This window comes from Telmatherina bonti (genome assembly GCF_933228915.1).
Source record: "Telmatherina bonti genome assembly, chromosome: 21".
Lineage (NCBI taxonomy): Eukaryota > Metazoa > Chordata > Actinopteri > Atheriniformes > Telmatherinidae > Telmatherina > Telmatherina bonti.
The window spans coordinates 2,918,227-2,990,315 of record NC_136630.1 but is presented as its reverse complement, the minus strand read 5'-3'; positions in this window follow the sequence as shown (position 1 = coordinate 2,990,315).

Below are 72,089 nucleotides of genomic sequence, written 5' to 3'. Positions count from 1 at the left end.
GTAGCACTACTTAAGTCATTTACTGTAGTAGTACTACTTAAGTCATTTACTGAAGTATTACTACTTACTGTCATTTACTACAGTGGTACTACTTAACAGACATTTACTACAGTAGTACTAAAGTCATTTACTACAGTAGTACTACTTAAGTCATTTACTACAGTAGTACTACTTAAGTCATTTACTACAGTAGTACTACTTAACAGTCATTTACTACACTAGTACTAAAGTAATTTACTACAGTAGTACTACTTAAGTCATTTACTACAGTAGTACTGCTTAACAGTCATTTACTACAGTAGTACTAAAGTAATTTACTACAGTAGTACTACTTAAGTCATTTACTACAGTAGTACTACTTAACAGTCATTTACGACATTAGTACTACTAAGTCATTTACTACAGTAGTACTACTTAACAGTCATTTACTACAGTAGTACTACTTAACAGTCATTTACTACAGTAATTCTACTTAAGTCATTTACTGCAGTAGTACTACTTAACAGTCATTTACTACAGTAGTACTAAAGTCATTTACTACAGCAGTACTACTTAACAGTCATTTACTATAGTAGTGCTAACAGTCATTTACTACAGCAGTTCTACTTAACAGTCATTTACTACAGTAGTACTACTTAACAGTCATTTACTACAGTAGCACTACTTAACAGTCATTTACTACAGTAGTAATACTTAACAGACATTTACTACAGTAGTACTACTTAGGTCATTTACAATGGTAGTACTACTTAAGTCATTTACTACAGTAGTAATACTTAAGTGATTTACTACAGTAGTACTACTTAACAGTCATTTACTACAGTAGTACTAAAGTAATTTACTACAGTAGTACTACTTAACAGTCATTTACTACAGTAGTACTACTTAAGTCATTTACTACACTAGTACTACTTAAGTCATTTACTACAGTAGTACTACTTAACAGTCATTTACTACATTAGTACTACTAACAGTCATTTACTACAGTAGTACTACTTAACAGTCATTTACTACAGTAGTACTACTTAAGTCATTTACTATAGTAGTACTAAACAGTCATTTACTGAAGTATTACTACTTACTGTCATTTACTACAGTGGTACTACTTCAGTCATTTACTACAGTAGTATCACTAACAGTCATTTACTGCAGTAGTACTACTTAAGTCATTTACTACAGTAGTATTACTAAGTCATTTACTACAGTAGTAATACTAACAGTCATTTACTACGGTAGTACTACTTACTGTCATTTACTACGGTAGTAGTACTTAACAGTCATTTACTACTGTAGTACTACTTAACTGTCATTTACTACAGTAGTACTACTAACAGTCATTTACTACAGTAGTACTACTAACAGTCTTTTACTACAGTAGTACTACTTAACAGTCATTTACTACAGTAGTACTACTTAACAGTCATTTACTACAGTAGTACTACTTAAGTCATTTACTATAGTGGTACTACTTAACAGTCATTTACTGAAGTATTACTACTTACTGTCATTTACTACAGTGGTACTACTTAACAGTCATTTACTACAGTAGTACTAAAGTAATTTACTACAGTATTACTGCTTAACAGTCGTTTACTGCAGTAGTACTACTTTACAGTCATTTACTATAGTTGTGCTAACAGTCATTTACTACAGCAGTACTACTTAACAGTCATTTACTACAGTAGTAATTAACAGTCATTTACTACGGTAGTACTACTTACTGTCATTTACTACAGTACTACTACTAAGTCATTTACTACAGTAGTACTACTTAAAAGACATTTACTACGATAGTACTACTTACTGTCATTTACTACAGTAGCACTACTTAACAGTCATTTACTGCAGTAGTACTACTTAAGTCATTTACTACAGTAGTATTACTAAGGCATTTACTACAGTAGTACTACTTAACTCATTTACTACAGTAGTACTACTTAACAGTCATTTACTACAGTAGTACTACTTACTGTCATTTACTACAGTAGTAATACTAACAGTCATTTACTACAGTAGTACTAAAGTCATTTACTACAGTAGTACTGCTTAACAGTCATTTACTACAATAGTATCACTAACAGTCATTTACTACAGTAGTACTACTTAACAGTCATTTACTACAGTAGTACTACTTAACAGTCATTTACTACAGTAGTACTACTTAACAGTCATTTACTACAGTAGTAATACTGACAGTCATTTACTACAGTAGTACTAAAGTCATTTACTACAGTAGTACTGCTGAACAGTCATTTACTACAGTAGTATCACTAACAGTCATTTACTACAGTAGTACTACTTAACAGTCATATACTACAGTAGTAATACTAAGTCATTTACTACAGTAGTACTAAACAGTCATTTACTACAGTAGTACTAAACAGTCATTTACTGCAGTAGTACTACTTCATTCATTTACTACAGTAGTACTACTTAACAGACATTTACTACAGTAGTACTACTTAGGTCATTTACAATGGTAGTACTACTTAAGTTATTTTTTACAGTAGTACTACTTAAGTCATATACTACAGTAGTACTACTAACAGTCATTTACTACAGTAGTACTATTTAAGTCATTTACTACAGTAGTTCTACTTAAGTCATTTACTACAGTAGTACTACTTAACAGTCATTTACTACAGTAGTACTACTTAACAGTCATTTACTACAGTAGTACTAAAGTAATTTACTACAGTAGTACTACTTAAGTCATTTACTACAGTAGTACTACTTAACAGTCATTTACTACAGTAATACTAAAGTCATTTACTACAGTAGTACTACTAACAGTCATTTACTACAGTAGTATTACTAAGGCATTTACTACAGTAGTACTACTTAAGTCATTTACTACAGTAGTACTACTTAAGTCATTTACTACAGCAGTACTACTTAAGTCATTTACTACAGTAGTACTACTTAAGTCATTTACTACAGTAGTACTACTTAAGTCATTTACTACAGTAGTACTACTTAACAGTCATTTACTACGGTAGTACTACTTACTGTCATTTACTACAGTAGTACTACTTAAGTCATTTACTACAGTAGTACTACTTAAATGTCATTTACTACGGTAGTACTACTTACTGTCATTTACTACAGTAGTACTACTTAAGTCATTTACTGCAGTAGTATTACTAAGGCATTTACTACAGTAGTACTACTCAACAGTCATTTACTACAGTAGTACTACTTACTGTCATTTACTACAGTAGTACTACTTAACAGTCATTTACTAAAGTAGTACTAAACTGTCATTTACTACAGTAGTACTACTTCAGTCATTTACTACAGTAGTATCACTAACAGTCATTTACTGCAGTAGTACTACTTAAGTCATTTACTACAGTAGTATTACTAAGTCATTTACTACAGTAGTAATACTAACAGTCATTTACTACGGTAGTACTACTTACTGTCATTTACTACGGTAGTAGTACTTAACAGTCATTTACTACTGTAGTACTACTTAACTGTCATTTACTACAGTAGTACTACTAACAGTCATTTACTACAGTAGTACTACTAACAGTCTTTTACTACAGTAGTACTACTTAACAGTCATTTACTACAGTAGTACTACTTAACAGTCATTTACTACAGTAGTACTACTTAAGTCATTTACTATAGTGGTACTACTTAACAGTCATTTACTGAAGTATTACTACTTACTGTCATTTACTACAGTGGTACTACTTAACAGTCATTTACTACAGTAGTACTAAAGTAATTTACTACAGTATTACTGCTTAACAGTCGTTTACTGCAGTAGTACTACTTTACAGTCATTTACTATAGTTGTGCTAACAGTCATTTACTACAGCAGTACTACTTAACAGTCATTTACTACAGTAGTAATTAACAGTCATTTACTACGGTAGTACTACTTACTGTCATTTACTACAGTACTACTACTAAGTCATTTACTACAGTAGTACTACTTAAAAGACATTTACTACGATAGTACTACTTACTGTCATTTACTACAGTAGCACTACTTAACAGTCATTTACTGCAGTAGTACTACTTAAGTCATTTACTACAGTAGTATTACTAAGGCATTTACTACAGTAGTACTACTTAACTCATTTACTACAGTAGTACTACTTAACAGTCATTTACTACAGTAGTACTACTTACTGTCATTTACTACAGTAGTAATACTAACAGTCATTTACTACAGTAGTACTAAAGTCATTTACTACAGTAGTACTGCTTAACAGTCATTTACTACAATAGTATCACTAACAGTCATTTACTACAGTAGTACTACTTAACAGTCATTTACTACAGTAGTACTACTTAACAGTCATTTACTACAGTAGTACTACTTAACAGTCATTTACTACAGTAGTAATACTGACAGTCATTTACTACAGTAGTACTAAAGTCATTTACTACAGTAGTACTGCTGAACAGTCATTTACTACAGTAGTATCACTAACAGTCATTTACTACAGTAGTACTACTTAACAGTCATATACTACAGTAGTAATACTAAGTCATTTACTACAGTAGTACTAAACAGTCATTTACTACAGTAGTACTAAACAGTCATTTACTGCAGTAGTACTACTTCATTCATTTACTACAGTAGTACTACTTAACATACATTTACTACAGTAGTACTACTTAGGTCATTTACAATGGTAGTACTACTTACAGTCATTTACTACAGTAGTACTATTTAAGTCATTTACTACAGTAGTTCTACTTAAGTCATTTACTACAGTAGTACTACTTAACAGTCATTTACTACAGTAGTACTACTTAACAGTCATTTACTACACTAGTACTAAAGTAATTTATTACAGTAGTACTACTTAAGTCATTTACTACAGTAGTACTGCTTAACAGTCATTTACTACAGTAGTACTAAAGTAATTTACTACAGTAGTACTACTTAAGTCATTTACTACAGTAGTACTACTTAACAGTCATTTACTACATTAGTACTACTAAGTCATTTACTACAGTAGTACTACTTAACAGTCATTTACTACAGTAATACTAAAGTCATTTACTACAGTAGTACTACTAACAGTCATTTACTACAGTAGTGTTACTAAGGCATTTACTACAGTAGTACTACTTAAGTCATTTACTACAGTAGTACTACTTAAGTCATTTACTACAGCAGTACTACTTAAGTCATTTACTACAGTAGTACTACTTAAGTCATTTACTACATTAGTACTACTAACAGTCATTTACTACAGTAGTACTACTTAACAGTCATTTACTACAGTAATTCTACTTAAGTCATTTACTGCAGTAGTACTACTTAACAGTCATTTACTACAGTAGTAGTACTTAACAGTCATTTACTACAGTAGTACTAAAGTAATTTACTACAGTAGTACTGCTTAACAGTCATTTACTACAGTATTACTGCTTAACAGTCATTTACTACAGTAGTACTACTAACAGTCATTTACTACAGTAGTATTACTTAAGTCATTTACTACAGTAGTACTACTTAAGTCATTTACTACAGTAGTACTACTTAAAAGTCATTTACTACGGTAGTACTACTTACTGTCATTTACTACAATTGTACTACGTAACAGTCATTTACTGCAGTGGTACTACTTAACAGTCATTTACTACAGTAGTATTACTTAAAAGTCATTTACTACAGTAGTAATACTAACAGTCATTTACTACGGTAGTACTACTTACTGTCATTTACTACAGTAGCACTACTTAAGTCATTTACTACAGTAGTACTACTTAACAGTCATTTACTACAGTAGTACTACTTAAGTCATTTACTATAGTAGTACTACTTAACAGTCATTTACTGAAGTATTACTACTTACTGTCATGTACTACAGTGGTACTACTTAACAGTCATTTACTACAGTAGTACTAAAGTAATTTACTACAGTATTACTGCTTAAGTCGTTTACTGCAGTAGTACTACTTTACAGTCATTTACTATAGTTGTGCTAACAGTCATTTACTACAGCAGTACTACTTAACAGTCATTTACTACAGTAGTAATTAACAGTCATTTACTACGGTAGTACTACTTACTGTCATTTACTACAGTACTACTACTAAGTCATTTACTACAGTAGTACTACTTAAAAGACATTTACTACGATAGTACTACTTACTGTCATTTACTACAGTAGCACTACTTAACAGTCATTTACTGCAGTAGTACTACTTAAGTCATTTACTACAGTAGTATTACTAAGGCAGTTACTACAGTAGTACTACTTAAGTCATTTACTACAGTAGTACTACTTACTGTCATTTACTACAGTAGTAATACTAACAGTCATTTACTACAGTAGTACTAAAGTCATTTACTACAGTAGTACTGCTTAACAGTCATTTACTACAATAGTATCACTAACAGTCATTTACTACAGTAGTACTACTTAACAGTCATTTACTACAGTAGTACTACTTAACAGTCATTTACTACAGTAGTAATACTGACAGTCATTTACTACAGTAGTACTAAAGTCATTTACTACAGTAGTACTGCTGAACAGTCATTTACTACAGTAGTATCACTAACAGTCATTTACTACAGTAGTACTACTTAACAGTCATATACTACAGTAGTAATACTAAGTCATTTACTACAGTAGTACTAAACAGTCATTTACTACAGTAGTACTAAACAGTCATTTACTGCAGTAGTACTACTTCATTCATTTACTACAGTAGTACTACTTAACAGACATTTACTACAGTAGTACTACTTAGGTCATTTACAATGGTAGTACTACTTAAGTTATTTTTTACAGTAGTACTACTTAAGTCATATACTACAGTAGTACTACTAACAGTCATTTACTACAGTAGTACTATTTAAGTCATTTACTACAGTAGTTCTACTTAAGTCATTTACTACAGTAGTACTACTTAACAGTCATTTACTACAGTAGTACTACTTAACAGTCATTTACTACACTAGTACTAAAGTAATTTACTACAGTAGTACTACTTAAGTCATTTACTACAGTAGTACTGCTTAACAGTCATTTACTACAGTAGTACTAAAGTAATTTACTACAGTAGTACTACTTAAGTCATTTACTACAGTAGTACTACTTAACAGTCATTTACTACAGTAATACTAAAGTCATTTACTACAGTAGTACTACTAACAGTCATTTACTACAGTAGTATTACTAAGGCATTTACTACAGTAGTACTACTTAAGTCATTTACTACAGTAGTACTACTTAAGTCATTTACTACAGCAGTACTACTTAAGTCATTTACTACAGTAGTACTACTTAAGTCATTTACTACATTAGTACTACTAACAGTCATTTACTACAGTAGTACTACTTAACAATCATTTACTACAGTAATTCTACTTAAGTCATTTACTGCAGTAGTACTACTTAACAGTCATTTACTACAGTCGTAGTACTTAACAGTCATTTACTACAGTAGTACTAAAGTAATTTACTACAGTAGTACTGCTTAACAGTCATTTACTACAGTATTACTGCTTAACAGTCATTTACTACAGTAGTACTACTAACAGTCATTTACTACAGTAGTATTACTTAAGTCATTTACTACAGTAGTACTACTTAAGTCATTTACTACAGTAGTACTACTTAAAAGTCATTTACTACGGTAGTACTACTTACTGTCATTTACTACAATAGTACTACGTAACAGTCATTTACTGCAGTGGTACTACTTAACAGTCATTTACTACAGTAGTAATACTAACAGTCATTTACTACGGTAGTACTACTTACTGTCATTTACTACAGTAGCACTACTTAAGTCATTTACTACAGTAGTACTACTTAACAGTCATTTACTACAGTAGTACTACTTAAGTCATTTACTATAGTAGTACTACTTAACAGTCATTTATTGAAGTATTACTACTTACTGTCATTTACTACAGTGGTACTACTTAACAGTCATTTACTACAGTAGTACTAAAGTAATTTACTACAGTATTACTGCTTAACAGTCGTTTACTGCAGTAGTACTACTTTACAGTCATTTACTATAGTTGTGCTAACAGTCATTTACTACAGTAGTAATTAACAGTCATTTACTACGGTAGTACTACTTACTGTCATTTACTACAGTACTACTACTAAGTCATTTACTACAGTAGTACTACTTAAAAGACATTTACTACGATAGTACTACTTACTGTCATTTACTACAGTAGCACTACTTAACAGTCATTTACTGCAGTAGTACTACTTAAGTCATTTACTACAGTAGTATTACTAAGGCATTTACTACAGTAGTACTACTTAAGTCATTTACTACAGTAGTACTACTTAAGTCATTTACTACAGTAGTACTACGTAACAGTCATTTACTACGGTAGTACTACTTACTGTCATTTACTACAGTAGTACTACTAACAGTCATTTACTACAGTAGTACTACTTAAGTCATTTACTACAGTAGTACTAAATAAAAGTCATTTACTACGGTAGTACTACTTACTGTCATTTACTACAGTAGTACTACTTAAGTCATTTACTGCAGTAGTATTACTAAGGCATTTACTACAGTAGTACTGCTCAACAGTCATTTACTACAGTGGTACTACTTACTGTCATTTACTACAGTAGTACTACTTAACAGTCATTTACTAAAGTAGTACTAAACTGTCATTTACTACAGTAGTACTACTTAAGTCATTTACTACAGTAGTATCACTAACAGTCATTTACTGCAGTAGTACTACTTAAGTCATTTACTACAGTAGTATTACTAAGTCATTTACTACAGTAGTAATACTAAGTCATTTACTACGGTAGTACTACTTACTGTCATTTACTACGGTAGTAGTACTTAACAGTCATTTACTACGGTAGTACTACTTAACTGTCATTTACTACAGTAGTACTACTTGACAGACATTTACTACAGTGGTACTACTTAGGTCATTTACTACAGTAGTACTACTTAAGTTATTTACTACAGTAGTACTACTTAATAGTCATATACTACAGTAGTACTACTTAACAGACATTTACTACAGTAGTATCACTAACAGTCATTTACTACAGTAGTACTACTTAACAGTCATTTACTACAGTAGTAATACTAACAATCATTTACTACAGTAGTACTAAACAGTCATTTACTACAGTAGTACTACTTCATTCATTTACTACAGTAGTGCTACTTAACAGTCATTTACTACAGTAGTACTACTTAACAGTCATTTACTACAGTAGTAATACTTAACAGACATTTACTACAGTAGTACTACTTAGGTCATTTACAATGGTAGTACTACTTAAGTCATTTACTACAGTAGTAATACTTAAGTGATTTACTACAGTAGTACTACTTAAGTCATTTACTACAGTAGTACTAAAGTAATTTACTACAGTAGTACTACTTAACAGTCATTTACTACAGTAGTACTACTTAAGTCATTTACTACACTAGTACTACTTAAGTCATTTACTACAGTAGTACTACTTAACAGTCATTTACTACATTAGTACTACTAACAGTCATTTACTACAGTAGTACTACTTAACAGTCATTTACTACAGTAGTACTACTTAACAGTCATTTACTGAAGTATTACTACTTACTGTCATTTACTACAGTGGTACTACTTAACAGTCATTTACTACAGTAGTACTAAAGTAATTTACTACAGTATTACTGCTTAACAGTCATTTACTGCAGTAGTACTACTTTACAGTCATTTACTATAGTTGTGCTAACAGTCATTTACTACAGCAGTACTACTTAACAGTTATTTACTACAGTAGTAATTAACAGTCATTTACTACGGTAGTACTACTTATTGTAATTTACTACAGTACTACTACTAAGTCATTTACTACAGTAGTACTACTTAAAAGACATTTACTACGATAGTACTACTTACTGTCATTTACTACAGTAGTACTACTTAACAGTCATTTACTGCAGTAGTACTACTTAACAGTCATTTACTACAGTAGTATTACTAAGGCATTTACTACAGTAGTACTACTTAAGTCATTTACTACAGTAGTACTACTTAAGTCATTTACTACAGTAGTAATACTAAGTCATTTACTACGGTAGTACTACTTACTGTCATTTACTACGGTAGTAGTACTTAACAGTCATTTACTACGGTAGTACTACTTAACTGTCATTTACTACAGTAGTACTACTTGACAGACATTTACTACAGTGGTACTACTTAGGTCATTTACTACAGTAGTACTACTTAAGTTATTTACTACAGTAGTACTACTTAATAGTCATATACTACAGTAGTACTACTTAACAGACATTTACTACAGTAGTATCACTAACAGTCATTTACTACAGTAGTACTACTTAACAGTCATTTACTACAGTAGTAATACTAACAATCATTTACTACAGTAGTACTAAACAGTCATTTACTACAGTAGTACTACTTCATTCATTTACTACAGTAGTGCTACTTAACAGTCATTTACTACAGTAGTACTACTTAACAGTCATTTACTACAGTAGTAATACTTAAAAGACATTTACTACAGTAGTACTACTTAGGTCATTTACAATGGTAGTACTACTTAAGTCATTTACTACAGTAGTAATACTTAAGTGATTTACTACAGTAGTACTACTTAAGTCATTTACTACAGTAGTACTAAAGTAATTTACTACAGTAGTACTACTTAACAGTCATTTACTACAGTAGTACTACTTAAGTCATTTACTACACTAGTACTACTTAAGTCATTTACTACAGTAGTACTACTTAACAGTCATTTACTACATTAGTACTACTAACAGTCATTTACTACAGTAGTACTACTTAACAGTCATTTACTACAGTAGTACTAAAGTAATTTACTACAGTATTACTGCTTAACAGTCATTTACTGCAGTAGTACTACTTTACAGTCATTTACTATAGTTGTGCTAACAGTCATTTACTACAGCAGTACTACTTAACAGTTATTTACTACAGTAGTAATTAACAGTCATTTACTACGGTAGTACTACTTATTGTAATTTACTACAGTACTACTACTAAGTCATTTACTACAGTAGTACTACTTAAAAGACATTTACTACGATAGTACTACTTACTGTCATTTACTACAGTAGTACTACTTAACAGTCATTTACTGCAGTAGTACTACTTAACAGTCATTTACTACAGTAGTATTACTAAGGCATTTACTACAGTAGTACTACTTAAGTCATTTACTACAGTAGTACTACTTAAGTCATTTACTACAGTAGTACTACTTAACAGTCATTTACTACGGTAGTACTACTTACTGTCATTTACTACAGTAGTACTACTTAAGTCATTTACTACAGTAGTACTACTTAAATGTCATTTACTACGGTAGTACTACTTACTGTCATTTACTACAGTAGTACTACTTAAGTCATTTACTGCAGTAGTATTACTAAGGCATTTACTACAGTAGTACTACTCAACAGTCATTTACTACAGTAGTACTACTTACTGTCATTTACTACAGTAGTACTACTTAACAGTCATTTACTAAAGTAGTACTAAACTGTCATTTACTACAGTAGTACTACTTCAGTCATTTACTACAGTAGTATCACTAACAGTCATTTACTGCAGTAGTACTACTTAAGTCATTTACTACAGTAGTATTACTAAGTCATTTACTACAGTAGTAATACTAACAGTCATTTACTACGGTAGTACTACTTACTGTCATTTACTACGGTAGTACTACTTAACTGTCATTTACTACAGTAGTACTACTAACAGTCATTTACTACAGTAGTACTACTAACAGTCTTTTACTACAGTAGTACTACTTAACAGTCATTTACTACAGTAGTACTACTTACTGTCATTTACTACAGTAGTAATACTAACAGTCATTTACTACAGTAGTACTAAAGTCATTTACTACAGTAGTACTGCTGAACAGTCATTTACTACAGTAGTATCACTAACAGTCATTTACTACAGTAGTACTACTTAACAGTCATATACTACAGTAGTAATACTAAGTCATTTACTACAGTAGTACTAAACAGTCATTTACTACAGTAGTACTAAACAGTCATTTACTGCAGTAGTACTACTTCATTCATTTACTACAGTAGTACTACTTAACAGACATTTACTACAGTAGTACTACTTAGGTCATTTACAATGGTAGTACTACTTAAGTTATTTTTTACAGTAGTACTACTTAAGTCATATACTACAGTAGTACTACTAACAGTCATTTACTACAGTAGTACTATTTAAGTCATTTACTACAGTAGTTCTACTTAAGTCATTTACTACAGTAGTAATACTTAAGTGATTTACTACAGTAGTACTACTTAACAGTGATTTACTACAGTAGTACTACTTAACAGTCATTTACTACAGTAATACTAAAGTAATTTACTACAGTAGTACTACTTAAGTCTACAGTAGTTCTACTTAAGTCATTTACTACAGTAGTACTACTTAAGTCATTTACTACAGTAGTACTGCTTAACAGTCATTTACTACAGTAGTACTAAAGTAATTTACTACAGTAGTACTACTTATGTCATTTACTACAGTAGTACTACTTAACAGTCATTTACTACATTAGTACTACTAAGTCATTTACTACAGTAGTACTACTTAACAGTCATTTACTACAGTAATACTAAAGTCATTTACTACAGTAGTACTACTAACAGTCATTTACTACAGTAGTACTAAAGTCATTTACTACAGTAGTACTGCTTAACAGTCATTTACTACAATAGTATCACTAACAGTCATTTACTACAGTAGTACTACTTAACAGTCATTTACTACAGTAGTACTACTTAACAGTCATTTACTACAGTAGTAATACTGACAGTCATTTACTACAGTAGTACTAAAGTCATTTACTACAGTAGTACTGCTTAACAGTCATTTACTACAGTAGTATCACTAACAGTCATTTACTACAGTAATACTAAAGTCATTTACTGCAGTAGTACTACTTAACAGTCATTTACTACAGTAATACTACTTAAGTCATTTACTGCAGTAGTACTACTTAACAGTCATTTACTACAGTAGTAATACTTAACAATCCTTTACTACAGTAGTAATACTGACAGTCATTTACTACAGTAGTACTAAAGTCATTTACTACAGTAGTACTGCTTAACAGTCATTTACTACAGTAGTATCACTAACAGTCATTTACTACAGTAGTACTACTTAACAGTCATTTACTACAGTAGTACTACTTAACAATCCTTTACTACAGTAGTAATACTGACAGTCATTTACTACAGTAGTACTAAAGTAATTTACTACACTAGTACTGCTTAACAGTCATTTACTACAGTAGTATCACTAACAGTCATTTACTACAGTAGTACTACTTAACAGTCATTTACTACAGTAGTACTACTAACAATCATTTACTACAGTAGTACTACTTATCAGTCATTTACTACAGTAGTACTACTTCATTCATTTACTACATTAATACTACTTAACAGTCATTTACTACAGTAGTACTACTTAACAGACATTTACTACAGTAGTACTACTTAGTTCATTTACAATGGTACTACTACTTAAGTTGTTTATTACAGTAGTACTACTTAACTCATATACTACAGTAGTACTACTAACAGTCATTTACTACAGTAGTACTAAAGTCATTTACTACAGTAGTACTGCTTAACAGTCATTTACTACAGTAGTATCACTAACAGTCATTTACTACAGTAGTACTACTTAACAGTCATTTACTACAGTAGTACTGCTTAACAGTCATTTATTACAGTAGTAATACTAACAGTCATTTACTACAGTAGTACTACTTATCAGTCATTTACTACAGTAGTACTACACAGTCATTTACTACAGTAGTAATACTTAAGTGATTTACTACAGTAGTACTAAAGTAATTTACTACAGTAGTACTACTTAACAGTCATTTACTACAGTAGTACTACTTAAGTCATTTACTACAGTAGTATTACTTAAGTCATTTACTACATTAGTACTACTTAACAGTCATTTACTACAGTAGTACTACTTAAGTCATTTACTACAGTAATACTAATTAAGTCATTTACTGCAGTAGTACTACTTAACAGTCATTTACTACAGTAATACTACTTAAGTCATTTACTGCAGTAGTACTACTTAACAGTCATTTACTACAGTAGTACTACTTAACAGTCATTTACTACAGTAGTACTGCTTAACAGTCATTTACCTCAGTAGTAATACTTAACAGTCATTTACTATAGTAGTGCTAACAGTCATTTACTACAGCAGTACTACTTAACAGTCATTTACTACAGTAGTACTACTTAACAGTCATTTACTATAGTAGTGCTAACAGTCATTTACTACAGCAGTACTACTTAACAGTCATTTACTACAGTAGTGCTAACAGTCATTTACTACAGTAGCATTACTTAACAGTCAGTTACTACATTAGTACTACTAACAGTCATTTACTACAGTAGTACTAAACAGACATTTACTACAGTGGTACTACTTAAGTCATTTACTACAGTACTACTACTTAACAGTCATTTACTACAGTACTACTACTTAACAGTCATTTACTACAGTAATACTACTAAAGTAATTCACAACAGTATTACTGCTTAACAGTCATTTACTACAGTAGTAGTACTTAACAGTCATTTACTACAGTAGTACTAAAGTAATTTACTACAGTATTACTGCTTAACAGTCATTTACTACAGTAGTACTAAAGTAATTTACTACAGTAGTACTACTTAACAGTCATTTACTACAGTAGTACTACTTAAGTCATTTACTACAGTAGTACTACTTAAGTCATTTACTACATTAGTACTACTTAACAGTCATTTACTACAGTAGTACTACTTAAGTCATTTACTACAGTAATACTACTTAAGTCATTTACTGCAGTAGTACTACTTAACAGTCATTTACTACAGTAATACTACTTAAGTCATTTACTGCAGTAGTACTACTTAACAGTCATTTACTACAGTAGTACTACTTAGCAGTCATTTACTACAGTAGTACTGCTTAACAGTCATTTACCTCAGTAGTAATACTTAACAGTCATTTACTATAGTAGTGCTAACAGTCATTTACTACAGCAGTACTACTTAACAGTCATTTACTACAGTAGTACTACTTAACAGTCATTTACTATAGTAGTGCTAACAGTCATTTACTACAGCAGTACTACTTAACAGTCATTTACTACAGTAGTGCTAACAGTCATTTACTACAGTAGCATTACTTAACAGTCAGTTACTACATTAGTACTACTAACAGTCATTTACTACAGTAGTACTAAACAGACATTTACTACAGTGGTACTACTTAAGTCATTTACTACAGTACTACTACTTAACAGTCATTTACTACAGTACTACTACTTAACAGTCATTTACTACAGTAATACTACTAAAGTAATTCACAACAGTATTACTGCTTAACAGTCATTTACTACAGTAGTAGTACTTAACAGTCATTTACTACAGTAGTACTAAAGTAATTTACTACAGTATTACTGCTTAACAGTCATTTACTACAGTAGTACTACTTAACAGTCATTTACTACAGTAGTACTATTTAACAGTCATTTACTACAGTAATACTACTTTACAGACATTTACTACAGTAGTACTACTTAAGTCATTTACTACAGTAGTACTACTTAACAGTCATTTACTACGGTAGTACTACTTACTGTCATTTACTACAGTAGTACTACTAACAGTCATTTACTACAGTAGTACTACTAACAGTCATTTACTACAGTAGTATTACTTAAGTCATTTACTACAGCAGTACTACTTAACAGTCATTTACTACAGTAGTACTACTTAACAGTCATTTACTATAGTAGTGCTAACAGTCATTTACTACAGTAGTACTACTTAACAGTCATTTACTACAGTAGTACTGCTTAACAGTCATTTACTACAGTAGTAATACTAACAGTCATTTACTACAGTAGTACTACTTATCAGTCATTTACTACAGTAGTACTACACAGTCATTTACTACAGTAGTAATACTTAAGTGATTTACTACAGTAGTACTAAAGTAATTTACTACAGTAGTACTACTTAACAGTCATTTACTACAGTAGTACTACTTAAGTCATTTACTACAGTAGTATTACTTAAGTCATTTACTACATTAGTACTACTTAACAGTCATTTACTACAGTAGTACTACTTAAGTCATTTATTACAGTAATACTAATTAAGTCATTTACTGCAGTAGTACTACTTAACAGTCATTTACTACAGTAATACTACTTAAGTCATTTACTGCAGTAGTACTACTTAACAGTCATTTACTACAGTAGTACTACTTAACAGTCATTTACTACAGTAGTACTGCTTAACAGTCATTTACCTCAGTAGTAATACTTAACAGTCATTTACTATAGTAGTGCTAACAGTCATTTACTACAGCAGTACTACTTAACAGTCATTTACTACAGTAGTACTACTTAACAGTCATTTACTATAGTAGTGCTAACAGTCATTTACTACAGCAGTACTACTTAACAGTCATTTACTACAGTAGTGCTAACAGTCATTTACTACAGTAGCATTACTTAACAGTCAGTTACTACATTAGTACTACTAACAGTCATTTACTACAGTAGTACTAAACAGACATTTACTACAGTGGTACTACTTAAGTCATTTACTACAGTACTACTACTTAACAGTCATTTACTACAGTACTACTACTTAACAGTCATTTACTACAGTAATACTACTAAAGTAATTCACAACAGTATTACTGCTTAACAGTCATTTACTACAGTAGTAGTACTTAACAGTCATTTACTACAGTAGTACTAAAGTAATTTACTACAGTATTACTGCTTAACAGTCATTTACTACAGTAGTACTAAAGTAATTTACTACAGTAGTACTACTTAACAGTCATTTACTACAGTAGTACTACTTAAGTCATTTACTACAGTAGTACTACTTAAGTCATTTACTACATTAGTACTACTTAACAGTCATTTACTACAGTAGTACTACTTAAGTCATTTACTACAGTAATACTACTTAAGTCATTTACTGCAGTAGTACTACTTAACAGTCATTTACTACAGTAATACTACTTAAGTCATTTACTGCAGTAGTACTACTTAACAGTCATTTACTACAGTAGTACTACTTAGCAGTCATTTACTACAGTAGTACTGCTTAACAGTCATTTACCTCAGTAGTAATACTTAACAGTCATTTACTATAGTAGTGCTAACAGTCATTTACTACAGCAGTACTACTTAACAGTCATTTACTACAGTAGTACTACTTAACAGTCATTTACTATAGTAGTGCTAACAGTCATTTACTACAGCAGTACTACTTAACAGTCATTTACTACAGTAGTGCTAACAGTCATTTACTACAGTAGCATTACTTAACAGTCAGTTACTACATTAGTACTACTAACAGTCATTTACTACAGTAGTACTAAACAGACATTTACTACAGTGGTACTACTTAAGTCATTTACTACAGTACTACTACTTAACAGTCATTTACTACAGTACTACTACTTAACAGTCATTTACTACAGTAATACTACTAAAGTAATTCACAACAGTATTACTGCTTAACAGTCATTTACTACAGTAGTAGTACTTAACAGTCATTTACTACAGTAGTACTAAAGTAATTTACTACAGTATTACTGCTTAACAGTCATTTACTACAGTAGTACTACTTAACAGTCATTTACTACAGTAGTAATACTAACAGTCATTTACTACGGTAGTACTACTTACTGTCATTTACTACAGTAGCACTACTTAAGTCATTTACTGTAGTAGTACTACTTAAGTCATTTACTGAAGTATTACTACTTACTGTCATTTACTACAGTGGTACTACTTAACAGACATTTACTACAGTAGTACTAAAGTCATTTACTACAGTAGTACTACTTAAGTCATTTACTACAGTAGTACTACTTAAGTCATTTACTACAGTAGTACTACTTAACAGTCATTTACTACACTAGTACTAAAGTAATTTACTACAGTAGTACTACTTAAGTCATTTACTACAGTAGTACTGCTTAACAGTCATTTACTACAGTAGTACTAAAGTAATTTACTACAGTAGTACTACTTAAGTCATTTACTACAGTAGTACTACTTAACAGTCATTTACGACATTAGTACTACTAAGTCATTTACTACAGTAGTACTACTTAACAGTCATTTACTACAGTAATACTAAAGTCATTTACTACAGTAGTACTACTAACAGTCATTTACTACAGTAGTGTTACTAAGGCATTTACTACAGTAGTACTACTTAAGTCATTTACTACAGTAGTACTACTTAAGTCATTTACTACAGCAGTACTACTTAAGTCATTTACTACAGTAGTACTACTTAAGTCATTTACTACATTAGTACTACTAACAGTCATTTACTACAGTAATTCTACTTAAGTCATTTACTGCAGTAGTACTACTTAACAGTCATTTACTACAGTAGTAGTACTTAACAGTCATTTACTACAGTAGTACTAAAGTAATTTACTACAGTAGTACTGCTTAACAGTCATTTACTACAGTATTACTGCTTAACAGTCATTTACTACAGTAGTACTACTAACAGTCATTTACTACAGTAGTATTACTTAAGTCATTTACTACAGTAGTACTACTTAAGTCATTTACTACAGTAGTACTACTTAAAAGTCATTTACTACGGTAGTACTACTTACTGTCATTTACTACAATTGTACTACGTAACAGTCATTTACTGCAGTGGTACTACTTAACAGTCATTTACTACAGTAGTATTACTTAAAAGTCATTTACTACAGTAGTAATACTAACAGTCATTTACTACGGTAGTACTACTTACTGTCATTTACTACAGTAGCACTACTTAAGTCATTTACTACAGTAGTACTACTTAACAGTCATTTACTACAGTAGTACTACTTAAGTCATTTACTATAGTAGTACTACTTAACAGTCATTTACTGAAGTATTACTACTTACTGTCATGTACTACAGTGGTACTACTTAACAGTCATTTACTACAGTAGTACTAAAGTAATTTACTACAGTATTACTGCTTAAGTCGTTTACTGCAGTAGTACTACTTTACAGTCATTTACTATAGTTGTGCTAACAGTCATTTACTACAGCAGTACTACTTAACAGTCATTTACTACAGTAGTAATTAACAGTCATTTACTACGGTAGTACTACTTACTGTCATTTACTACAGTACTACTACTAAGTCATTTACTACAGTAGTACTACTTAAAAGACATTTACTACGATAGTACTACTTACTGTCATTTACTACAGTAGCACTACTTAACAGTCATTTACTGCAGTAGTACTACTTAAGTCATTTACTACAGTAGTATTACTAAGGCAGTTACTACAGTAGTACTACTTAAGTCATTTACTACAGTAGTACTACTTACTGTCATTTACTACAGTAGTAATACTAACAGTCATTTACTACAGTAGTACTAAAGTCATTTACTACAGTAGTACTGCTTAACAGTCATTTACTACAATAGTATCACTAACAGTCATTTACTACAGTAGTACTACTTAACAGTCATTTACTACAGTAGTACTACTTAACAGTCATTTACTACAGTAGTAATACTGACAGTCATTTACTACAGTAGTACTAAAGTCATTTACTACAGTAGTACTGCTGAACAGTCATTTACTACAGTAGTATCACTAACAGTCATTTACTACAGTAGTACTACTTAACAGTCATATACTACAGTAGTAATACTAAGTCATTTACTACAGTAGTACTAAACAGTCATTTACTACAGTAGTACTAAACAGTCATTTACTGCAGTAGTACTACTTCATTCATTTACTACAGTAGTACTACTTAACAGACATTTACTACAGTAGTACTACTTAGGTCATTTACAATGGTAGTACTACTTAAGTTATTTTTTACAGTAGTACTACTTAAGTCATATACTACAGTAGTACTACTAACAGTCATTTACTACAGTAGTACTATTTAAGTCATTTACTACAGTAGTTCTACTTAAGTCATTTACTACAGTAGTACTACTTAACAGTCATTTACTACAGTAGTACTACTTAACAGTCATTTACTACACTAGTACTAAAGTAATTTACTACAGTAGTACTACTTAAGTCATTTACTACAGTAGTACTGCTTAACAGTCATTTACTACAGTAGTACTAAAGTAATTTACTACAGTAGTACTACTTAAGTCATTTACTACAGTAGTACTACTTAACAGTCATTTACTACAGTAATACTAAAGTCATTTACTACAGTAGTACTACTAACAGTCATTTACTACAGTAGTATTACTAAGGCATTTACTACAGTAGTACTACTTAAGTCATTTACTACAGTAGTACTACTTAAGTCATTTACTACAGCAGTACTACTTAAGTCATTTACTACAGTAGTACTACTTAAGTCATTTACTACATTAGTACTACTAACAGTCATTTACTACAGTAGTACTACTTAACAATCATTTACTACAGTAATTCTACTTAAGTCATTTACTGCAGTAGTACTACTTAACAGTCATTTACTACAGTAGTAGTACTTAACAGTCATTTACTACAGTAGTACTAAAGTAATTTACTACAGTAGTACTGCTTAACAGTCATTTACTACAGTATTACTGCTTAACAGTCATTTACTACAGTAGTACTACTAACAGTCATTTACTACAGTAGTATTACTTAAGTCATTTACTACAGTAGTACTACTTAAGTCATTTACTACAGTAGTACTACTTAAAAGTCATTTACTACGGTAGTACTACTTACTGTCATTTACTACAATAGTACTACGTAACAGTCATTTACTGCAGTGGTACTACTTAACAGTCATTTACTACAGTAGTATTACTTAAAAGTCATTTACTACAGTAGTAATACTAACAGTCATTTACTACGGTAGTACTACTTACTGTCATTTACTACAGTAGCACTACTTAAGTCATTTACTACAGTAGTACTACTTAACAGTCATTTACTACAGTAGTACTACTTATGTCATTTACTATAGTAGTACTACTTAACAGTCATTTATTGAAGTATTACTACTTACTGTCATTTACTACAGTGGTACTACTTAACAGTCATTTACTACAGTAGTACTAAAGTAATTTACTACAGTATTACTGCTTAACAGTCGTTTACTGCAGTAGTACTACTTTACAGTCATTTACTATAGTTGTGCTAACAGTCATTTACTACAGTAGTAATTAACAGTCATTTACTACGGTAGTACTACTTACTGTCATTTACTACAGTACTACTACTAAGTCATTTACTACAGTAGTACTACTTAAGTCATTTACTGCAGTAGTATTACTAAGGCATTTACTACAGTAGTACTGCTCAACAGTCATTTACTACAGTGGTACTACTTACTGTCATTTACTACAGTAGTACTACTTAACAGTCATTTACTAAAGTAGTACTAAACTGTCATTTACTACAGTAGTATCACTAACAGTCATTTACTGCAGTAGTACTACTTAAGTCATTTACTACAGTAGTATTACTAAGTCATTTACTACAGTAGTAATACTAAGTCATTTACTACGGTAGTACTACTTATTGTCATTTACTACGGTAGTAGTACTTAACAGTCATTTACTACGGTAGTACTACTTAACTGTCATTTACTACAGTAGTACTACTTGACAGACATTTACTACAGTGGTACTACTTAGGTCATTTACTACAGTAGTACTACTTAAGTTATTTACTACAGTAGTACTACTTAATAGTCATATACTACAGTAGTACTACTTAACAGACATTTACTACAGTAGTATCACTAACAGTCATTTACTACAGTAGTACTACTTAACAGTCATTTACTACAGTAGTAATACTAACAGTCATTTACTACAGTAGTACTAAACAGTCATTTACTACAGTAGTACTACATTCATTTACTACAGTAGTGCTACTTAACAGTCATTTACTACAGTAGTACTACTTAACAGTCATTTACTACAGTAGTAATACTTAACAGACATTTACTACAGTAGTACTACTTAGGTCATTTACAATGGTAGTACTACTTAAGTCATTTACTACAGTAGTAATACTTAAGTGATTTACTACAGTAGTACTACTTAAGTCATTTACTACAGTAGTACTAAAGTAATTTACTACAGTAGTACTACTTAACAGTCATTTACTACAGTAGTACTACTTAAGTCATTTACTACACTAGTACTACTTAAGTCATTTACTACAGTAGTACTACTTAACAGTCATTTACTACATTAGTACTACTAACAGTCATTTACTACAGTAGTACTACTTAACAGTCATTTACTACAGTAGTACTACTTAAGTCATTTACTATAGTAGTACTACTTAACAGTCATTTACTGAAGTATTACTACTTACTGTCATTTACTACAGTGGTACTACTTAACAGTCATTTACTACAGTAGTACTAAAGTAATTTACTACAGTATTACTGCTTAACAGTCATTTACTGCAGTAGTACTACTTTACAGTCATTTACTATAGTTGTGCTAACAGTCATTTACTACAGCAGTACTACTTAACAGTTATTTACTACAGTAGTAATTAACAGTCATTTACTACGGTAGTACTACTTATTGTAATTTACTACAGTACTACTACTAAGTCATTTACTACAGTAGTACTACTTAAAAGACATTTACTACGATAGTACTACTTACTGTCATTTACTACAGTAGTACTACTTAACAGTCATTTACTGCAGTAGTACTACTTAACAGTCATTTACTACAGTAGTATTACTAAGGCATTTACTACTGTAGTACTACTTAAGTCATTTACTACAGTAGTACTACTTAAGTCATTTACTACAGTAGTACTACTTAACAGTCATTTACTACGGTAGTACTACTTACTGTCATTTACTACAGTAGTACTACTTAAGTCATTTACTACAGTAGTACTACTTAAATGTCATTTACTACGGTAGTACTACTTACTGTCATTTACTACAGTAGTACTACTTAAGTCATTTACTGCAGTAGTATTACTAAGGCATTTACTACAGTAGTACTACTCAACAGTCATTTACTACAGTAGTACTACTTACTGTCATTTACTACAGTAGTACTACTTAACAGTCATTTACTAAAGTAGTACTAAACTGTCATTTACTACAGTAGTACTACTTCAGTCATTTACTACAGTAGTATCACTAACAGTCATTTACTGCAGTAGTACTACTTAAGTCATTTACTACAGTAGTATTACTAAGTCATTTACTACAGTAGTAATACTAACAGTCATTTACTACGGTAGTACTACTTACTGTCATTTACTACGGTAGTACTACTTAACTGTCATTTACTACAGTAGTACTACTAACAGTCATTTACTACAGTAGTACTACTAACAGTCTTTTACTACAGTAGTACTACTTAACAGTCATTTACTACAGTAGTACTACTTACTGTCATTTACTACAGTAGTAATACTAACAGTCATTTACTACAGTAGTACTAAAGTCATTTACTACAGTAGTACTGCTGAACAGTCATTTACTACAGTAGTATCACTAACAGTCATTTACTACAGTAGTACTACTTAACAGTCATATACTACAGTAGTAATACTAAGTCATTTACTACAGTAGTACTAAACAGTCATTTACTACAGTAGTACTAAACAGTCATTTACTGCAGTAGTACTACTTCATTCATTTACTACAGTAGTACTACTTAACAGACATTTACTACAGTAGTACTACTTAGGTCATTTACAATGGTAGTACTACTTAAGTTATTTTTTACAGTAGTACTACTTAAGTCATATACTACAGTAGTACTATTTAAGTCATTTACTACAGTAGTTCTACTTAAGTCATTTACTACAGTAGTAATACTTAAGTGATTTACTACAGTAGTACTACTTAACAGTGATTTACTACAGTACTACTACTTAACAGTCATTTACTACAGTAGTACTAAAGTAATTTACTACAGTAGTACTACTTAAGTCTACAGTAGTTCTACTTAAGTCATTTACTACAGTAGTACTACTTAAGTCATTTACTACAGTAGTACTGCTTAACAGTCATTTACTACAGTAGTACTAAAGTAATTTACTACAGTAGTACTACTTAAGTCATTTACTACAGTAGTACTACTTAACAGTCATTTACTACATTAGTACTACTAAGTCATTTACTACAGTAGTACTACTTAACAGTCATTTACTACAGTAATACTAAAGTCATTTACTACAGTAGTACTACTAACAGTCATTTACTACAGTAGTACTAAAGTCATTTACTACAGTAGTACTGCTTAACAGTCATTTACTACAATAGTATCACTAACAGTCATTTACTACAGTAGTACTACTTAACAGTCATTTACTACAGTAGTACTACTTAACAGTCATTTACTACAGTAGTAATACTGACAGTCATTTACTACAGTAGTACTAAAGTCATTTACTACAGTAGTACTGCTTAACAGTCATTTACTACAGTAGTATCACTAACAGTCATTTACTACAGTAATACTACTTAAGTCATTTACTGCAGTAGTACTACTTAACAGTCATTTACTACAGTAATACTACTTAAGTCATTTACTGCAGTAGTACTACTTAACAGTCATTTACTACAGTAGTAATACTTAACAATCCTTTACTACAGTAGTAATACTGACAGTCATTTACTACAGTAGTACTAAAGTCATTTACTACAGTAGTACTGCTTAACAGTCATTTACTACAGTAGTATCACTAACAGTCATTTACTACAGTAGTACTACTTAACAGTCATTTACTACAGTAGTACTACTTAACAATCCTTTACTACAGTAGTAATACTGACAGTCATTTACTACAGTAGTACTAAAGTAATTTACTACACTAGTACTGCTTAACAGTCATTTACTACAGTAGTATCACTAACAGTCATTTACTACAGTAGTACTACTTAACAGTCATTTACTACAGTAGTACTACTAACAATCATTTACTACAGTAGTACTACTTATCAGTCATTTACTACAGTAGTACTACTTCATTCATTTACTACATTAATACTACTTAACAGTCATTTACTACAGTAGTACTACTTAACAGACATTTACTACAGTAGTACTACTTAGTTCATTTACAATGGTACTACTACTTAAGTTGTTTATTACAGTAGTACTACTTAACTCATATACTACAGTAGTACTACTAACAGTCATTTACTACAGTAGTACTAAAGTCATTTACTACAGTAGTACTGCTTAACAGTCATTTACTACAGTAGTATCACTAACAGTCATTTACTACAGTAGTACTACTTAACAGTCATTTACTACAGTAGTACTGCTTAACAGTCATTTACTACAGTAGTAATACTAACAGTCATTTACTACAGTAGTACTACTTATCAGTCATTTACTACAGTAGTACTACACAGTCATTTACTACAGTAGTAATACTTAAGTGATTTACTACAGTAGTACTAAAGTAATTTACTACAGTAGTACTACTTAACAGTCATTTACTACAGTAGTACTACTTAAGTCATTTACTACAGTAGTATTACTTAAGTCATTTACTACATTAGTACTACTTAACAGTCATTTACTACAGTAGTACTACTTAAGTCATTTACTACAGTAATACTAATTAAGTCATTTACTGCAGTAGTACTACTTAACAGTCATTTACTACAGTAATACTACTTAAGTCATTTACTGCAGTAGTACTACTTAACAGTCATTTACTACAGTAGTACTACTTAACAGTCATTTACTACAGTAGTACTGCTTAACAGTCATTTACCTCAGTAGTAATACTTAACAGTCATTTACTATAGTAGTGCTAACAGTCATTTACTACAGCAGTACTACTTAACAGTCATTTACTACAGTAGTACTACTTAACAGTCATTTACTATAGTAGTGCTAACAGTCATTTACTACAGCAGTACTACTTAACAGTCATTTACTACAGTAGTGCTAACAGTCATTTACTACAGTAGCATTACTTAACAGTCAGTTACTACATTAGTACTACTAACAGTCATTTACTACAGTAGTACTAAACAGACATTTACTACAGTGGTACTACTTAAGTCATTTACTACAGTACTACTACTTAACAGTCATTTACTACAGTACTACTACTTAACAGTCATTTACTACAGTAATACTACTAAAGTAATTCACAACAGTATTACTGCTTAACAGTCATTTACTACAGTAGTAGTACTTTACAGTCATTTACTACAGTAGTACTAAAGTAATTTACTACAGTATTACTGCTTAACAGTCATTTACTACAGTAGTACTAAAGTAATTTACTACAGTAGTACTACTTAACAGTCATTTACTACAGTAGTACTACTTAAGTCATTTACTACAGTAGTACTACTTAAGTCATTTACTACATTAGTACTACTTAACAGTCATTTACTACAGTAGTACTACTTAAGTCATTTACTACAGTAATACTACTTAAGTCATTTACTGCAGTAGTACTACTTAACAGTCATTTACTACAGTAATACTACTTAAGTCATTTACTGCAGTAGTACTACTTAACAGTCATTTACTACAGTAGTACTACTTAGCAGTCATTTACTACAGTAGTACTGCTTAACAGTCATTTACCTCAGTAGTAATACTTAACAGTCATTTACTATAGTAGTGCTAACAGTCATTTACTACAGCAGTACTACTTAACAGTCATTTACTACAGTAGTACTACTTAACAGTCATTTACTATAGTAGTGCTAACAGTCATTTACTACAGCAGTACTACTTAACAGTCATTTACTACAGTAGTGCTAACAGTCATTTACTACAGTAGCATTACTTAACAGTCAGTTACTACATTAGTACTACTAACAGTCATTTACTACAGTAGTACTAAACAGACATTTACTACAGTGGTACTACTTAAGTCATTTACTACAGTACTACTACTTAACAGTCATTTACTACAGTACTACTACTTAACAGTCATTTACTACAGTAATACTACTAAAGTAATTCACAACAGTATTACTGCTTAACAGTCATTTACTACAGTAGTAGTACTTAACAGTCATTTACTACAGTAGTACTAAAGTAATTTACTACAGTATTACTGCTTAACAGTCATTTACTACAGTAGTACTACTTAACAGTCATTTACTACAGTAGTACTATTTAACAGTCATTTACTACAGTAATACTACTTTACAGACATTTACTACAGTAGTACTACTTAAGTCATTTACTACAGTAGTACTACTTAACAGTCATTTAGTACGGTAGTACTACTTACTGTCATTTACTACAGTAGTACTACTAACAGTCATTTACTACAGTAGTACTACTAACAGTCATTTACTACAGTAGTATTACTTAAGTCATTTACTACAGTAGTACTACTTAAAAGTCCTTTACTACGGTAGTACTACTTACTGTCATTTACTACAATAGTACTACGTAACAGTCATTTACTGCAGTAGTACTACTTAACAGTCATTTACTACAGTAGTATTACGTAAAAGCCATTTACTACAGTAGTAATACTAACAGTCATTTACTACGGTAGTACTACTTACTGTCATTTACTACAGTAGCACTACTTAACAGACATTTACTACAGTAGTAATACTAACAGTCATTTACTACGGTAGTACTACTTACTGTCATTTACTACAGTAGCACTACTTAAGTCATTTACTGTAGTAGTACTACTTAAGTCATTTACTGAAGTATTACTACTTACTGTCATTTACTACAGTGGTACTACTTAACAGACATTTACTACAGTAGTACTAAAGTCATTTACTACAGTAGTACTACTTAAGTCATTTACTACAGTAGTACTACTTAAGTCATTTACTACAGTAGTACTACTTAACAGTCATTTACTACGGTAGTACTACTTACTGTCATTTACTACAGTAGTACTACTAACAGTCATTTTCTACAGTAGTACTACTTAAGTCATTTACTACAGTAGTACTACTTAAAAGTCATTTACTACAGTGGTACTACTTAGGTCATTTACTACAGTAGTACTACTTAACAGTCATTTACTACAGTACTACTACTTAACAGTTATTTACTACAGTAATTCTACTTAAGTCATTTACTGCAGTAGTACTACTTAACAGTCATTTACTACAATAGTAGTACTTAACAGTCATTTACTACAGTAGTACTAAAGTAATTTACTACAGTATTACTGCTTAACAGTCATTTACTACAGTAGTACTACTTAACAGTCATTTACTATAGTAGTGCTAACAGTCATTTACTACAGCAGTACTACTTAACAGTCATTTACTACAGTAGTACTACTTAAGTCATTTACTACAGTAGTATTACTTAAGTCATTTACTACAGTAGTATTACTTAAAAGTCATTTACTACAGTAGTAATACTAACAGTCATTTACTACAGTAGTACTTCTTACTGTCATTTACTACAGTAGCACTACTTAAGTCATTTACTACAGTAGTACTACTTAACAGTCATTTACTACAGTAGTACTTCTTAAGTCATTTACTATAGTAGTACTACTTAACAGTCATTTACTGAAGTATTACTACTTACTGTCATTTACTACAGTAGTACTAAAGTAATTTACTACAGTATTACTGCTTAAGTCATTTACTGCAGTAGTACTACTTTACAGTCATTTACTATAGTTGTGCTAACAGTCATTTACTACAGCAGTACTACTTAACAGTCATTTACTACAGTAGTAATTAACAGTCATTTACTACGGTAGTCCTACTTACTGTCATTTACTACAGTACTACTACTAACAGTCATTTACTACAGTAGTACTACTTAAAAGACATTTACTACGATAGTACTACTTACTGTCATTTACTACAGTAGCACTACTTAACAGTCATTTACTGCAGTAGCACTACTTAACAGTCATTTACTACAGTAGTACTACTTACTGTCATTTACTACAGTAGTACTACTAACAGTCATTTACTACAGTAGTACTACTTAAGTCATTTACTACAGTAGTACTACTTAAAAGTCATTTACTACGGTAGTACTACTTACTGTCATTTACTACAGTAGTACTACTTAAGTCATTTACTGCAGTAGTATTACTAAGGCATTTACTACAGTAGTACTACTCAACAGTCATTTACTACAGTAGTACTACTTACTGTCATTTACTACAGTAGTACTACTTAACAGTCATTTACTAAAGTAGTACTAAACTGTCATTTACTACAGTAGTACTACTTAAGTCATTTACTGCAGTAGTACTACTTAAGTCATTTACTACAGTAGTATTACTAAGTCATTTACTACAGTAGTAATACTAACAGTCATTTACTACGGTAGTACCACTTACTGTCATTTACTTCGGTAGTAGTACTTAACAGTCATTTACTACGGTAGTACTACTTAACTGTCATTTACTACAGTAGTACTACTTGACAGACATTTACTACAGTGGTACTACTTAGGTCATTTACTACAGTAGTACTACTTAAGTTATTTACTACAGTAGTACTACATAACAGTCATATACTAGAGTATTACTACTTAACAGACATTTACTACAGTAGTACTAAAGTCATTTACTACAGTAGTACTACTTAAGTCATTTACTACAGTAGTACTACTTAACAGTCATTTACTACAGTAGTACTACGTAACAGTCATTTACTGCAGTAGTACTACTTAACAGTCATTTACTACAGTAGTATTACTTAAAAGTCATTTACTACAGTATTAATACTAACAGTCATTTACTACGGTAGTACTACTTACTGTCATTTACTTCAGTAGTACTACTTATAACAGTCATTTACTACAGTAGTAATACTAACAGTCATTTACTACAGTAGTACTACTTATCAGTCATTTACTACAGTAGTACTACACAGTCATTTACTACAGTAGTAATACTTAAGTGATTTACTACAGTAGTACTAAAGTAATTTACTACAGTAGTACTACTTAACAGTCATTTACTACAGTAGTACTACTTAAGTCATTTACTACAGTAGTATTACTTAAGTCATTTACTACATTAGTACTACTTAACAGTCATTTACTACAGTAGTACTACTTAAGTCATTTACTACAGTAATACTAATTAAGTCATTTACTGCAGTAGTACTACTTAACAGTCATTTACTACAGTAATACTACTTAAGTCATTTACTGCAGTAGTACTACTTAACAGTCATTTACTACAGTAGTACTACTTAACAGTCATTTACTACAGTAGTACTGCTTAACAGTCATTTACCTCAGTAGTAATACTTAACAGTCATTTACTATAGTAGTGCTAACAGTCATTTACTACAGCAGTACTACTTAACAGTCATTTACTACAGTAGTACTACTTAACAGTCATTTACTATAGTAGTGCTAACAGTCATTTACTACAGCAGTACTACTTAACAGTCATTTACTACAGTAGTGCTAACAGTCATTTACTACAGTAGCATTACTTAACAGTCAGTTACTACATTAGTACTACTAACAGTCATTTACTACAGTAGTACTAAACAGACATTTACTACAGTGGTACTACTTAAGTCATTTACTACAGTACTACTACTTAACAGTCATTTACTACAGTACTACTACTTAACAGTCATTTACTACAGTAATACTACTAAAGTAATTCACAACAGTATTACTGCTTAACAGTCATTTACTACAGTAGTAGTACTTAACAGTCATTTACTACAGTAGTACTAAAGTAATTTACTACAGTATTACTGCTTAACAGTCATTTACTACAGTAGTACTAAAGTAATTTACTACAGTAGTACTACTTAACAGTCATTTACTACAGTAGTACTACTTAAGTCATTTACTACAGTAGTACTACTTAAGTCATTTACTACATTAGTACTACTTAACAGTCATTTACTACAGTAGTACTACTTAAGTCATTTACTACAGTAATACTACTTAAGTCATTTACTGCAGTAGTACTACTTAACAGTCATTTACTACAGTAATACTACTTAAGTCATTTACTGCAGTAGTACTACTTAACAGTCATTTACTACAGTAGTACTGCTTAACAGTCATTTACCTCAGTAGTAATACTTAACAGTCATTTACTATAGTAGTGCTAACAGTCATTTACTACAGCAGTACTACTTAACAGTCATTTACTACAGTAGTACTACTTAACAGTCATTTACTATAGTAGTGCTAACAGTCATTTACTACAGCAGTACTACTTAACAGTCATTTACTACAGTAGTGCTAACAGTCATTTACTACAGTAGCATTACTTAACAGTCAGTTACTACATTAGTACTACTAACAGTTATTTACTACAGTAGTACTAAACAGACATTTACTACAGTGGTACTACTTAAGTCATTTACTACAGTACTACTACTTAACAGTCATTTACTACAGTACTACTACTTAACAGTCATTTACTACAGTAATACTACTAAAGTAATTCACAACAGTATTACTGCTTAACAGTCATTTACTACAGTAGTAGTACTTAACAGTCATTTACTACAGTAGTACTAAAGTAATTTACTACAGTATTACTGCTTAACAGTCATTTACTACAGTAGTACTACTTAACAGTCATTTACTACAGTAGTACTATTTAACAGTCATTTACTACAGTAATACTACTTTACAGACATTTACTACAGTAGTACTACTTAAGTCATTTACTACAGTAGTACTACTTAACAGTCATTTACTACGGTAGTACTACTTACTGTCATTTACTACAGTAGTACTACTAACAGTCATTTACTACAGTAGTACTACTAACAGTCATTTACTACAGTAGTATTACTTAAGTCATTTACTACAGTAGTACTACTTAAAAGTCCTTTACTACGGTAGTACTACTTACTGTCATTTACTACAATAGTACTACGTAACAGTCATTTACTGCAGTAGTACTACTTAACAGTCATTTACTACAGTAGTATTACGTAAAAGCCATTTACTACAGTAGTAATACTAACAGTCATTTACTACGGTAGTACTACTTACTGTCATTTACTACAGTAGCACTACTTAACAGACATTTACTACAGTAGTAATACTAACAGTCATTTACTACGGTAGTACTACTTACTGTCATTTACTACAGTAGCACTACTTAAGTCATTTACTGTAGTAGTACTACTTAAGTCATTTACTGAAGTATTACTACTTACTGTCATTTACTACAGTGGTACTACTTAACAGACATTTACTACAGTAGTACTAAAGTCATTTACTACAGTAGTACTACTTAAGTCATTTACTACAGTAGTACTACTTAAGTCATTTACTACAGTAGTACTACTTAACAGTCATTTACTACGGTAGTACTACTTACTGTCATTTACTACAGTAGTACTACTAACAGTCATTTTCTACAGTAGTACTACTTAAGTCATTTACTACAGTAGTACTACTTAAAAGTCATTTACTACAGTGGTACTACTTAGGTCATTTACTACAGTAGTACTACTTAACAGTCATTTACTACAGTACTACTACTTAACAGTTATTTACTACAGTAATTCTACTTAAGTCATTTACTGCAGTAGTACTACTTAACAGTCATTTACTACAATAGTAGTACTTAACAGTCATTTACTACAGTAGTACTAAAGTAATTTACTACAGTATTACTGCTTAACAGTCATTTACTACAGTAGTACTACTTAACAGTCATTTACTATAGTAGTGCTAACAGTCATTTACTACAGCAGTACTACTTAACAGTCATTTACTACAGTAGTACTACTTAAGTCATTTACTACAGTAGTATTACTTAAGTCATTTACTACAGTAGTATTACTTAAAAGTCATTTACTACAGTAGTAATACTAACAGTCATTTACTACAGTAGTACTTCTTACTGTCATTTACTACAGTAGCACTACTTAAGTCATTTACTACAGTAGTACTACTTAACAGTCATTTACTACAGTAGTACTTCTTAAGTCATTTACTATAGTAGTACTACTTAACAGTCATTTACTGAAGTATTACTACTTACTGTCATTTACTACAGTAGTACTAAAGTAATTTACTACAGTATTACTGCTTAAGTCATTTACTGCAGTAGTACTACTTTACAGTCATTTACTATAGTTGTGCTAACAGTCATTTACTACAGCAGTACTACTTAACAGTCATTTACTACAGTAGTAATTAACAGTCATTTACTACGGTAGTCCTACTTACTGTCATTTACTACAGTAGTACTACTAACAGTCATTTACTACAGTAGTACTACTTAAAAGACATTTACTACGATAGTACTACTTACTGTCATTTACTACAGTAGCACTACTTAACAGTCATTTACTGCAGTAGCACTACTTAACAGTCATTTACTACAGTAGTACTACTTACAGTCATTTACTACAGTAGTACTACTAACAGTCATTTACTACAGTAGTACTACTTAAGTCATTTACTACAGTAGTACTACTTAAAAGTCATTTACTACGGTAGTACTACTTACTGTCATTTACTACAGTAGTACTACTTAAGTCATTTACTGCAGTAGTATTACTAAGGCATTTACTACAGTAGTACTACTCAACAGTCATTTACTACAGTAGTACTACTTACTGTCATTTACTACAGTAGTACTACTTAACAGTCATTTACTAAAGTAGTACTAAACTGTCATTTACTACAGTAGTACTACTTAAGTCATTTACTGCAGTAGTACTACTTAAGTCATTTACTACAGTAGTATTACTAAGTCATTTACTACAGTAGTAATACTAACAGTCATTTACTACGGTAGTACCACTTACTGTCATTTACTTCGGTAGTAGTACTTAACAGTCATTTACTACGGTAGTACTACTTAACTGTCATTTACTACAGTAGTACTACTTGACAGACATTTACTACAGTGGTACTACTTAGGTCATTTACTACAGTAGTACTACTTAAGTTATTTACTACAGTAGTACTACATAACAGTCATATACTAGAGTATTACTACTTAACAGACATTTACTACAGTAGTACTAAAGTCATTTACTACAGTAGTACTACTTAAGTCATTTACTACAGTAGTACTACTTGACAGACATTTACTACAGTGGTACTACTTAGGTCATTTACTACAGTAGTACTACTTAAGTTATTTACTACAGTAGTACTACATAACAGTCATATACTAGAGTATTACTACTTAACAGACATTTACTACAGTAGTACTAAAGTCATTTACTACAGTAGTACTACTTAAGTCATTTACTACAGTAGTACTACTTAACAGTCATTTACTACAGTAGTACTACGTAACAGTCATTTACTGCAGTAGTACTACTTAACAGTCATTTACTACAGTAGTATTACTTAAAAGTCATTTACTACAGTATTAATACTAACAGTCATTTACTACGGTAGTACTACTTACTGTCATTTACTTCAGTAGTACTACTTATAACAGTCATTTACTACAGTAGTAATACTAACAGTCATTTACTACAGTAGTACTACTTATCAGTCATTTACTACAGTAGTACTACACAGTCATTTACTACAGTAGTAATACTTAAGTGATTTACTACAGTAGTACTAAAGTAATTTACTACAGTAGTACTACTTAACAGTCATTTACTACAGTAGTACTACTTAAGTCATTTACTACAGTAGTATTACTTAAGTCATTTACTACATTAGTACTACTTAACAGTCATTTACTACAGTAGTACTACTTAAGTCATTTACTACAGTAATACTAATTAAGTCATTTACTGCAGTAGTACTACTTAACAGTCATTTACTACAGTAATACTACTTAAGTCATTTACTGCAGTAGTACTACTTAACAGTCATTTACTACAGTAGTACTACTTAACAGTCATTTACTACAGTAGTACTGCTTAACAGTCATTTACCTCAGTAGTAATACTTAACAGTCATTTACTATAGTAGTGCTAACAGTCATTTACTACAGCAGTACTACTTAACAGTCATTTACTACAGTAGTACTACTTAACAGTCATTTACTATAGTAGTGCTAACAGTCATTTACTACAGCAGTACTACTTAACAGTCATTTACTACAGTAGTGCTAACAGTCATTTACTACAGTAGCATTACTTAACAGTCAGTTACTACATTAGTACTACTAACAGTCATTTACTACAGTAGTACTAAACAGACATTTACTACAGTGGTACTACTTAAGTCATTTACTACAGTACTACTACTTAACAGTCATTTACTACAGTACTACTACTTAACAGTCATTTACTACAGTAATACTACTAAAGTAATTCACAACAGTATTACTGCTTAACAGTCATTTACTACAGTAGTAGTACTTAACAGTCATTTACTACAGTAGTACTAAAGTAATTTACTACAGTATTACTGCTTAACAGTCATTTACTACAGTAGTACTAAAGTAATTTACTACAGTAGTACTACTTAACAGTCATTTACTACAGTAGTACTACTTAAGTCATTTACTACAGTAGTACTACTTAAGTCATTTACTACATTAGTACTACTTAACAGTCATTTACTACAGTAGTACTACTTAAGTCATTTACTACAGTAATACTACTTAAGTCATTTACTGCAGTAGTACTACTTAACAGTCATTTACTACAGTAATACTACTTAAGTCATTTACTGCAGTAGTACTACTTAACAGTCATTTACTACAGTAGTACTACTTAGCAGTCATTTACTACAGTAGTACTGCTTAACAGTCATTTACCTCAGTAGTAATACTTAACAGTCATTTACTATAGTAGTGCTAACAGTCATTTACTACAGCAGTACTACTTAACAGTCATTTACTACAGTAGTACTACTTAACAGTCATTTACTATAGTAGTGCTAACAGTCATTTACTACAGCAGTACTACTTAACAGTCATTTACTACAGTAGTGCTAACAGTCATTTACTACAGTAGCATTACTTAACAGTCAGTTACTACATTAGTACTACTAACAGTTATTTACTACAGTAGTACTAAACAGACATTTACTACAGTGGTACTACTTAAGTCATTTACTACAGTACTACTACTTAACAGTCATTTACTACAGTACTACTACTTAACAGTCATTTACTACAGTAATACTACTAAAGTAATTCACAACAGTATTACTGCTTAACAGTCATTTACTACAGTAGTAGTACTTAACAGTCATTTACTACAGTAGTACTAAAGTAATTTACTACAGTATTACTGCTTAACAGTCATTTACTACAGTAGTACTACTTAACAGTCATTTACTACAGTAGTACTATTTAACAGTCATTTACTACAGTAATACTACTTTACAGACATTTACTACAGTAGTACTACTTAAGTCATTTACTACAGTAGTACTACTTAACAGTCATTTACTACGGTAGTACTACTTACTGTCATTTACTACAGTAGTACTACTAACAGTCATTTACTACAGTAGTACTACTAACAGTCATTTACTACAGTAGTATTACTTAAGTCATTTACTACAGTAGTACTACTTAAAAGTCCTTTACTACGGTAGTACTACTTACTGTCATTTACTACAATAGTACTACGTAACAGTCATTTACTGCAGTAGTACTACTTAACAGTCATTTACTACAGTAGTAATACTAACAGTCATTTACTACGGTAGTACTACTTACTGTCATTTACTACAGTAGCACTACTTAACAGACATTTACTACAGTAGTAATACTAACAGTCATTTACTACGGTAGTACTACTTACTGTCATTTACTACAGTAGCACTACTTAAGTCATTTACTGTAGTAGTACTACTTAAGTCATTTACTGAAGTATTACTACTTACTGTCATTTACTACAGTGGTACTACTTAACAGACATTTACTACAGTAGTACTAAAGTCATTTACTACAGTAGTACTACTTAAGTCATTTACTACAGTAGTACTACTTAAGTCATTTACTACAGTAGTACTACTTAACAGTCATTTACTACGGTAGTACTACTTACTGTCATTTACTACAGTAGTACTACTAACAGTCATTTTCTACAGTAGTACTACTTAAGTCATTTACTACAGTAGTACTACTTAAAAGTCATTTACTACAGTGGTACTACTTAGGTCATTTACTACAGTAGTACTACTTAACAGTCATTTACTACAGTACTACTACTTAACAGTTATTTACTACAGTAATTCTACTTAAGTCATTTACTGCAGTAGTACTACTTAACAGTCATTTACTACAATAGTAGTACTTAACAGTCATTTACTACAGTAGTACTAAAGTAATTTACTACAGTATTACTGCTTAACAGTCATTTACTACAGTAGTACTACTTAACAGTCATTTACTATAGTAGTGCTAACAGTCATTTACTACAGCAGTACTACTTAACAGTCATTTACTACAGTAGTACTACTTAAGTCATTTACTACAGTAGTATTACTTAAGTCATTTACTACAGTAGTATTACTTAAAAGTCATTTACTACAGTAGTAATACTAACAGTCATTTACTACAGTAGTACTTCTTACTGTCATTTACTACAGTAGCACTACTTAAGTCATTTACTACAGTAGTACTACTTAACAGTCATTTACTACAGTAGTACTTCTTAAGTCATTTACTATAGTAGTACTACTTAACAGTCATTTACTGAAGTATTACTACTTACTGTCATTTACTACAGTAGTACTAAAGTAATTTACTACAGTATTACTGCTTAAGTCATTTACTGCAGTAGTACTACTTTACAGTCATTTACTATAGTTGTGCTAACAGTCATTTACTACAGCAGTACTAAACAGTCATTTACTACAGTAGTAATTAACAGTCATTTACTACGGTAGTCCTACTTACTGTCATTTACTACAGTAGTACTACTAACAGTCATTTACTACAGTAGTACTACTTAAGTCATTTACTACAGTAGTACTACTTAAGTCATTTACTACAGTAGTACTACTTAACAGTCATTTACTACGGTAGTACTACTTACTGTCATTTACTACAGTAGTACTACTAACAGTCATTTACTGCAGTAGCACTACTTAACAGTCATTTACTACAGTAGTACTACTTACAGTCATTTACTACAGTAGTACTACTAACAGTCATTTACTACAGTAGTACTACTTAAGTCATTTACTACAGTAGTACTACTTAAAAGTCATTTACTACGGTAGTACTACTTACTGTCATTTACTACAGTAGTACTACTTAAGTCATTTACTGCAGTAGTATTACTAAGGCATTTACTACAGTAGTACTACTCAACAGTCATTTACTACAGTAGTACTACTTACTGTCATTTACTACAGTAGTACTACTTAACAGTCATTTACTAAAGTAGTACTAAACTGTCATTTACTACAGTAGTACTACTTAAGTCATTTACTGCAGTAGTACTACTTAAGTCATTTACTACAGTAGTATTACTAAGTCATTTACTACAGTAGTAATACTAACAGTCATTTACTACGGTAGTACCACTTACTGTCATTTACTTCGGTAGTAGTACTTAACAGTCATTTACTACGGTAGTACTACTTAACTGTCATTTACTACAGTAGTACTACTTGACAGACATTTACTACAGTGGTACTACTTAGGTCATTTACTACAGTAGTACTACTTAAGTTATTTACTACAGTAGTACTACATAACAGTCATATACTAGAGTATTACTACTTAACAGACATTTACTACAGTAGTACTAAAGTCATTTACTACAGTAGTACTACTTAAGTCATTTACTACAGTAGTACTACTTAACAGTCATTTACTACAGTAGTACTACGTAACAGTCATTTACTGCAGTAGTACTACTTAACAGTCATTTACTACAGTAGTATTACTTAAAAGTCATTTACTACAGTATTAATACTAACAGTCATTTACTACGGTAGTACTACTTACTGTCATTTACTTCAGTAGTACTACTTATAACAGTCATTTACTACAGTAGTACTACTTAACAGTCATTTACTACAGTAGTACTACTTAACAGTCATTTACTGCAGTAGTACTACTTACTGTCATTTACTACAGTAGTACTACTTAACAGTCATTTACCACAGTAGTACTACATAACAGACATTTACTACAGTAGTACTAACAGTCAGTTACTACAGTAGTACTATTTAACAGTCATTTACTACAGTAATACTACTTTACAGACATTTACTACAGTGGTACTACTTAAGTCATTTACTACAGTAGTACTACTTAAGTCATTTACTACAGTAGTACTACTTAAAAGTCCTTTACTACGGTAGTACTACTTACTGTCATTTACTACAGTAGCACTACTTAACAGACATTTACTATAGTAGCACTACTTAAGTCATTTACTGAAGTATTACTACTTACTGTCATTTACTACAGTGGTACTACTTAACAGTCATTTACTACAGTAGTTCTACTTAACAGACATTTACTACAGTAGTACTAAAGTCATTTACTACAGTAGTACTACTTAACAGTCATTTACTACATTAGCACTACTAACAGTCATTTACTACAGTACTACTACTTAACAGTCATTTACTACAGTGATACTACTTAAGTCATTTACTGCAGTAGTACTACTTAACAGTCATTTACTACATTAGTACTACTTAAGTCATTTACTACAGTAGTACTACTTTACAGTCATTTACTATAGTTGTGCTAACAGTCATTTACTACAGCAGAACTACTTAAGTCATTTACTACAGTAGTAATATTTAACAGTCATTTACTACGGTAGTACTACTTACTGTCATTTACTATAGTACTACTACTAACAGTCATTTACTACAGTAGTACTACTTAACAGTCATTTACTACAGTAGTAATACTGACAGTCATTTACTACAGTAGTACTAAAGTCATTTACTACAGTAGTACTGCTTAACAGTCATTTACTACAGTAGTATCACTAACAGTCATTTACTACAGTAATACTACTTAAGTCATTTACTGCAGTAGTACTACTTAACAGTCATTTACTACAGTAATACTACTTAAGTCATTTACTGCAGTAGTACTACTTAACAGTCATTTACTACAGTAGTAATACTAACAGTCATTTACTACAGTAGTACTAAAGTCATTTACTACAGTAGTACTGCTTAACAGTCATTTACTACAGTAGTATCACTAACAGTCATTTACTACAGTAGTACTACTTAACAGTCATTTACTACAGTAGTACTACTTAACAATCCTTTACTACAGTAGTAATACTGACAGTCATTTACTTCAGTAGTACTAAAGTCATTTACTACACTAGTACTGCTTAACAGTCATTTACTACAGTAGTATCACTAACAGTCATTTACTACAGTAGTACTACTTAACAGTCATTTACTACAGTAGTACTACTAACAATCATTTACTACAGTAGTACTACTTATCAGTCATTTACTACAGTAGTACTAAACAGTCATTTACTACAGTAGTACTACTTCATTCATTTACTACATTAATACTAAACAGTCATTTACTACAGTAGTACTACTTAACAGACATTTACTACAGTAGTACTACTTAGTTAATTTACAATGGTAGTACTACTTAAGTTGTTTATTACAGTAGTACTACTTAAGTCATATACTACAGTAGTACTACTAACAGTCATTTACTACAGTAGTACTAAAGTCATTTACTACAGTAGTACTGCTTAACAGTCATTTACTACAGTAGTATCACTAACAGTCATTTACTACAGTAGTACTAAACAGTCATTTACTACAGTAGTACTGCTTAACAGTCATTTACTACAGTAGTAACACTAACAGTCATTTACTACAGTAGTACTACTTATCAGTCATTTACTACAGTAGTACTACTTAACAGTCATTTACTACAGTAGTACTACTTAACAGACATTTACTACAATAGTACTACTTAGGTCATGAACAATGGTAGTACTACTTAAGTCATTTACTACAGTAGTAATACTTAAGTGATTTACTACAGTAGTACTACTTAACAGTCATTTACTACAGTAGCACTACTTAACAGACATTTACTACAGTAGTAATACTAACAGTCATTTACTACGGTAGTACTACTTACAGTGATTTACTACAGTAGCACTACTTAACAGTCATTTACTATAGTAGCACTACTTAAGTCATTTACTGAAGTATTACTACTTACTGTCATTTACTACAGTAGTACTACTTAACAGTCATTTACTACATTAGCACTACTAACAGTCATTTACTACAGTACTACTACTTAACAGTCATTTACTACAGTAATACTACTTAAGTCATTTACTGCAGTAGTACTACTTAACAGTCATTTACTACATTAGTACTACTTAAGTCATTTACTACAGTAGTACTACTTTACAGTCATTTACTATAGTTGTGCTAACAGTCATTTACTACAGCAGAACTACTTAAGTCATTTACTACAGTAGTAATATTTAACAGTCATTTACTACGGTAGTACTACTTACTGTCATTTACTACAGTACTACTACTAACAGTCATTTACTACAGTAGTACTACTTAACAGTCATTTACTGCAGTAGTACTACTTAACAGTCATTTACTACAGTAGTATTACTTAAAAGTCATTTACTACAGTATTAATACTAACAGTCATTTACTACGGTAGTACTACTTACTGTCATTTACTTCAGTAGTACTACTTATAACAGTCATTTACTACAGTAGTACTACTTAACAGTCATTTACTACAGTAGTACTACTTAACAGTCATTTACTGCAGTAGTACTACTTACTGTCATTTACTACAGTAGTACTACTTAACAGTCATTTACCACAGTAGTACTACATAACAGACATTTACTACAGTAGTACTAACAGTCATTTACTACAGTAGTACTATTTAACAGTCATTTACTACAGTAATACTACTTTACAGACATTTACTACAGTGGTACTACTTAAGTCATTTACTACAGTAGTACTACTTAAGTCATTTACTACAGTAGTACTACTTAAAAGTCCTTTACTACGGTAGTACTACTTACTGTCATTTACTACAGTAGCACTACTTAACAGACATTTACTATAGTAGCACTACTTAAGTCATTTACTGAAGTATTACTACTTACTGTCATTTACTACAGTGGTACTACTTAACAGTCATTTACTACAGTAGTTCTACTTAACAGACATTTACTACAGTAGTACTAAAGTCATTTACTACAGTAGTACTACTTAACAGTCATTTACTACATTAGCACTACTAACAGTCATTTACTACAGTACTACTACTTAACAGTCATTTACTACAGTGATACTACTTAAGTCATTTACTGCAGTAGTACTACTTAACAGTCATTTACTACATTAGTACTACTTAAGTCATTTACTACAGTAGTACTACTTTACAGTCATTTACTATAGTTGTGCTAACAGTCATTTACTACAGCAGAACTACTTAAGTCATTTACTACAGTAGTAATATTTAACAGTCATTTACTACGGTAGTACTACTTACTGTCATTTACTATAGTACTACTACTAACAGTCATTTACTACAGTAGTACTACTTAACAGTCATTTACTACAGTAGTAATACTGACAGTCATTTACTACAGTAGTACTAAAGTCATTTACTACAGTAGTACTGCTTAACAGTCATTTACTACAGTAGTATCACTAACAGTCATTTACTACAGTAATACTACTTAAGTCATTTACTGCAGTAGTACTACTTAACAGTCATTTACTACAGTAATACTACTTAAGTCATTTACTGCAGTAGTACTACTTAACAGTCATTTACTACAGTAGTAATACTAACAGTCATTTACTACAGTAGTACTAAAGTCATTTACTACAGTAGTACTGCTTAACAGTCATTTACTACAGTAGTATCACTAACAGTCATTTACTACAGTAGTACTACTTAACAGTCATTTACTACAGTAGTACTACTTAACAATCCTTTACTACAGTAGTAATACTGACAGTCATTTACTTCAGTAGTACTAAAGTCATTTACTACACTAGTACTGCTTAACAGTCATTTACTACAGTAGTATCACTAACAGTCATTTACTACAGTAGTACTACTTAACAGTCATTTACTACAGTAGTACTACTAACAATCATTTACTACAGTAGTACTACTTATCAGTCATTTACTACAGTAGTACTAAACAGTCATTTACTACAGTAGTACTACTTCATTCATTTACTACATTAATACTAAACAGTCATTTACTACAGTAGTACTACTTAACAGACATTTACTACAGTAGTACTACTTAGTTAATTTACAATGGTAGTACTACTTAAGTTGTTTATTACAGTAGTACTACTTAAGTCATATACTACAGTAGTACTACTAACAGTCATTTACTACAGTAGTACTAAAGTCATTTACTACAGTAGTACTGCTTAACAGTCATTTACTACAGTAGTATCACTAACAGTCATTTACTACAGTAGTACTAAACAGTCATTTACTACAGTAGTACTGCTTAACAGTCATTTACTACAGTAGTAACACTAACAGTCATTTACTACAGTAGTACTACTTATCAGTCATTTACTACAGTAGTACTACTTAACAGTCATTTACTACAGTAGTACTACTTAACAGACATTTACTACAATAGTACTACTTAGGTCATGAACAATGGTAGTACTACTTAAGTCATTTACTACAGTAGTAATACTTAAGTGATTTACTACAGTAGTACTACTTAACAGTCATTTACTACAGTAGCACTACTTAACAGACATTTACTACAGTAGTAATACTAACAGTCATTTACTACGGTAGTACTACTTACAGTGATTTACTACAGTAGCACTACTTAACAGTCATTTACTATAGTAGCACTACTTAAGTCATTTACTGAAGTATTACTACTTACTGTCATTTACTACAGTAGTACTACTTAACAGTCATTTACTACATTAGCACTACTAACAGTCATTTACTACAGTACTACTACTTAACAGTCATTTACTACAGTAATACTACTTAAGTCATTTACTGCAGTAGTACTACTTAACAGTCATTTACTACATTAGTACTACTTAAGTCATTTACTACAGTAGTACTACTTTACAGTCATTTACTATAGTTGTGCTAACAGTCATTTACTACAGCAGAACTACTTAAGTCATTTACTACAGTAGTAATATTTAACAGTCATTTACTACGGTAGTACTACTTACTGTCATTTACTACAGTACTACTACTAACAGTCATTTACTACAGTAGTACTACTTAACAGTCATTTACTGCAGTAGTACTACTTAACAGTCATTTACTACAGTAATATTACTTAAGTCATTTACTGCAGTAGTACTATTTAACAGTCATTTACTACAGTAGTAATACTAACAGTCATTTACTACAGTAGTACTAAAGTAATTTACTACAGTAGTACTGCTTAACAGTCATTTACTACAGTAGTACTAAAGTAATTTACTACAGTAGTACTGCTTAACAGTCATTTACTACAGTAGTATCACTAACAGTCATTTACTACAGTAGTACTACTTAACAGTCATTTACTACAGTAGTACTACTTAACAATCCTTTACTACAGTAGTAATACTGACAGTCATTTACTACAGTAGTACTAAAGTCATTTACTACACTAGTACTGCTTAACAGTCATTTACTACAGTAGTATCACTAACAGTCATTTACTACAGTAGTACTACTTAACAGTCATTTACTACAGTAGTACTACTTAACAATCCTTTACTACAGTAGTAATACTGACAGTCATTTACTACAGTAGTACTAAAGTCATTTACTACACTAGTACTGCTTAACAGTCATTTACTACAGTAGTATCACTAACAGTCATTTACTACAGTAGTACTACTTAACAGTCATTTACTACAGTAGTACTACTTATCAGTCATTTACTACAGTAGTACTAAACAGTCATTTACTACAGTAGTACTACTTCATTCATTTACTACATTAATACTAAACAGTCATTTACTACAGTAGTACTACTTAACAGACATTTACTACAGTAGTACTACTTAGTTAATTTACAATGGTAGTACTACTTAAGTTGTTTATTACAGTAGTACTACTTAAGTCATATACTACAGTAGTACTACTAACAGTCATGTACTACAGTAGTACTAAAGTCATTTACTACAGTAGTACTGCTTAACAGTCATTTACTACAGTAGTATCACTAACAGTCATTTACTACAGTAGTACTACTTAACAGTCATTTACTACAGTAGTACTGCTTAACAGTCATTTACTACAGTAGTAACACTAACAGTCATTTACTACAGTAGTACTACTTATCAGTCATTTACTGCAGTAGTACTACTTAACAGTCATTTACTACAGTAGTACTACTTAACAGACATTTACTACAATAGTACTACTTAGGTCATGTACAATGGTAGTACTACTTAAGTCATTTACTACAGTAGTAATACTTAAGTGATTTACTACAGTAGTACTACTTAACAGTCATTTACTACAGTAGTACTACTTAACAGTCATTTACTACAGTAGTACTAAAGTAATTTACTACAGTAGTACTACTTAACAGTCATTTACTACAGTAGTACTACTTAAGTCATTTACTACAGTAGTACTACTTAACAGTCATTTACTACATTAGTACTACTTAACAGTCATTTACTACAGTAGTACTAAAGTCATTTACTACAGTAATACTACTTAAGTCATTTACTGCAGTAGTACTACTTAACAGTCATTTACTACAGTAATACTAAAGTCATTTACTGCAGTAGTACTACTTAACAGTCATTTACTACAGTAGTACTACTTAACAGTCATTTACTACAGTAGTACTGCTTAACAGTCATTTACCTCAGTAGTAATACTTAACAGTCATTTACTATAGTAGTGCTAACAGTCATTTACTACAGCAGTACTACTTAACAGTCATTTACTACAGTAGTACTACTTAACAGTCATTTACTATAGTAGTGCTAACAGTCATTTACTACAGCAGTACTACTTAACAGTCATTTACTACAGTAGTGCTTACAGTCATTTACTACAGTAGCATTACTTAACAGTCAGTTACTACATTAGTACTACTAACAGTCATTTACTACAGTAGTACTAAACAGACATTTACTACAGTGGTACTACTTAAGTCATTTACTACAGTAGTACTAAACAGACATTTACTACAGTGGTACTACTTAAGTCATTTACTACAGTACTACTACTTAACAGTCATTTACTACAGTACTACTACTAAAGTAATTCACAACAGTATTACTGCTTAACAGTCATTTACTACAGTAGTAGTACTTAACAGTCATTTACTACAGTAGTACTAAAGTAATTTACTACAGTATTAATGCTTAACAGTCATTTACTACAGTAGTACTACTTAAGTCATTTACTACAGTAGTACTATTTAACAGTCATTTACTACAGTAATACTACTTTACAGACATTTACTACAGTAGTACTACTTAAGTCATTTACTACAGTAGTACTACTTAACAGTCATTTACTACGGTAGTACTACTTACTGTCATTTACTACAGTAGTACTACTAACAGTCATTTACTACAGTAGTACTACTAACAGTCATTTACTACAGTAGTATTACTTAAGTCATTTACTACAGTAGTACTACTTAAAAGTCCTTTACTACGGTAGTACTACTTACTGTCATTTACTACAATAGTACTACGTAACAGTCATTTACTGCAGTAGTACTACTTAACAGTCATTTACTACAGTAGTATTACGTAAAAGCCATTTACTACAGTAGTAATACTAACAGTCATTTACTACGGTAGTACTACTTACTGTCATTTACTACAGTAGCACTACTTAACAGACATTTACTACAGTAGTAATACTAACAGTCATTTACTACGGTAGTACTACTTACTGTCATTTACTACAGTAGCACTACTTAACAGTCATCTACTATAGTAGTACTACTTAAGTCATTTACTGCAGTAGTACTACTTAACAGTCATTTACTACAGTAGTATCACTAACAGTCATTTACTACAGTAATACTACTTAAGTCATTTACTGCAGTAGTACTACTTAACAGTCATTTACTACAGTAATACTACTTAAGTCATTTACTGCAGTAGTACTACTTAACAGTCATTTACTACAGTAGTAATACTAACAGTCATTTACTACAGTAGTACTAAAGTCATTTACTACAGTAGTACTGCTTAACAGTCATTTACTACAGTAGTATCACTAACAGTCATTTACTACAGTAGTACTACTTAACAGTCATTTACTACAGTAGTACTACTTAACAATCCTTTACTACAGTAGTAATACTGACAGTCATTTACTACAGTAGTACTAAAGTCATTTACTACACTAGTACTGCTTAACAGTCATTTACTACAGTAGTATCACTAACAGTCATTTACTACAGTAGTACTACTTAACAGTCATTTACTACAGTAGTACTACTAACAATCATTTACTACAGTAGTACTACTTATCAGTCATTTACTACAGTAGTACTAAACAGTCATTTACTACAGTAGTACTACTTCATTCATTTACTACATTAATACTAAACAGTCATTTACTACAGTAGTACTACTTAACAGACATTTACTACAGTAGTACTACTTAGTTAATTTACAATGGTAGTACTACTTAAGTTGTTTATTACAGTAGTACTACTTAAGTCATATACTACAGTAGTACTACTAACAGTCATTTACTACAGTAGTACTAAAGTCATTTACTACAGTAGTACTGCTTAACAGTCATTTACTACAGTAGTATCACTAACAGTCATTTACTACAGTAGTACTAAACAGTCATTTACTACAGTAGTACTGCTTAACAGTCATTTACTACAGTAGTAACACTAACAGTCATTTACTACAGTAGTAACACTAACAGTCATTTACTACAGTAGTACTACTTATCAGTCATTTACTACAGTAGTACTACGTAACAGTCATTTACTACAGTAGTACTACTTAACAGACATTTACTACAATAGTACTACTTAGGTCATGAACAATGGTAGTACTACTTAAGTCATTTACTACAGTAGTAATACTTAAGTGATTTACTACAGTAGTACTTCTTAACAGTCATTTACTACAGTAGCACTACTTAACAGACATTTACTACAGTAGTAATACTAACAGTCATTTACTACGGTAGTACTACTTACAGTGATTTACTACAGTAGCACTACTTAACAGTCATTTACTATAGTAGCACTACTTAAGTCATTTACTGAAGTATTACTACTTACTGTCATTTACTACAGTGGTACTACTTAACAGTCATTTACTACAGTAGTTCTACTTAACAGACATTTACTACAGTAGTACTAAAGTCATTTACTACAGTAGTAATACTTAGGTCATTTACTACATTAGCACTACTAACAGTCATTTACTACAGTACTACTACTTAACAGTCATTTACTACAGTAATACTACTTAAGTCATTTACTGCAGTAGTACTACTTAACAGTCATTTACTACATTAGTACTACTTAAGTCATTTACTACAGTAGTACTACTTTACAGTCATTTACTATAGTTGTGCTAACAGTCATTTACTACAGCAGAACTACTTAAGTCATTTACTACAGTAGTAATATTTAACAGTCATTTACTACGGTAGTACTACTTACTGTCATTTACTACAGTACTACTACTAACAGTCATTTTCTACAGTAGTACTACTTAACAGTCATTTACTGCAGTAGTACTACTTAACAGTCATTTACTACAGTAATACTACTTAAGTCATTTACTGCAGTAGTACTATTTAACAGTCATTTACTACAGTAGTAATACTAACAGTCATTTACTACAGTAGTACTAAAGTAATTTACTACAGTAGTACTGCTTAACAGTCATTTACTACAGTAGTATCACTAACAGTCATTTACTACAGTAGTACTACTTAACAGTCATTTACTACAGTAGTACTACTTAACAATCCTTTACTACAGTAGTAATACTGACAGTCATTTACTACAGTAGTACTAAAGTCATTTACTACACTAGTACTGCTTAACAGTCATTTACTACAGTAGTATCACTAACAGTCATTTACTACAGTAGTACTACTTAACAGTCATTTACTACAGTAGTACTACTTAACAATCCTTTACTACAGTAGTAATACTGACAGTCATTTACTACAGTAGTACTAAAGTCATTTACTACACTAGTACTGCTTAACAGTCATTTACTACAGTAGTATCACTAAGTCATTTACTACAGTAGTACTACTTAACAGTCATTTACTACAGTAGTACTACTTATCAGTCATTTACTACAGTAGTACTAAACAGTCATTTACTACAGTAGTACTACTTCATTCATTTACTACATTAATACTAAACAGTCATTTACTACAGTAGTACTACTTAACAGACATTTACTACAGTAGTACTACTTAGTTAATTTACAATGGTAGTACTACTTAAGTTGTTTATTACAGTAGTACTACTTAAGTCATATACTACAGTAGTACTACTAACAGTCATTTACTACAGTAGTACTAAAGTCATTTACTACAGTAGTACTGCTTAACAGTCATTTACTACAGTAGTATCACTAACAGTCATTTACTACAGTAGTACTACTTAACAGTCATTTACTACAGTAGTACTGCTTAACAGTCATTTACTACAGTAGTAACACTAACAGTCATTTACTACAGTAGTACTACTTATCAGTCATTTACTGTAGTAGTACTACTTAACAGTCATTTACTACAGTAGTACTACTTAACAGACATTTACTACAATAGTACTACTTAGGTCATGTACAATGGTAGTACTACTTAAGTCATTTACTACAGTAGTACTACTTAACAGTCATTTACTACAGTAGTACTACTTAACAGTCATTTACTACAGTAGTACTAAAGTAATTTACTACAGTAGTACTACTTAACAGTCATTTACTACAGTAGTACTACTTAAGTCATTTACTACAGTAGTACTACTTAACAGTCATTTACTACATTAGTACTACTTAACAGTCATTTACTACAGTAGTACTACTTAAGTCATTTACTACAGTAATACTACTTAAGTCATTTACTGCAGTAGTACTACTTAACAGTCATTTACTACAGTAATACTAAAGTCATTTACTGCAGTAGTACTACTTAACAGTCATTTACTACAGTAGTACTACTTAACAGTCATTTACTACAGTAGTACTGCTTAACAGTCATTTACCTCAGTAGTAATACTTAACAGTCATTTACTATAGTAGTGCTAACAGTCATTTACTACAGCAGTACTACTTAACAGTCATTTACTACAGTAGTACTACTTAACAGTCATTTACTATAGTAGTGCTAACAGTCATTTACTACAGCAGTACTACTTAACAGTCATTTACTACAGTAGTGCTTACAGTCATTTACTACAGTAGCATTACTTAACAGTCAGTTACTACATTAGTACTACTAACAGTCATTTACTACAGTAGTACTAAACAGACATTTACTACAGTTCTACTACTTAAGTCATTTACTACAGTAGTACTAAACAGACATTTACTACAGTGGTACTACTTAAGTCATTTACTACAGTACTACTACTTAACAGTCATTTACTACAGTACTACTACTTAACAGTCATTTACTACAGTAATACTACTAAAGTAATTCACAACAGTATTACTGCTTAACAGTCATTTACTACAGTAGTAGTACTTAACAGTCATTTACTACAGTAGTACTAAAGTAATTTACTACAGTATTAATGCTTAACAGTCATTTACTACAGTAGTACTACTTAAGTCATTTACTACAGTAGTACTATTTAACAGTCATTTACTACAGTAATACTACTTTACAGACATTTACTACAGTAGTACTACTTAAGTCATTTACTACAGTAGTACTACTTAACAGTCATTTACTACGGTAGTACTACTTACTGTCATTTACTACAGTAGTACTACTAACAGTCATTTACTACAGTAGTACTACTAACAGTCATTTACTACAGTAGTATTACTTAAGTCATTTACTACAGTAGTACTACTTAAAAGTCCTTTACTACGGTAGTACTACTTACTGTCATTTACTACAATAGTACTACGTAACAGTCATTTACTGCAGTAGTACTACTTAACAGTCATTTACTACAGTAGTATTACGTAAAAGCCATTTACTACAGTAATACTAACAGTCATTTACTACGGTAGTACTACTTACTGTCATTTACTACAGTAGCACTACTTAACAGACATTTACTACAGTAGTAATACTAACAGTCATTTACTACGGTAATACTACTTAAGTCATTTACTGAAGTATTACTACTTACTGTCATTTACTACAGTGGTACTACTTAACAGACATTTACTACAGTAGTACTAAAGTCATTTACTACAGTAGCACTACTTAACAGTCATTTACTATAGTAGTACTACTTAAGTCATTTACTGAAGTATTACTACTTACTGTCATTTACTACAGTAGCACTACTTAACAGTCATTTACTACAGTAGTACTAAAGTAATTTACTACAGTAGTACTGCTTAACAGTCATTTACTACAGTAGTATCACTAACAGTCATTTACTACAGTAGTACTACTTAACAGTCATTTACTACAGTAGTACTACTTAACAATCCTTTACTACAGTAGTAATACTGACAGTCATTTACTACAGTAGTACTAAAGTCATTTACTACACTAGTACTGCTTAACAGTCATTTACTACAGTAGTATCACTAACAGTCATTTACTACAGTAGTACTACTTAACAGTCATTTACTACAGTAGTAATACTGACAGTCATTTACTACAGTAGTACTAAAGTCATTTACTACACTAGTACTGCTTAACAATCCTTTACTACAGTAGTAATACTGACAGTCATTTACTACAGTAGTACTAAAGTCATTTACTACACTAGTACTGCTTAACAGTCATTTACTACAGTAGTATCACTAACAGTCATTTACTACAGTAGTACTACTTAACAGTCATTTACTACAGTAGTACTACTTATCAGTCATTTACTACAGTAGTACTAAACAGTCATTTACTACAGTAGTACTACTTCATTCATTTACTACATTAATACTAAACAGTCATTTACTACAGTAGTACTACTTAACAGACATTTACTACAGTAGTACTACTTAGTTAATTTACAATGGTAGTACTACTTAAGTTGTTTATTACAGTAGTACTACTTAAGTCATATACTACAGTAGTACTACTAACAGTCATTTACTACAGTAGTACTAAAGTCATTTACTACAGTAGTACTGCTTAACAGTCATTTACTACAGTAGTATCACTAACAGTCATTTACTACAGTAGTACTACTTAACAGTCATTTACTACAGTAGTACTGCTTAACAGTCATTTACTACAGTAGTAACACTAACAGTCATTTACTACAGTAGTACTACTTATCAGTCATTTACTACAGTAGTACTACTTAACAGTCATTTACTACAGTAGTACTACTTAACAGACATTTACTACAATAGTACTACTTAGGTCATGTACAATGGTAGTACAACTTAAGTCATTTACTACAGTAGTAATACTTAAGTGATTTACTACAGTAGTACTACTTAACAGTCATTTACTACAGTAGTACTACTTAACAGTCATTTACTACAGTAGTACTAAAGTAATTTACTACAGTAGTACTACTTAACAGTCATTTACTACAGTAGTACTACTTAAGTCATTTACTACAGTAGTACTACTTAACAGTCATTTACTACAGTAATACTAAAGTCATTTACTGCAGTAGTACTACTTAACAGTCATTTACTACAGTAGTACTACTTAACAGTCATTTACTACAGTAGTACTGCTTAACAGTCATTTACCTCAGTAGTAATACTTAACAGTCATTTACTATAGTAGTGCTAACAGTCATTTACTACAGCAGTACTACTTAACAGTCATTTACTACAGTAGTACTACTTAACAGTCATTTACTATAGTAGTGCTAACAGTCATTTACTACAGCAGTACTACTTAACAGTCATTTACTACAGTAGTGCTTACAGTCATTTACTACAGTAGCATTACTTAACAGTCAGTTACTACATTAGTACTACTAACAGTCATTTACTACAGTAGTACTAAACAGACATTTACTACAGTGGTACTACTTAAGTCATTTACTACAGTAGTACTAAACAGACATTTACTACAGTGGTACTACTTAAGTCATTTACTACAGTACTACTACTTAACAGTCATTTACTACAGTACTACTACTTAACAGTCATTTACTACAGTAATACTACTAAAGTAATTCACAACAGTATTACTGCTTAACAGTCATTTACTACAGTAGTAGTACTTAACAGTCATTTACTACAGTAGTACTAAAGTAATTTACTACAGTATTAATGCTTAACAGTCATTTACTACAGTAGTACTACTTAAGTCATTTACTACAGTAGTACTATTTAACAGTCATTTACTACAGTAATACTACTTTACAGACATTTACTACAGTAGTACTACTTAAGTCATTTACTACAGTAGTACTACCTAACAGTCATTTACTACGGTAGTACTACTTACTGTCATTTACTACAGTAGTACTACTAACAGTCATTTACTACAGTAGTACTACTTAAGTCATTTACTACAGTAGTACTACTTAACAGTCATTTACTACGGTAGTACTACTTACTGTCATTTACTACAGTAGTACTACTAACAGTCATTTACTACAGTAGTACTACTAACAGTCATTTACTACAGTAGTATTACTTAAGTCATTTACTACAGTAGTACTACTTAAAAGTCCTTTACTACGGTAGTACTACTTACTGTCATTTACTACAATAGTACTACGTAACAGTCATTTACTGCAGTAGTACTACTTAACAGTCATTTACTACAGTAGTATTACGTAAAAGCCATTTACTACAGTAGTAATACTAACAGTCATTTACTACGGTAGTACTACTTACTGTCATTTACTACAGTAGCACTACTTAACAGACATTTACTACAGTAGTAATACTAACAGTCATTTACTACGGTAGTACTACTTACTGTCATTTACTACAGTAGCACTACTTAACAGTCATTTACTATAGTAGTACTACTTAAGTCATTTACTGAAGTATTACTACTTACTGTCATTTACTACAGTGGTACTACTTAACAGACATTTACTACAGTAGTACTAAAGTCATTTACTACAGTAGCACTACTTAACAGTCATTTACTATAGTAGTACTACTTAAGTCATTTACTGAAGTATTACTACTTACTGTCATTTACTACAGTAGCACTACTTAACAGTCATTTACTACAGTAGTACTAAAGTAATTTACTACAGTAGTACTGCTTAACAGTCATTTACTACAGTAGTATCACTAACAGTCATTTACTACAGTAGTACTACTTAACAGTCATTTACTACAGTAGTACTACTTAACAATCCTTTACTACAGTAGTAATACTGACAGTCATTTACTACAGTAGTACTAAAGTCATTTACTACACTAGTACTGCTTAACAGTCATTTACTACAGTAGTATCACTAACAGTCATTTACTACAGTAGTACTACTTAACAGTCATTTACTACAGTAGTACTACTTAACAATCCTTTACTACAGTAGTAATACTGACAGTCATTTACTACAGTAGTACTAAAGTCATTTACTACACTAGTACTGCTTAACAGTCATTTACTACAGTAGTATCACTAACAGTCATTTACTACAGTAGTACTACTTAACAGTCATTTACTACAGTAGTACTACTTATCAGTCATTTACTACAGTAGTACTAAACAGTCATTTACTACAGTAGTACTACTTCATTCATTTACTACATTAATACTAAACAGTCATTTACTACAGTAGTACTACTTAACAGACATTTACTACAGTAGTACTACTTAGTTAATTTACAATGGTAGTACTACTTAAGTTGTTTATTACAGTAGTACTACTTAAGTCATATACTACAGTAGTACTACTAACAGTCATTTACTACAGTAGTACTAAAGTCATTTACTACAGTAGTACTGCTTAACAGTCATTTACTACAGTAGTATCACTAACAGTCATTTACTACAGTAGTACTACTTAACAGTCATTTACTACAGTAGTACTGCTTAACAGTCATTTACTACAGTAGTAACACTAACAGTCATTTACTACAGTAGTACTACTTATCAGTCATTTACTACAGTAGTACTACTTAACAGTCATTTACTACAGTAGTACTACTTAACAGACATTTACTACAATAGTACTACTTAGGTCATGTACAATGGTAGTACAACTTAAGTCATTTACTACAGTAGTAATACTTAAGTGATTTACTACAGTAGTACTACTTAACAGTCATTTACTACAGTAGTACTACTTAACAGTCATTTACTACAGTAGTACTAAAGTAATTTACTACAGTAGTACTACTTAACAGTCATTTACTACAGTAGTACTACTTAAGTCATTTACTACAGTAGTACTACTTAACAGTCATTTACTACATTAGTACTACTTAACAGTCATTTACTACAGTAGTACTACTTAAGTCATTTACTACAGTAATACTACTTAAGTCATTTACTGCAGTAGTACTACTTAACAGTCATTTACTACAGTAATACTAAAGTCATTTACTGCAGTAGTACTACTTAACAGTCATTTACTACAGTAGTACTACTTAACAGTCATTTACTACAGTAGTACTGCTTAACAGTCATTTACCTCAGTAGTAATACTTAACAGTCATTTACTATAGTAGTGCTAACAGTCATTTACTACAGCAGTACTACTTAACAGTCATTTACTACAGTAGTACTACTTAACAGTCATTTACTATAGTAGTGCTAACAGTCATTTACTACAGCAGTACTACTTAACAGTCATTTACTACAGTAGTGCTTACAGTCATTTACTACAGTAGCATTACTTAACAGTCAGTTACTACATTAGTACTACTAACAGTCATTTACTACAGTAGTACTAAACAGACATTTACTACAGTGGTACTACTTAAGTCATTTACTACAGTAGTACTAAACAGACATTTACTACAGTGGTACTACTTAAGTCATTTACTACAGTACTACTACTTAACAGTCATTTACTACAGTACTACTACTTAACAGTCATTTACTACAGTAATACTACTAAAGTAATTCACAACAGTATTACTGCTTAACAGTCATTTACTACAGTAGTACTAAAGTAATTTACTACAGTATTAATGCTTAACAGTCATTTACTACAGTAGTACTACTTAAGTCATTTACTACAGTAGTACTATTTAACAGTCATTTACTACAGTAATACTACTTTACAGACATTTACTACAGTAGTACTACTTAAGTCATTTACTACAGTAGTACTACCTAACAGTCATTTACTACGGTAGTACTACTTACTGTCATTTACTACAGTAGTACTACTAACAGTCATTTACTACAGTAGTACTACTAACAGTCATTTACTACAGTAGTATTACTTAAGTCATTTACTACAGTAGTACTACTTAAAAGTCCTTTACTACGGTAGTACTACTTACTGTCATTTACTACAATAGTACTACGTAACAGTCATTTACTGCAGTAGTACTACTTAACAGTCATTTACTACAGTAGTATTACGTAAAAGCCATTTACTACAGTAGTAATACTAACAGTCATTTACTACGGTAGTACTACTTACTGTCATTTACTACAGTAGCACTACTTAACAGACATTTACTACAGTAGTAATACTAACAGTCATTTACTACGGTAGTACTACTTACTGTCATTTACTACGGTAGTACTACTTACTGTCATTTACTACAGTAGCACTACTTAACAGTCATTTACTATAGTAGTACTACTTAAGTCATTTACTGAAGTATTACTACTTACTGTCATTTACTACAGTGGTACTACTTAACAGACATTTACTACAGTAGTACTAAAGTCATTTACTACAGTAGCACTACTTAACAGTCATTTACTATAGTAGTACTACTTAAGTCATTTACTGAAGTATTACTACTTACTGTCATTTACTACAGTAGCACTACTTAACAGTCATTTACTACAGTACTACTACTTAACAGTCATTTACTACAGTAATACTACTTAAGTCATTTACTGCAGTAGTACTACTTAACAGTCATTTACTACATTAGTACTACTTAACAGTCATTTACTACAGTAGTACTAAAGTAATTTACTACAGTATTACTGCTTAACAGTCATTTACTGCAGTAGTACTACTTTACAGTCATTTACTATAGTTGTGCTAACAGTCATTTACTACAGCAGTACTACTTACTGTCATTTACTACAGTACTACTACTAACAGTCATTTACTACAGTAGTACTACTTAACAGTCATTTACTACATTAGTACTAAAGTCATTTACTACATTAGTACTAAAGTCATTTACTACAGTAGTACTACTTAAGTCATTTACTACAGTAGTACTACTTAAGTCATTTACTACAGTACTACTACTTAGTCATTTACTACAGTGGTACTACTTAGGTCATTTACTACAGTAGTACTACTTAACAGTCATTTACTACAGTACTACTACTTAACAGTTATTTACTACAGTAATTCTACTTAAGTCATTTACTGCAGTAGTACTACTTAACAGTCATTTACTACAATAGTAGTACTTAAGTCATTTACTACAGTAGTACTAAAGTAATTTACTACAGTATTACTGCTTAACAGTCATTTACTACAGTAGTACTACTTAACAGTCATTTACTATAGTAGTGCTAACAGTCATTTACTACAGCAGTACTACTTAACAGTCATTTACTACAGTAGTACTACTTAAGTCATTTACTACAGTAGTATTACTTAAGTCATTTACTACAGTAGTATTACTTAAAAGTCATTTACTACAGTAGTAATACTAACAGTCATTTACTACAGTAGTACTTCTTACTGTCATTTACTACAGTAGCACTACTTAAGTCATTTACTACAGTAGTACTACTTAAGTCATTTACTACAGTAGTACTACTTAACAGTCATTTACTACAGTAGTACTACTTAAGTCATTTACTACAGTAGTACTACTTAACAGTCATTTACTACGGTAGTACTACTTACTGTCATTTACTACAGTGGTACTACTTAACAGTCATTTACTACAGTAGTACTAAAGTAATTTACTACAGTATTACTGCTTAACAGTCATTTACTGCAGTAGTACTACTTTACAGTCATTTACTATAGTTGTGCTAACAGTCATTTACTACAGTAGTATTACTTAAAAGTCATTTACTACAGTAGTAATACTGACAGTCATTTACTACAGTAGTACTAAAGTCATTTACTACACTAGTACTGCTTAACAGTCATTTACTACAGTAGTATCACTAACAGTCATTTACTACAGTAGTACTACTTAACAGTCATTTACTACAGTAGTACTACTTAACAATCCTTTACTACAGTAGTAATACTGACAGTCATTTACTACAGTAGTACTAAAGTCATTTACTACACTAGTACTGCTTAACAGTCATTTACTACAGTAGTATCACTAACAGTCATTTACTACAGTAGTACTACTTAACAGTCATTTACTACAGTAGTACTACTTATCAGTCATTTACTACAGTAGTACTAAACAGTCATTTACTACAGTAGTACTACTTCATTCATTTACTACATTAATACTAAACAGTCATTTACTACAGTAGTACTACTTAACAGACATTTACTACAGTAGTACTACTTAGTTAATTTACAATGGTAGTACTACTTAAGTTGTTTATTACAGTAGTACTACTTAAGTCATATACTACAGTAGTACTACTAACAGTCATTTACTACAGTAGTACTAAAGTCATTTACTACAGTAGTACTGCTTAACAGTCATTTACTACAGTAGTATCACTAACAGTCATTTACTACAGTAGTACTACTTAACAGTCATTTACTACAGTAGTACTGCTTAACAGTCATTTACTACAGTAGTAACACTAACAGTCATTTACTACAGTAGTACTACTTATCAGTCATTTACTACAGTAGTACTACTTAACAGTCATTTACTACAGTAGTACTACTTAACAGACATTTACTACAATAGTACTACTTAGGTCATGTACAATGGTAGTACAACTTAAGTCATTTACTACAGTAGTAATACTTAAGTGATTTACTACAGTAGTACTACTTAACAGTCATTTACTACAGTAGTACTACTTAACAGTCATTTACTACAGTAGTACTAAAGTAATTTACTACAGTAGTACTACTTAACAGTCATTTACTACAGTAGTACTACTTAAGTCATTTACTACAGTAGTACTACTTAACAGTCATTTACTACAGTAATACTAAAGTCATTTACTGCAGTAGTACTACTTAACAGTCATTTACTACAGTAGTACTACTTAACAGTCATTTACTACAGTAGTACTGCTTAACAGTCATTTACCTCAGTAGTAATACTTAACAGTCATTTACTATAGTAGTGCTAACAGTCATTTACTACAGCAGTACTACTTAACAGTCATTTACTACAGTAGTACTACTTAACAGTCATTTACTATAGTAGTGCTAACAGTCATTTACTACAGCAGTACTACTTAACAGTCATTTACTACAGTAGTGCTTACAGTCATTTACTACAGTAGCATTACTTAACAGTCAGTTACTACATTAGTACTACTAACAGTCATTTACTACAGTAGTACTAAACAGACATTTACTACAGTGGTACTACTTAAGTCATTTACTACAGTAGTACTAAACAGACATTTACTACAGTGGTACTACTTAAGTCATTTACTACAGTACTACTACTTAACAGTCATTTACTACAGTACTACTACTTAACAGTCATTTACTACAGTAATACTACTAAAGTAATTCACAACAGTATTACTGCTTAACAGTCATTTACTACAGTAGTAGTACTTAACAGTCATTTACTACAGTAGTACTAAAGTAATTTACTACAGTATTAATGCTTAACAGTCATTTACTACAGTAGTACTACTTAAGTCATTTACTACAGTAGTACTATTTAACAGTCATTTACTACAGTAATACTACTTTACAGACATTTACTACAGTAGTACTACTTAAGTCATTTACTACAGTAGTACTACCTAACAGTTATTTACTACGGTAGTACTACTTACTGTCATTTACTACAGTAGTACTACTAACAGTCATTTACTACAGTAGTACTACTTAAGTCATTTACTACAGTAGTACTACTTAACAGTCATTTACTACGGTAGTACTACTTACTGTCATTTACTACAGTAGTACTACTAACAGTCATTTACTACAGTAGTACTACTAACAGTCATTTACTACAGTAGTATTACTTAAGTCATTTACTACAGTAGTACTACTTAAAAGTCCTTTACTACGGTAGTACTACTTACTGTCATTTACTACAATAGTACTACGTAACAGTCATTTACTGCAGTAGTACTACTTAACAGTCATTTACTACAGTAGTATTACGTAAAAGCCATTTACTACAGTAGTAATACTAACAGTCATTTACTACGGTAGTACTACTTACTGTCATTTACTACAGTAGCACTACTTAACAGACATTTACTACAGTAGTAATACTAACAGTCATTTACTACGGTAGTACTACTTACTGTCATTTACTACAGTAGCACCACTTAACAGTCATTTACTATAGTAGTACTACTTAAGTCATTTACTGAAGTATTACTACTTACTGTCATTTACTACAGTGGTACTACTTAACAGACATTTACTACAGTAGTACTAAAGTCATTTACTACAGTAGCACTACTTAACAGTCATTTACTATAGTAGTACTACTTAAGTCATTTACTGAAGTATTACTACTTACTGTCATTTACTACAGTAGCACTACTTAACAGTCATTTACTACAGTAGTACTAAAGTAATTTACTACAGTAGTACTGCTTAACAGTCATTTACTACAGTAGTACTACTTAACAGTCATTTACTACAGTAGTACTACTTAACAATCCTTTACTACAGTAGTAATACTGACAGTCATTTACTACAGTAGTACTAAAGTCATTTACTACACTAGTACTGCTTAACAGTCATTTACTACAGTAGTATCACTAACAGTCATTTACTACAGTAGTACTACTTAACAGTCATTTACTACAGTAGTACTACTTAACAATCCTTTACTACAGTAGTAATACTGACAGTCATTTACTACAGTAGTACTAAAGTCATTTACTACACTAGTACTGCTTAACAGTCATTTACTACAGTAGTATCACTAACAGTCATTTACTACAGTAGTACTACTTAACAGTCATTTACTACAGTAGTACTACTTATCAGTCATTTACTACAGTAGTACTAAACAGTCATTTACTACAGTAGTACTACTTCATTCATTTACTACATTAATACTAAACAGTCATTTACTACAGTAGTACTACTTAACAGACATTTACTACAGTAGTACTACTTAGTTAATTTACAATGGTAGTACTACTTAAGTTGTTTATTACAGTAGTACTACTTAAGTCATATACTACAGTAGTACTACTAACAGTCATTTACTACAGTAGTACTAAAGTCATTTACTACAGTAGTACTGCTTAACAGTCATTTACTACAGTAGTATCACTAACAGTCATTTACTACAGTAGTACTACTTAACAGTCATTTACTACAGTAGTACTGCTTAACAGTCATTTACTACAGTAGTAACACTAACAGTCATTTACTACAGTAGTACTACTTATCAGTCATTTACTACAGTAGTACTACTTAACAGTCATTTACTACAGTAGTACTACTTAACAGACATTTACTACAATAGTACTACTTAGGTCATGTACAATGGTAGTACAACTTAAGTCATTTACTACAGTAGTAATACTTAAGTGATTTACTACAGTAGTACTACTTAACAGTCATTTACTACAGTAGTACTACTTAACAGTCATTTACTACAGTAGTACTAAAGTAATTTACTACAGTAGTACTACTTAACAGTCATTTACTACAGTAGTACTACTTAAGTCATTTACTACAGTAGTACTACTTAACAGTCATTTACTACAGTAATACTAAAGTCATTTACTGCAGTAGTACTACTTAACAGTCATTTACTACAGTAGTACTACTTAACAGTCATTTACTACAGTAGTACTGCTTAACAGTCATTTACCTCAGTAGTAATACTTAACAGTCATTTACTATAGTAGTGCTAACAGTCATTTACTACAGCAGTACTACTTAACAGTCATTTACTACAGTAGTACTACTTAACAGTCATTTACTATAGTAGTGCTAACAGTCATTTACTACAGCAGTACTACTTAACAGTCATTTACTACAGTAGTGCTTACAGTCATTTACTACAGTAGCATTACTTAACAGTCAGTTACTACATTAGTACTACTAACAGTCATTTACTACAGTAGTACTAAACAGACATTTACTACAGTGGTACTACTTAAGTCATTTACTACAGTAGTACTAAACAGACATTTACTACAGTGGTACTACTTAAGTCATTTACTACAGTACTACTACTTAACAGTCATTTACTACAGTACTACTACTTAACAGTCATTTACTACAGTAATACTACTAAAGTAATTCACAACAGTATTACTGCTTAACAGTCATTTACTACAGTAGTAGTACTTAACAGTCATTTACTACAGTAGTACTAAAGTAATTTACTACAGTATTAATGCTTAACAGTCATTTACTACAGTAGTACTACTTAAGTCATTTACTACAGTAGTACTATTTAACAGTCATTTACTACAGTAATACTACTTTACAGACATTTACTACAGTAGTACTACTTAAGTCATTTACTACAGTAGTACTACCTAACAGTTATTTACTACGGTAGTACTACTTACTGTCATTTACTACAGTAGTACTACTAACAGTCATTTACTACAGTAGTACTACTTAAGTCATTTACTACAGTAGTACTACTTAACAGTCATTTACTACGGTAGTACTACTTACTGTCATTTACTACAGTAGTACTACTAACAGTCATTTACTACAGTAGTACTACTAACAGTCATTTACTACAGTAGTATTACTTAAGTCATTTACTACAGTAGTACTACTTAAAAGTCCTTTACTACGGTAGTACTACTTACTGTCATTTACTACAATAGTACTACGTAACAGTCATTTACTGCAGTAGTACTACTTAACAGTCATTTACTACAGTAGTATTACGTAAAAGCCATTTACTACAGTAGTAATACTAACAGTCATTTACTACGGTAGTACTACTTACTGTCATTTACTACAGTAGCACTACTTAACAGACATTTACTACAGTAGTAATACTAACAGTCATTTACTACGGTAGTACTACTTACTGTCATTTACTACAGTAGCACCACTTAACAGTCATTTACTATAGTAGTACTACTTAAGTCATTTACTGAAGTATTACTACTTACTGTCATTTACTACAGTGGTACTACTTAACAGACATTTACTACAGTAGTACTAAAGTCATTTACTACAGTAGCACTACTTAACAGTCATTTACTATAGTAGTACTACTTAAGTCATTTACTGAAGTATTACTACTTACTGTCATTTACTACAGTAGCACTACTTAACAGTCATTTACTACAGTAGTACTAAAGTAATTTACTACAGTAGTACTGCTTAACAGTCATTTACTACAGTAGTACTACTTAACAGTCATTTACTACAGTAGTACTACTTAACAATCCTTTACTACAGTAGTAATACTGACAGTCATTTACTACAGTAGTACTAAAGTCATTTACTACACTAGTACTGCTTAACAGTCATTTACTACAGTAGTATCACTAACAGTCATTTACTACAGTAGTACTACTTAACAGTCATTTACTACAGTAGTACTACTTAACAATCCTTTACTACAGTAGTAATACTGACAGTCATTTACTACAGTAGTACTAAAGTCATTTACTACACTAGTACTGCTTAACAGTCATTTACTACAGTAGTATCACTAACAGTCATTTACTACAGTAGTACTACTTAACAGTCATTTACTACAGTAGTACTACTTATCAGTCATTTACTACAGTAGTACTAAACAGTCATTTACTACAGTAGTACTACTTCATTCATTTACTACATTAATACTAAACAGTCATTTACTACAGTAGTACTACTTAACAGACATTTACTACAGTAGTACTACTTAGTTAATTTACAATGGTAGTACTACTTAAGTTGTTTATTACAGTAGTACTACTTAAGTCATATACTACAGTAGTACTACTAACAGTCATTTACTACAGTAGTACTAAAGTCATTTACTACAGTAGTACTGCTTAACAGTCATTTACTACAGTAGTATCACTAACAGTCATTTACTACAGTAGTACTACTTAACAGTCATTTACTACAGTAGTACTGCTTAATAGTCATTTACTACAGTAGTAACACTAACAGTCATTTACTACAGTAGTACTACTTATCAGTCATTTACTACAGTAGTACTACTTAACAGTCATTTACTACAGTAGTACTACTTAACAGACATTTACTACAATAGTACTACTTAGGTCATGTACAATGGTAGTACAACTTAAGTCATTTACTACAGTAGTAATACTTAAGTGATTTACTACAGTAGTACTACTTAACAGTCATTTACTACAGTAGTACTACTTAACAGTCATTTACTACAGTAGTACTAAAGTAATTTACTACAGTAGTACTACTTAACAGTCATTTACTACAGTAGTACTACTTAAGTCATTTACTACAGTAGTACTACTTAACAGTCATTTACTACATTAGTACTACTTAACAGTCATTTACTACAGTAGTACTACTTAAGTCATTTACTACAGTAATACTACTTAAGTCATTTACTGCAGTAGTACTACTTAACAGTCATTTACTACAGTAATACTAAAGTCATTTACTGCAGTAGTACTACTTAACAGTCATTTACTACAGTAGTACTACTTAACAGTCATTTACTACAGTAGTACTGCTTAACAGTCATTTACCTCAGTAGTAATACTTAACAGTCATTTACTATAGTAGTGCTAACAGTCATTTACTACAGCAGTACTACTTAACAGTCATTTACTACAGTAGTACTACTTAACAGTCATTTACTATAGTAGTGCTAACAGTCATTTACTACAGCAGTACTACTTAACAGTCATTTACTACAGTAGTGCTTACAGTCATTTACTACAGTAGCATTACTTAACAGTCAGTTACTACATTAGTACTACTAACAGTCATTTACTACAGTAGTACTAAACAGACATTTACTACAGTGGTACTACTTAAGTCATTTACTACAGTAGTACTAAACAGACATTTACTACAGTGGTACTACTTAAGTCATTTACTACAGTACTACTACTTAACAGTCATTTACTACAGTACTACTACTTAACAGTCATTTACTACAGTAATACTACTAAAGTAATTCACAACAGTATTACTGCTTAACAGTCATTTACTACAGTAGTACTAAAGTAATTTACTACAGTATTAATGCTTAACAGTCATTTACTACAGTAGTACTACTTAAGTCATTTACTACAGTAGTACTATTTAACAGTCATTTACTACAGTAATACTACTTTACAGACATTTACTACAGTAGTACTACTTAAGTCATTTACTACAGTAGTACTACCTAACAGTCATTTACTACGGTAGTACTACTTACTGTCATTTACTACAGTAGTACTACTAACAGTCATTTACTACAGTAGTACTACTAACAGTCATTTACTACAGTAGTATTACTTAAGTCATTTACTACAGTAGTAATACTAACAGTCATTTACTACGGTAGTACTACTTACTGTCATTTACTACAGTAGCACTACTTAACAGACATTTACTACAGTAGTAATACTAACAGTCATTTACTACGGTAGTACTACTTACTGTCATTTACTACGGTAGTACTACTTACTGTCATTTACTACAGTAGCACTACTTAACAGTCATTTACTATAGTAGTACTACTTAAGTCATTTACTGAAGTATTACTACTTACTGTCATTTACTACAGTGGTACTACTTAACAGACATTTACTACAGTAGTACTAAAGTCATTTACTACAGTAGCACTACTTAACAGTCATTTACTATAGTAGTACTACTTAAGTCATTTACTGAAGTATTACTACTTACTGTCATTTACTACAGTAGCACTACTTAACAGTCATTTACTACAGTACTACTACTTAACAGTCATTTACTACAGTAATACTACTTAAGTCATTTACTGCAGTAGTACTACTTAACAGTCATTTACTACATTAGTACTACTTAACAGTCATTTACTACAGTAGTACTAAAGTAATTTACTACAGTATTACTGCTTAACAGTCATTTACTGCAGTAGTACTACTTTACAGTCATTTACTATAGTTGTGCTAACAGTCATTTACTACAGCAGTACTACTTACTGTCATTTACTACAGTACTACTACTAACAGTCATTTACTACAGTAGTACTACTTAACAGTCATTTACTACATTAGTACTAAAGTCATTTACTACATTAGTACTAAAGTCATTTACTACAGTAGTACTACTTAAGTCATTTACTACAGTAGTACTACTTAAGTCATTTACTACAGTACTACTACTTAGTCATTTACTACAGTGGTACTACTTAGGTCATTTACTACAGTAGTACTACTTAACAGTCATTTACTACAGTACTACTACTTAACAGTTATTTACTACAGTAATTCTACTTAAGTCATTTACTGCAGTAGTACTACTTAACAGTCATTTACTACAATAGTAGTACTTAAGTCATTTACTACAGTAGTACTAAAGTAATTTACTACAGTATTACTGCTTAACAGTCATTTACTACAGTAGTACTACTTAACAGTCATTTACTATAGTAGTGCTAACAGTCATTTACTACAGCAGTACTACTTAACAGTCATTTACTACAGTAGTACTACTTAAGTCATTTACTACAGTAGTATTACTTAAGTCATTTACTACAGTAGTATTACTTAAAAGTCATTTACTACAGTAGTAATACTAACAGTCATTTACTACAGTAGTACTTCTTACTGTCATTTACTACAGTAGCACTACTTAAGTCATTTACTACAGTAGTACTACTTAAGTCATTTACTACAGTAGTACTACTTAACAGTCATTTACTACAGTAGTACTACTTAAGTCATTTACTACAGTAGTACTACTTAACAGTCATTTACTACGGTAGTACTACTTACTGTCATTTACTACAGTGGTACTACTTAACAGTCATTTACTACAGTAGTACTAAAGTAATTTACTACAGTATTACTGCTTAACAGTCATTTACTGCAGTAGTACTACTTTACAGTCATTTACTATAGTTGTGCTAACAGTCATTTACTACAGTAGTAATTAACAGTCATTTACTACGGTAGTACTACTTACTGTCATTTACTACAGTACTACTACTAACAGTCATTTACTACAGTAGTACTACTTAAAAGACATTTACTACGATAGTACTACTTACTGTCATTTACTACAGTAGCACTACTTAACAGTCATTTACTGCAGTAGTACTACTTAACAGTCATTTACTACAGTAGTATTACTAAGGCATTTACTACAGTAGTACTACTTAAGTCATTTACTACAGTAGTACTACTTAAGTCATTTACTACAGTAGTACTACTTAACAGTCATTTACTACGGTAGTACTACTTACTGTCATTTACTACAGTAGTACTACTAAGTCATTTTCTACAGTAGTACTACTTAAGTCATTTACTACAGTAGTACTACTTAAAAGTCATTTACTACGGTAGTACTACTTACTGTCATTTACTACAGTAGTACTACTTAAGTCATTTACTGCAGTAGTATTACTAAGGCATTTACTACAGTAGTACTACTCAACAGTCATTTACTACAGTAGTACTACTTACTGTCATTTACTACAGTAGTACTACTTAACAGTCATTTACTAAAGTAGTACTAAACTGTCATTTACTACAGTAGTACTACTTAAGTCATTTACTACAGTAGTATCACTAAGTCATTTACTACAGTAGTAATACTAACAGTCATTTACTACAGTAGTATTACTAAGTCATTTACTACAGTAGTAATACTAACAGTCATTTACTACGGTAGTACTACTTACTGTCATTTACTACGGTAGTAGTACTTTACAGTCATTTACTACGGTAGTACTACTTAACAGTCATTTACTACAGTAGTACTACTTGACAGACATTTACTACAGTGGTACTACTTAGGTCATTTACTACAGTAGTACTACTTAAGTTATTTACTACAGTAGTACTACATAACAGTCATATACTACAGTAGTACTACTTAACAGACATTTACTACAGTAGTACTAAAGTCATTTACTACAGTAGTACTACTTAAGTCATTTACTACAGTAGTACTACTTAACAGTCATTTACTACAGTAGTACTACGTAACAGTCATTTACTGCAGTAGTACTACTTAACAGTCATTTACTACAGTAGTATTACTTAAAAGTCATTTACTACAGTATTAATACTAACAGTCATTTACTACGGTAGTACTACTTACTGTCATTTACTTCAGTAGTACTACTTATAAGTCATTTACTACAGTAGTACTACTTAACAGTCATTTACTACAGTAGTACTACTTAACAGTCATTTACTGCAGTAGTACTACTTACTGTCATTTACTACAGTAGTACTACTTAACAGTCATTTACTACAGTGGTACTACTTAAGTCATTTACTACAGTAGTACTACTTAAGTCATTTACTACAGTAGTACTACTTAACAGTCATTTACTACGGTAGTACTACTTACTGTCATTTACTACAGTAGTACCACTAACAGTCATTTACTACAGTAGTATTAAGTCATTTACTACAGTAGTACTACTTAAAAGTCCTTTACTACGGTAGTACTACTTACTGTCATTTACTACAATAGTACTACGTAACAGTCATGTACTGCAGTAGTACTACTTAACAGTCATTTACTACAGTAGTATTACGTAAAAGCCATTTACTACAGTAGTAATACTAAGTCATTTACTACGGTAGTACTACTTACTGTCATTTACTACAGTAGCACTACTTAACAGACATTTACTACAGTAGTAATACTAACAGTCATTTACTACGGTAGTACTACTTACTGTCATTTACTACAGTAGCACTACTTAACAGTCATTTACTATAGTAGCACTACTTAAGTCATTTACTGAAGTATTACTACTTACTGTCATTTACTACAGTGGTACTACTTAACAGTCATTTACTATAGTAGTACTACTTAAGTCATTTACTGAAGTATTACTACTTACTGTCATTTACTACAGTAGCACTACTTAACAGTCATTTACTACAGTACTACTACTTAACAGTCATTTACTACAGTAATACTACTTAAGTCATTTACTGCAGTAGTACTACTTAACAGTCATTTACTACATTAGTACTACTTAACAGTCATTTACTACAGTAGTACTACTCAACAGTCATTTACTACAGTAGTACTACTTACTGTCATTTACTACAGTAGTACTACTTAACCGTCATTTACTAAAGTAGTACTAAACTGTCATTTACTACAGTAGTACTACTTAAGTCATTTACTACAGTAGTATCACTAAGTCATTTACTGCAGTAGTACTACTTAAGTCATTTACTACAGTAGTATTACTAAGTCATTTACTACAGTAGTAATACTAACAGTCATTTACTACGGTAGTACTACTTACTGTCATTTACTACGGTAGTAGTACTTAACAGTCATTTACTACGGTAGTACTACTTAACTGTCATTTACTAAAGTAGTACTACTTGACAGACATTTACTACAGTGGTACTACTTAGGTCATTTACTACAGTAGTACTACTTAAGTTATTTACTACAGTAGTACTACATAACAGTCATATACTACAGTAGTACTACTTAACAGACATTTACTACAGTAGTACTAAAGTCATTTACTACAGTAGTACTACTTAAGTCATTTACTACAGTAGTACTACTTAAGTCATTTACTACAGTAGTACTACTTAACAGTCATTTACTACAGTAGTACTACGTAACAGTCATTTACTGCAGTAGTACTACTTAACAGTCATTTACTACAGTAGTATTACTTAAAAGTCATTTACTACAGTATTAATACTAACAGTCATTTACTACGGTAGTACTACTTACTGTCATTTACTTCAGTAGTACTACTTATAACAGTCATTTACTACAGTAGTACTACTTAACAGTCATTTACTACAGTAGTACTACTTAACAGTCATTTACTGCAGTAGTACTACTTACTGTCATTTACTACAGTAGTACTACTTAACAGTCATTTACCACAGTAGTACTACATAACAGACATTTACTACAGTAGTACTAACAGTCATTTACTACAGTAGTACTATTTAACAGTCATTTACTACAGTAATACTACTTTACAGACATTTACTACAGTGGTACTACTTAAGTCATTTACTACAGTAGTACTACTTAAGTCATTTACTACAGTAGTACTACTTAACAGTCATTTACTACGGTAGTACTACTTACTGTCATTTACTACAGTAGTACCACTAACAGTCATTTACTACAGTAGTATTAAGTCATTTACTACAGTAGTACTACTTAAAAGTCCTTTACTACGGTAGTACTACTTACTGTCATTTACTACAATAGTACTACGTAACAGTCATTTACTGCAGTAGTACTACTTAACAGTCATTTACTACAGTAGTATTACGTAAAAGCCATTTACTACATTAGTACTACTTAACAGTCATTTACTACAGTAGTACTAAAGTAATTTCCTACAGTATTACTGCTTAACAGTCATTTTCTGCAGTAGTACTACTTTACAGTCATTTACTATAGTTGTGCTAACAGTCATTTACTACAGCAGTACTAAAGTCATTTACTACAGTAGTAATATTTAACAGTCATTTACTACGGTAGTACTACTTACTGTCATTTACTGCAGTACTACTACTAACAGTCATTTACTACAGTAGTACTACTTAACAGTCATTTACTACATTAGTACTAAAGTCATTTACTACATTAGTACTAAAGTCATTTACTACAGTAGTACTACTTAAGTCATTTCCTACAGTACTACTACTTAAGTCATTTACTACAGTACTACTACTTAGTCATTTACTACAGTGGTACTACTTAGGTCATTTACTACAGTAGTACTACTTAACAGTCATTTACTACAGTACTACTACTTAACAGTTATTTACTACAGTAATTCTACTTAAGTCATTTACTGCAGTAGTACTACTTAACAGTCATTTACTACAATAGTAGTACTTAACAGTCATTTACTACAGTAGTACTAAAGTAATTTACTACAGTATTACTGCTTAACAGTCATTTACTACAGTAGTACTACTTAACAGTCATTTACTATAGTAGTGCTAACAGTCATTTACTACAGCAGTACTACTTAACAGTCATTTACTACAGTAGTACTACTTAAGTCATTTACTACAGTAGTAATACTTAACAATCCTTTACTACAGTAGTAATACTAACAGTCATTTACTACAGTAGTACTAAAGTCATTTACTACAGTAGTACTGCTTAACAGTCATTTACTACAGTAGTATCACTAACAGTCATTTACTACAGTAGTACTACTTAACAGTCATTTACTACAGTAGTACTGCTTAACAGTCATTTACTACAGTAGTACTACTTAACAGTCATTTACAAAATTAGTACTAAAGTCATTTACTACATTAGTACTAAAGTCATTTACTACATTAGTACTACTTAAGTCATTTACTACAGTAGTACTACTTAACAGTCATTTACTACAGTACTACTAAACAGTTATTTAATACAGTAATACTAAAGTCATTTACTGCAGTAGTACTACTTAACAGTCATATACTACAGTAGTACTACTTAACAGACATTTACTACAGTAGTACTAAAGTCATTTACTACAGTAGTACTACTTAAGTCATTTACTACAGTAGTACTACTAAACAGTCATTTACTACAGTAGTACTACGTAACAGTCATTTACTGCAGTAGTACTACTTAACAGTCATTTACTACAGTAGTATTACTTAAAAGTCATTTACTACAGTATTAATACTAACAGTCATTTACTACGGTAGTACTACTTCCTGTCATTTACTTCAGTAGTACTACTTATAACAGTCATTTACTACAGTAGTACTACTTAACAGTCATTTACTACAGTAGTACTACTTAACAGT